Below are 65,809 nucleotides of genomic sequence, written 5' to 3'. Positions count from 1 at the left end.
TGTCTGAGCTCACAGAGCTGACAGAAGCCTTTCTCTTTTTGTTTGCTCCCTTCCAATCATCTCCACCTTTTGGGTTCAACCTCCCGTTCTGCTCCAGCAGGTCCTTGGTGTCGTATGGGAAGTCTTTGCCATCCCCATTCCCTCTTTCCGATCCAGTCTCCTGGCGGGTTTGGGCGACGCTGACAGTGGAGGAGTATAGACTCCCCATCGGGTCATTCTTCTCCAGATCCTGACCTGGACAACAGGCGCAGCGGCAAGGTGTGAGGTAGAGGTAGATGAAAACCATCACAATGCTGATGAGGCATGCAATGAGGGTGGTGTACGCCGTCTTCAGGCTCTCCAAGCCGGCGGTCGTGGTGGTGTTAAAGACGACGACGGTGACGAAGAGGGTCTCGTTTAGGGTGTCTCCGGTGGCGTAGCAAGTGTATACGCCCGAGTCGTCTTCCTTCAAAGGTCCGAGCTGAAGGCTTCCATCTGGAAGTATCACCGCACTCGTGTTTGCTGTAGAGACCAGTATGTTTCCTGGCAGGGCCCAGCTCTTCACCAAGTCTCTCTGCTTGGTGTCGCAGTCCAGCACCACAAGCTGCTCCAGATAGGCTTGTCTATCCACGATCTTGACCTCGCTGCAGTTCAAATAAGCTTTGTCCAATTCCAAGGTGACCACTTTTCGTTTGGGATGACCCGCAAGGACGCAAGTGTGCTCATCCTTGAAGTCAACGACAGAGCTGAGATCTTTTAGGTGCCACCGTGCAACCATGTCGAAAAGATCGCAGCTGCATGGGAGGGGGTTGTTGTGGAAGTAGAATCCATTTTTAATCCACGCGGGCAGAGCTCGAAGCTCATGGAATGTCAGGGTTTTGATCCGGTTGGAGGAGACATCCAGCAGTGTGAGCGTGTCAATGCGGCTTCGCTCCTTCACCAGCTCCAAGGGGAAGCGTGAGATCAGATTCTGGCTCAGGTAGAGCTTCTGCAGGCTAACCAGACCCGAGAAGGCGGCGGAGCGATCTATCTGCGAGATGCTGTTCTTATAAAGTAGCAGCACCTCCAAGTTCTCCAGGGGCTCGAACATGTACTCGTCCAGCTGGCGGAGCTCATTGGAAGACAAGTCCAGGTAACGCAGCCTTGTCACATCCGCGAACGCCTCCGAGGAGAGGAAGGAGAGCCCGTTGTGGCTGAGCAGCAGCGTGTGGAGTCGACTGAGCACGACTGACGTCCATTTAGCTCGGAGTCTGCTGATTGAGTTGAAACTGAGGTCCAGCACCGTCGTGTACTTCGGAAGAGGGATGGGGGCGTTGGTGAGATTTCCTTTGGAACAGCTGATGATGTTGCTGGCGCACACGCACGTCTGTTGGCAGTCCAGCGGGCCTCCTATGAACTTTCCACTGGCGTGCAATGACAAAAGCAGAGGCACAACCAGGAGAAAGATGCTCCTCCTCAGTGCCGACTGATGAGGTATGTACAATCTCCCCATTGTGTCAGCAGTCTTCGCAGTGCAGGTGAATCATGGAGCTGCGGAGATAAGCCGATTGATTACTTACTGACAATTGGGAGTTTTTATTTCTAATTCATGACTTGTGTCCAGGGCTCTACCTGATAACTATAATAGTGACTGAGTAACAAATTACATTTGACATTTACATAAGAGTGCATCCACCTGTGAGATTTTGTTATTTAGCGCTCATCTTTGTACGACATGCACCAAAATTCCGACCTGTACCACTCTGTACCTGCATGTACAAAAAGCTAAATATCTCTCGCCATTTTATTCTCGTCTGATCATTTTCTATAGTTATTGTCCTCGTCGGGGTCGCGGGTGAGCTGGAGCCTATCGCAGCTGACTTTGGGCGAAAGGCGGGGTACATCCTGGACCGGTCGACAGACAATCCCAGGGCACTTATAGACGAACGACCACTCGCAAAGTCTTCAATGACATGCATGTTTTTGGAATGCGGGAGGAAGCCGCAGTACCCGGAGAAACCCCGAGCAAGCTAAATTGAGACTCGGACCTTAGGACTGTGAGGCAGACGTGTTAGCCACAATTCACTGTGCTCCTCAGTCACAAAATAAGAATACTGTATAAATCAATAAATCAATAAATTACCCATTAATTGTTCTTATCTTATTTAGACTTTGCTTTTTTAACTTTTTATGAAATGCACCAAAATTCCAACCTTTCCTGCTCTACACCTGTATGTACAAATGGCAATAAATCCCATTATATTCTATTAATGAGAACTGCTGCACTGAAACCTTGATGTTATGCTTGCATAGGAGATAACGTGCACACTGGACAGTAAATTGCATTCAGGCAGGTCACATCCAAAAAGTTCTGAATACTCGGCTGAGCAATAAACATTTATATAATATTTCAAAATAAGCACATGCGTTTGTCCATTTGTTATCTTCCTCCTATCACCCCTCCTTTAATTTTTTTTTTTTTTAAATTACCATTTGTTGGTTCCTTGCAGCAAGCAGACCAAAGCAAAGTCCCGGCTCCTTCAGTCTTGGCTCCAATCTCCGGTGATCCGCTCCTGCACGGGACCGACCATTGCTTCTCGTCCTGTTGTCCCCCTCTGCAGCGAGTCCATCACTCAAGAGCGTGGAGCACATGCAAGCCTGTCCGCAGTCTTTATAGCAGAGGAGCGAAGGCAGCACGTGATGCAGTCGATGCTATGAATGTCACGTCACCTTCGCTCTCTCGCTCGCTCTATTTCTCTCTCTCTTCCACTCTCTCCCCACCGCACGTTAATTCAAGACAAAACCTTGCAGTTCAACGTGATTCTTCGGGATCTCGTCAATGCACTTCGAAGCTACATGGCCCCGTTAAACATACTGAGCGATTGTTCTGCCTGTCATTATATATAGCTGGCATAGATCAATGAACAAAGTTTGTTTTTAATTATTTGTAGCAAATAAGTGAAATTCCTCATAGGGTAATTGCTAGATTATTGATAGACTACGGCAAATTCAACCTTCTTACTAACAGATTGGGGTTACGTCACCGTAGGGACGGAAGTCCGTCATAAACCGAGGACCCCTTGTAATCTTGTTTCAGTAAACGTCAGCTCTGCAAAGGGGTGGAATTGATTCTTATTGAACTGCTTGGTGCAGTTTCTTGGAGAAAAAAACCACAACATAGGGGGTGGGTGATGTGCTCTGTAGATCATCTTGCGTTGCCTTTATGTTGCAGGCAACGATGTCAGTCTAATGATGACGACTTTCCTCCCGACCCATCTCGTTACTGTGGTGATGGACGGGCCGAGTGTGTGCGTGCGTGCTGCAGCAATCTTTGCTGGACGTGATGTGCATGCAGCCGTGTGGGACGGATCCACGTGGTCGTAGAATGGGGAATAGAAAATGTCTGTGACGTATTTGAAAGGGGGAATGTTATGGAAAATGGCAGGCAGCACCGGAGACTAGTGGTTAGCACGTCTGCCTCACAGTTAAAAGATTTGAGATTAAAATGTGTGCACCAGCCTTCCTGTGTGGACTTTGCTTGGTCTCCCTGTCCTTGCGTGGGGTTTCTCTGGCTACAATTCCTCCACACCCCCAAAAACATGCATGTTAGGTTAAATGAGGCTCAGAATTGTCATTGGCGTGTGCGTAAGTATGAATGTTTGTCTATATTTTCCCTGCGATTGATTGGCGCACCAGTCCAGGGTGTGCGCCGCCTCTCAACCCAAATCAGCCGGGATAGGCTGCGGCTCACCCGCGACCATAATTAGGACAAGCACTATAAACAAATTTATTCGATGGATGTCATAGTCCATGCGCACTGGGGCCAAGTGGGGGCAGTGAGGCATTAGATCCAGCAGACGAAAAACTGTTTGTGCATGAAAGATTATTGGCATCCTCTGTTTTGTTCGGTAATGCCAACAGTATCGTATTTACGAATTTTGTAAAGGCAGATTTCTTGGTTGGAGCATGTTTATTGGAGTTCCTTAGCTTGTGCAATTGACAAGAGTTATCGCCTCAACATCGCGCACAAACTGATGTGACATTGAAAAACTGCCCAGCTTGTTAAAATGCTGTGGTCAGTACAAAAGTTTAAATCAAAGGCAACCATCTGTGGGAGCACCAAGGAGATATTTGAGGCCGTCATCAGCGAGAACTGCAGCGGTTGTTAATGTGGCAGCGTAACCGCTTAAATGGCAGCCCATCTCTCAAGCCCTGCGGTAATTGGAATGGCGGAAAGTCTCACCATGACTGTATGGGATGGCCACACAAGACGTAGCGAAGCAAGTCTTTAATTAAAAGATCAAGATGTCAATCACACAGTCGGAGGATGGTAACATATTGAAGGAGACTTACACTATACTTCTTCATCTTAAAGCTTTCTTTGCTCAACATAGCTGCCAACTGAACACATTGCTCCATGATACATAATAATCTGTTTGCATTTGTTCACGCATAAAAGGTGTATGCCATTACCATATATACAAAACAAAACAAAATAGGGGGAAAAAAGGAAGTGACTGCACAAGTGAAACGGTACCTTTGAAAGAGTGCAACCAACCACATCGATTAGGGTACGACAAGGCACAATACGGCTGCTTATCGATTCTCTGGCTGTAGATAAGATAATGCATGTTATTTTATTTTTAATGACGTAACATGACATAGAAAACAGATGGCAGTACACAGAAGATGCTCCTCTCATAGTGAAGCTTATCAGTAAAGTTACTTTAGTCATAGCCGTCTTTTTGATAAATGTCTATCGCGTTGATTTTCTCCATGGTGGCCGACACGGGCAAAGGCGCTACAAACGGCCATATGCCGCAAATGCACAAATGAAAAACACACAAGCACAAAAACAACTGCAAAAGAAAAATGTTGCTATCATAGAAAACAACAGCAACAGAAAAATGCTACAAAACACACACACATCCCAAAACAACTGCGAGAGAGAAATGCTGCAAGTTCACGCCACCCAACGGAAGTCCGCCAGGCCACTAGGGGGCAGGAACTCCGGACAGTAGTGTTGTTTTGTTCGCGAATGTTTCGTTAAGAAGAACAAATCTTTTTAGTGAACGAACTGAACCGAATCAGTTTATGAAATGATTCGTTCTTTTATCTTGGCCGCCACCCGCCGCCCGCCGCCGTCGGGCAAGCGAGTTTATTAGTATATTTTGACATTTTTTGAGCGGTTTTATGGTGGTATTTTACAGTTTTCACACTGTCCCTAGGCACAGGGTTTGGATATATGAAGCTCTATCTTTCCATTAAAAAATGCTAAAATGGTGTAACTTTTACCATAAATTCCTTAAAATATAATAGAAATAATGATTTTTCATCATATATCTTTTATTTTTACTAAAATATGCCTGTTCCTTAAAGTTGCTGGCTTTACTGCCACATTCACCATTTTCGGATCAATAAAGTTTATTCAAAATCTGATTCTTTAATTCCCTGTCATTTTGTCTAGTCACTCAAGCACATGCAAGGGCAGAGAGAAGTCAGCCATTTTGATAACTGGTAGAGTAAGTTTTTCCCCCTCATTTGTACCCTTAAGTCACATAATATTTTCATTGCATGTCATTACCAAACGACTTGTAGTCTTAATATGTTTAAAGATTTTCCTGTAAAAAGTTGATAATCATATAAAGATATTGTACAGGACGAGCGAGCTAAAAGAAAAATGTAAGCTAACTCTACCAGCATAGCACATTTAGCTAAAAACTTTGAAATGTCATTACCATCACAAGATTAATCAATTTTTAATCAATATGCCATTGTGGCGGTAATGACATTTATCTAGGGTATCTGACGAAAAGACCAAATTAAAACAAAAAAATCTTTAATCAATATATATGGACAAGAACAGATTCTGAGTCACAGAAAGATGACAATTAAGGTAAGGTAGGTATATATAGTTTTTGTGACATTTTATTTTTGAGAAAAACGAAAATCAAAAGTACCCGAAGTCAATTAAACACCCATATATATATATATATTTATATACCTTCACTTTCTACACCGCTTATTCTCACTAGGTGCGCGGCTTGGCAGGGTACACTCTGAACTGGTTGCCAGCCAATTGTAGGGCACATACCAGTCACTCACCATGCCTCTTTCATATATATATATTTATTGCTTTGCTTTTTATCAACTGTTTCATATTGATAGCATACGCTTTGGTGTTGACAAAACTGTAACCATCATGAAAATCGGTTGAGAAATGAGCAAGTTACGACTAATTTCAGTGTCCATGCAGTTCCTTCTATTGGAATGACGACCTCTCCAACATGGCCGCCACGTAGCTCCGTTGTGGAGCGTGACGGTGCAGCATTTCTCTCGCAGTTGTTTTAGGATTTTTAAATTTTTTTTGCTGCTTTTTTCCTTTTCAGTTGTTTTCTGTGATTGCAGCAGTTTTATCTTGCAGCATTTTACTTTTGCTGTTGTTTTCAGTGATTGCAGCATTTTTAAATTGCAGTGTTTTTTTTCACATTCTTGTTCCCTCTCCATTACATCTATGTCAGGTGTCTTCAAAGTGTGTTGCTATATTTTAGATTTATTTAGTTTTGATAATGTCTGACTCCTGTGTATAATTGCATGACAGTTAGAGAATGTTAAAATGTGACTTCGAGATATAGAGTTTTTCTTTTTAAGTGTCTGCCCACGCCTCACGTGTGAAATTAAACAACCTTGGAAATCTTTTGTTACACCTATTTCTGAAAATGTGGCCGTGAGGAAGCTGTTCTGGTTACACGGATCAATGGTGGCTTCACGCAAGGGGCGTTCAATTGCAGTCTGGACGTGGAGGATTGAACATCTGCTCTTGACGTAGCCTCAGAGTCTCCACAATTCTCCAATAATACCACAAAATGTCACTAGTTTTATTGCTGTGGCTTTTAAAAATATTTTTTTAAAAAGTCGCTCGAAGGGCTGGAAAAGTCACTCATTATGGCGACAAAGTTGCTCACTTGGCAACACTGAGTTGCTGCTTATTTTGTAGCTCTGCCCCCGGTTGTCATTGTACGTCCCACCAAAACCAAGCCATTTGAACCACAGTGTCACAAGTGGATGTTAAGTGTCCTTTTATTTTGTATCTATGTGTATTTTGTCAGATTATTGAAAGGGTTTAGTACCCTCATTCAAATTATTCAGTCATCATGAAATTGTAGGCGAATAATGAAACTCTGATGTCTTCGTATGAGTGGGCAAACATTTGGACACATACTAGTACAATGTTGTCTTAAAATTTATTTCCTTCATTTTATGCAGTTTTTTTTCAGTAAACACCGTAATTTCTCATATATATATATATATATATATATAATAGGATTTTATTTATTTTTTGCTCAAAATTTCATTGAAACTTGAGGGTGCGGAAAATTACCAAAATTAGTCAGTCTTAAGATGTCAAAACTCAATGCAAGAAACTTCCCTGCTAGTATTTTAGCAGTATTACATTGTATAGGCATCGGATTTAACATCTTAGTTTACTCGACGGCAGAAATGCTCACCCGTGAATTTGTAATATACCTTTTGCACGCGTATAAATATAATTCCTAAAACTAAGTAACTGATTCCATAGACAGATGTATCACCGAGCACGGCAAGCATTTTCCGTTTTCGTTTTCCTTGGCTCATTTCTGGTTTACTTCAGAGAACTTTTACATTTCTTTGAAAAATCTAAAAACCTTCTGTAATCTATGAATGACCTGGCCTATCCGTCTCTTTTTAAAAATCCAGCGTGGCCCTTGAGCAGAAGTTTTCCTCCCATTGGTACAACGGGACCCTGTGAGGCAGATATGTTAATAACGCTGCCCCCACACACTTGTTAACATTAATTTAATCCATGCTCCATTTGATGTGCATTACTAAATCCAGAATCTTAACTGTTCTCATGCAGTAGGTGTTATGTGGACTCAAGTGTGTGAAAGGTAATGCACCACCCACCATTAACAATGGAATGTATTTAGCATCCAGGCATTGATTATTCTTCCAACGCACATGCAGAATGGTTGTCACCATACAGGAGAGAAAATATGATTCCATGCTCACATCAAAACTAATGTGACTGCTAAATCACAGTTGTTTGTTGAACTGTGACTGATGTTTACATGTGCATAGTCACCATTTCACCATGTATCTGTCTGCTGACGTTCGTGGTTCGACTTCTGCCACATGAAAGTCATACTGTCATGTGTTCTACTAGGTAGCTTGGATTGATTTAGTCAGCGGCCTTGCTGAAGGACATTACGCCATCAGATTTATGCTCCTCTCGTGAATTATAAACGAGCCGGGCCAAGCAGGTTAAAGTAATATCAAATGCGGTTGTGTCGTCAAGGCTTCTCTCTGGAAGAACCACTCACAGCTTGTAAGAACTCAAATGTTGTCCACCGTTTTTTTGCCACTCACTGGCGACTTTAAGCTCACCTATTCTATTATTCGTATTCTTTTGTTGGTAATTTATAGTGCTGTGGCTGTATATTGAATCATAATGAGAGGTGTTTGTAATATTTTTATTGCCTTAATTTAAGTACATGAGATGGAAAATATTAGAGACAGCTCTCAGTATGAGACACCACTATAAACTACAACCATATTTATCAGACAGTGTCAATCAAACCTGATCATTGTTATATGAAATTCACATGAATAATTGGACACTTAACATATTTTATCATAATACTGTAGTCTATAGATAGTATATTACATTATTGTTACAACAATATTAATGTTGTGTACACTACTTTGTGTGCAATATAGAGGATACAGCGACCCCATGTGGCATGTTTAGGAAGGCGTTTTGTTTTCTTTGTAATAGTAATAATAATAATAATAATAAAATCAAACCATTCAAAATGAGTCAGCCTTTTTTAAGGAATGTCTTTTCTGCTTATTTTCTTTGTAACACTATACTAGGAATTCATCCATCCTTTTTCTATACCGCTTGACCTTATTAGGGTCGTGGGTGAGCTGGAGGTTATCCCAGCGAACTTTGGGCAAGACACTCTGGACTGGGCGCCAGTCAGTCACAGGGCATAGAAAGTATAGAGTAGACGAGAAACCATTCATACTCATATTCACACTTACGGACAATTTAGTCTTCAATGACCCTAACATGCATCTTTTTGGAATGTGTGAGGAGGAGTACCTGGAGAAAACCCACCCAAGCTTCGGAAAACATGCAAATTCAACCAATGAGAGGAAAGGGGGCGTTCTTTGCCAAATAGGGACAAAGTGGATACAAAACTGGGTCAAACAGAAGTAGTTGTGAGAGGGGCCTTTTCTGGACACTTGTTTGACAAGACCAAGGTGTTTTAAATGAAATGGACAATTTTATTGTAAATCCATGTTAGAGAGTCCCTCTATGCAGGTCTAAATAGCCAAAATACGGGACCTTTAAGTTGTCCTTGGGTGGGAATACAAATATTAGTATGAATGGTTGCTTTTCTATATGTGCCATGCGACCTACAGGTTCAACAGCGGATGGCTTAGATATTATTTACAGGCTTAATTTATCACAAATTGTTCATTCATGTATGATGATGTTATAACATGTATGGGATTGTAAACGAGGCACCAAAGCATCACATTTATTAGTTGTGACTGTTGTTTAGTTGTTTCACTGCATTACAAACCTTCCTGCGGGTAAGTCTCCAAGGCAACATTCATTGTATTACTCTTTATCGCCAGCAACTTCACACCAACACCTTTTTAGATTTTAACAGATCTTAGCATGTGACACGCCTCCTGCTCGTGTGCACGTGTGTGTCACAGTCATCAAATCATTGATACAGAAGTCATGCCAGGTTTCATTTTTTTTGTTTTTTCAATGATGTTATCAAACAATAAGCAGGTCAATATTATCCCACTCAGGGCACCTGTACCGCATCTGGGCTGACTGTTTGTTTGTGTAGGCGTCAATAAATCTGGTTTGGTAAATGCAATGGCATGAGCAAATGTGAGTGTAGCTGATATTGGCGTTGCTACTTGTGATTGGCAGTTGCGGCACTCTGGGGTTAGCGCAGCGTCCTTTTGCTATTTCTGAGTGCGAATGTGGAGTCTATTTTCACGGTTGCCACGGAAACCATTGTATTTGTGGTGGCAATGATGGGTGCTGCCAGGCGAGCGAGGAATCTGCTATTTTTGTCATGAGTCAACAGTGCACACCTCACACTCGCTTATGTCCGGACACACAGACACACACACACTTTTCCACATTGTCTGTATCAACATGCTTAGTGAAATTACATTGTGCATGCAATTGATATTTAATTAATTGTAGTGATAATATTGGGGCAGCGGTGGCCGAGTGCAGTGATTCCCAACCATTGAGACAAATTATCCGGTTTGACTTAATTGGTCTTAAAATAATTTATTCAATAAAAATTTTTTGTCTTTGTTCATCTACTGAAAAAGTATTGGCCCCCTTCTCAAATTCTTATATTTTGAGATTGTGTCCCCCCACTTTAATGTTTAAAATCATCAAACAGATAACCTACGTAAACATAAAATGCAGTTTTTAAATGGTGATTTTATTTATTAAGGAAAACAATAATATCCAAAGCTTCCTGGCCCTGTGGAAAAAAAAGTAATGACGCATTTGTTAAATCATGAATTAACTGTAGCTAGTCAGATTTTTTTTTCATTCATTTTCGCTGACCACACCCAAGCCTGATTCCCACCGACCTGTTCAATTAAGAAATCACTTAAATAGAACTTTTTTGACAATATGAAGTGGGCCAAAAAGCTGCAACAAAATGCCACAATCCAAAGAAATGATTAATTATTAAACTATGACCCGAGGGCAAGATACAGCCCGCTCCAAGCATTATCAAGAGTTGTTTCTTTCATCAACTCAGCCATTTTCTGCAAAATTGGTTAGTCAAAATGTATTTCCTTTTTTATTCATTTATCTCATTAAATTATTGCTTAATTTTGTAAACAATAAAATACAAAATATTAATAAAATAAACAATGTTATACATACATTGAACAATTTATTTTCATTTATTAAGTTGGTTAATTGTGATCAAATTATTATAAACAAATCCAACTCCAACCAACTCCAAATGCCTGAACACAGATGAGGAAATATTTTTTTTATTTTAAGACAACAAATGGTACTGTCGGCCGTAACCACCACAAAACAACATCAAACTTGTTGTCCCCTAAACCACACTTCTACTCAGCCAAAGACTAAAGCACAGGTTTTGTTCCGTTTACACACACGCTCACTCACTCTTCTTGTTTCTCCTTGTTTCTTAATAGATTATACATGTTTCAAGATAAGATTGAAGAATTGAAAAAAGATTGAGAACTGTGTAGTACACAATTGTGGAGATGTAGATGTAGGACTCCAAAGTGTGTCATGTGGCGCACTTTGGAGTCCAGCACGAGTCTCCCCTCCCGCACAATAAAGCAACTTGAGCACCTTCATTTCCATCAGCGGTGATCCGGCACAATTACGACATGCAGTTAGCTAGCTATGCGTACACCCCGCTGCGATTGGCTGGCGACCAGTTCAGGCTGTACCCCGCCTCTCGCCCAAAGATAGCTGGGATAGGCCCCAGCACGCCGCCACCCTAGTGAGGATAAGCAGAAAAGAAGATGAATGAATGCCTACACCCCAAAAATAAATTTTCCTTTCGAATAGTCCACTGGCATGGGCGTTTTAGAGTGCCTCGTTGACGACCGTGAGTCCAAATACGGAGAGAAAGATGGAAGAGCGAGGAGTTTTTATTTATTTGATTTTATTAAGTACGATTTGACAGCCAGTGTGTGGCTTTGGGCTGGTTTGGCCACTTTAGAGCGCCTCGTTGTCGGCTGTGAGTGTGCGTACGGAAGAGCATGTGTTTTTGCAGCTCAAACATGGTTATGTATGAAGGCATAAGAAAGATGCCAGATGACGTGGCATCCATTTTTCCAGGTCGTAGTACTGGTATTTGTTTGACAGTTGAGCGTGGGGTGGTTTCAGTGCATTAATTGGACACGTCCACAGCATCGGAGAGCGGAGAGAATGGCTTGATTATTCACAAATTGAAAGGCTCATTTTATATACGTGGTAATTTTTTTCCTAATTATTCAAATTTGATGGGGTTGATAACAATGCTCTGTGGTGCGTCAAGTTTAGAAGACATTTATTTTCACTTTACAGGGAATCTAAGGGTACAGCAATGTTTGAAGATATTTGAAATTATATTAAAGTGGTTTTGAATCATAGTTTGTGCGATATTAATGGTTTCATCTACTAATATGGGCAACCAAATCACTTTTAGGAGAGCGTTCATTATTCGCGGAAGTTCGCTATTGGCGGTCAGTCTCGATCCCTACCCCCTGCAAATAGCGGGCCTCCACTTCATAAATCCATAAATTTGCCCTCATTACATAACAACTACTGCATCACTCAAAGGAGGGCTGTAAATATAATACAGTGTCATATTTGAACCAAAAGAGCAGAGTAGTCACTCTGACATTATTCGAATAAACCTATTAGTGATTGAGATTAATCACTCAGTGCATGTGAGTTGTTACATGCATGGTTCGAGAGGTGCGAGGTGTGATTATCATTAAATGCAAATGGTTGGCAACCTTACAAATGCAAATGGTGGGGGGGGGGGGGCAGCCAGTTGGTAGGAGTATAGTTGTATCCATAATCGCCCAGATTTCATTGTCCCTTTGTAGACAGAGCAATGAGATGGACTGTATATGAAAAGGATCACCGTGGCAACAGGAGCCCCACTTTAAGAAGCTAGGATGGTGGAGGCTGAAGGCTGGCCTCATCACTTCCGTCACCTTCTCAATAAATCTTATGCTGGAGGCCGTGCCGATCCATGAAGCGACCGGTCAAATACCCACTTAATGACGAGAATGAATAAAAATGCAGGATAGAGAAAAAATGAGGGATTGTAACGTGTAAATCCATATATAGGAGCAAGAATCTTAAAGCCACTGTCAGAAAATTTACCTTTTTTTAATGCTCTCTATAATATGTGAATAGGACTGGAATTTGTTCTACTGAACAAATGAATTATCTATATTTTTTTGTTTCTGGATATATAAACAAAATAATTAGTCAACATCCCAACAGTGCTATTATTATTAACTCAAAACACTGGTATCTCAAATCGTCTTTTCTCATTGAAATGAGTGGAAATGCCAGCCTTTCCAAAAAACCTAACAAAAATGTTTGTAATGTGTTTTTTTTTAATAAGGAAAAGAGCATTGGATTTCCTAAAATACATGGTAATAACATAATTAATTTGAATGAAAGAAAATTTACAGTAGGGTGGAACGGTGAATGACTGGTTGGCACATCTGCCTCACAGTTCTAGAGGACCTGGGTTCAAATCCAGCCTCACATGTGTGGAGTTTGCAAATATCCGTTGCTTTAAGGGTGATAACACCGCCACTTAGGATGCTGTTCGTTAGCCTGTCTATGGTGTTTTACATTGTGTTAAGCCAACGGAAGGCAATGTTATGTGGTTGTATTAAATACACAACGTGTAATTGTCTCTGTGTTATGTTTAGTTTGACAATAAAAGTGAACTGGGAGTGGCAATAAAGAGCTTAATGCTCCGTTTGGAAGAATTGTTCACTGTCTACCAAACTGCTGCTTGTTGTGAAGTGAGTTGAGTTCAGTGCCCGTAAAGTGCTTGTAGCTTGAATTTTGGCTCGCAGGACAAAAAAAATAAAAAAAAAATCGTCCGAATCGCTCGTATCTAAAAAAAATTCGAAGTTGGGTCACTCGTATCGCAAGGCATCACAATACTAAAATAAATGGATCATTTCTTATTTATTGGGATTTATTGAGGCACATCTGTATGTACCTGCGATTGGCGGGCGACCAGTTCAGGGTGTACCCCGCCTCCTGCCCGAAGATAGCTGGGATAGGCTCCAGCACGCCCGCGACCCTAATGAGGATAAGCGGTTAAGAAAATGGATGGATGGATCTGTATGTACTTCAATTTGGAATCGAAGTACTGTACTGTACACACAGAGTTGTGTAATACCCGTAATCTTTTCTTGACACTTCAGCATGAACCCTTTGGACACTAGGACCATGTGGAAACGCAACACTGAGGTCCTCCCTGCAACCATGGGAAGGAGGAGAGAAGGGGGAGAAAGGAGAGTGGGCTGCCTGCCTGGTGTCTTTGCTCACATTCCCATCAGCATCCTTTGGACGGAACCACGTCTGTAGTCAACCAGGATGCAGAAAGCAGAAGAAGGGACGAAGGGGGCTGCGTTCATCGCAGGTACATGACGCTACTTGAGTGGGAGATGCACCACATTGTCATCCTTCAAACCCTAAGCAGCAGTGTGAGGAAATATTCTTATTCAGGTACATCATGCTCTATGTCTTCCCCCCCCCCCCCTCCCCCCATCTATTTGCTTTTCACCCTAACATTTGTTTCCCCTCTCATATTAAAATTAGGAGAGAAAATGAATAAACTAAATGTATGATGACAGAAATAACACCTTGATTTACACAGTGGGTGTAATGTATTAATGATTAACATATAAATGAGTGGGTGGTAAGACATGACTAATAAACCTGGCAGAAGAGTACAAAACTGAATTGGGGCACCCTGTTTGATTTAGAAATGTATTGCTTACTGCAGGCAATCATTCTGGAATTCATTCTTAATTCAATTCCCAGTGTTATAATCATAAACAGGCCTGGGCTTTTCTTTTCCACACACCAGTAGATTCCTATGTACTGTATCTTTGTGCTAAGTTAGTCTGTAGACAGATGTGTATAGGCATGCAATGGAAAGTGCTTTCAATACATAGAGAACACACTCTCCAGACACTTCCTGAGGCACTATCTAATTAAAATCCAATACAGGTCATGTGTTAACGAATTCTGCCTTTACCACCATGACAATGTTCAGTAGTGTATAGACTTGATGTGTTTACATAATCAACAGGGATTATATGGAAGATGTGTGCTGAAAAAGTGTTTATCAAAAAGGCTCACCAGGGATTTAGCTGACCTTTAAAAATATATATTTTTTTATATGGACAAAGCATTTTTTGGTTTGCTCTTGCAATGATTCAACTGGGATTGTGTAATTCATACTCACCGCCTATTGCGTCGCTAAAATGAGATCTCTTGTAACAGTTAGTTCATCTGAGGATTGACTTTGGATGATCCCATAGAGATTAAACTCACAGTTCATTGTGTTCTGTTTCATCAGGGGTGCTAGTGAGCGCTGGCAGAAGTGAAGATTTTGTAAATGAAAAGGATTGTTAGAAACCATCAGACCAGCCTCACGACTGCAGGGCAGCTACCTACCTAATTCCCAAGCCTCTATCCTCTGACCGTACTTCCTGGCTGTGAAGGATGGATGATGGGCCAGTGACGGACCCTGCTTGCCCGCCTCGTCCCAACCTCCAATGGAGTCAGCGTGGAACTCCTCCCACCAGCCTCCGCAGCCCGCGTCCAACATGTCTACCTCCGCTCTGGCTGAGGGCTGGCCTCCGTCCCAGTGGCTAGCCCTGGCGGCCATGCTGCTCATGGATCTGCTCGCCGTGGTGGGCAACGTGGCCGTCATGGCGGTGATCGCCAAGGTCCCGCAGCTCCACAAGTTTGCCTTTGTCTTCCACCTGTGCTTGGTGGACCTGCTGGCGGCCTTGGTGCTGATGCCCCTCGGCATGGTCTCCAGTCGAGCCTTTTTCGGGGAGGCCCTGTGCCGGAGTTACCTCTTTCTCAGCGTGTTCCTTGTCAGCGCCGCCATCCTCTCCATCTCGGTCATCAACGTGGAGCGCTATTATTATATTATACACCCCATGCGTTACGAGGTGAAGATGACCGTCGGCCTGGTAGCTTCAGTGCTAGTGGGGATATGGGTCAAAGCCTTGGCCATGTCCGCTTTGCCGCTGCTCGCCTGGGTCCTGCAAGGCGCGAGGACTCCTCTTCTGGAGGGTAGCGAGGGAGGTGGGGGTATCCCATCTCCCCCAGCTCAGGGTCAGAGGCGCTGCTCGCTCCACTGGTCGGGGGGCGGCTCGAACCGTCTGGCGTTCATGGTCCTCTTCACGCTGCTTTACTTCCTCTGTCCGCTGCTGGTCATTTTCGTTGTGTACTGCAACATGTTCAAAGTGGCTCGGGTAGCCGCCATGCACCACGGGCCTCTACCCACTTGGACAGACACGCCCCGTCGTCAGAGATCGGAGTCGCTCAGTAGCCGGTCCACGATGGTTACCAGTTCTGGGACGGGGACTGGGACCGGAAGGGAGACCACGGCGCGGCCATTTGGAGGAGGGAAGGCGGCAGCGGTGTTGGCGGCTATAGGCGGCCAATTTCTGTGTTGCTGGTTGCCCTACTTTGCTTTCCACCTGCATTCTGCCCTGGCTGCCAGCCCTCCAGCTGCACTGGCGTCTCTGGAGGAGGCAGTCACCTGGATTGGCTACTTCTGCTTCACCTCCAACCCCTTCTTCTACGGCTGTCTCAACAGACAGATCCGGGAGGAGCTGGGCAAACATCTGCCGTGCCTGTTTCGCCGAGCGGGGCTCGAGGTGGAGGACGGGCTGCCCAGCCGCGAAGGCTCCATAGAGGAAAATTTCCTCCAGTTTCTTCAGGGCACCGGCTGCAACTTGGAACCTCAGAACGCGCACAACACCTCCAGTCCGAAGGGGGAAGCCTGCCGCCCCCTGGCTCAGTCCCAAGCATCTGAGCCAGTACATCCACTACCTGTTGATTTTCGTATACCCGGACAAATTGCAGAGGAGACCTTTGAATTTATCGAGACAGATCAGGTGAAAAACAACCACATAGAAATAGACACTTAAGTCTTTTTTAAAAAAATGATTTAAAATGAAGTGTTCAGGGGTAATTGTATTGAAGACATTATGAAAGTTGTTCGTAACATGCCATAACTTTATTGTTAAATGAGCGCAAATAGGAGACGCATATAATATTTTGCATATTCTTACAAATACGTAAACGTTCCGTTTTGATTGTCACAGACAGAGAGGTTTGCCTCGTATAGTATTTTGGTTACCTCAAAATATTAGCTGTGAGTTTAATAATAATAACGTATTTTATTGATACACTGCAGTTTTCACCACTGCAACCTACCATATTGTTAAATGAATACCTCGCTGACTGTGTCTGAGCATTATCTTTGCAACAACAGGAGTTGTGAAACAGGTCTTGACTTAGCTGTCCTTAAAGTCCCTGTAAAGTGAAACTGTCTTCTCAGTTTGACACACCACAGAGAAGACTGTTGTTAAAGACTGCAAAATTTCAATGATTAAAAAAAATCATCAAGTATATAAAATGAGGCTTCAAAATCGAGAAAAATCAAGCCATTCTCACTCCTCTGAAATGCTTTGGGCATTTACTGGTCAACTGTCAATCAAATACCACTGCTACAACCTGGAAAATTGGATGCTACATCCTCTACTATCTTTCTTATCCCCACACAAAACTACATTTTAGATGTGAAAATATATCCGCTTATAGCCTTCTGTGGCTGGAATTTATCCCCGTTTTCCATACCACGATAACGAAGCACTCCGAAGCGGACACTCTAGCATCAAGCCCTGTCTCCATGCTGGCTGTCACGTCGGATTTATTTTTTTCTTTTGCCTCACTCTTCCGCCTTCTCTCCATGACGTGCGTGCACTCATGGCCGACAACAAGGCGCTCTAAAGCGGCCACGCCAACAGACTATCTGAAGGGAAGCTGCATTTTCCGGGTGTAGGCGTAACCAACTTGCTAACTGCACATCACAATTGTGCCGGAAAACCGCTGATGCGAATGTTTCGCATCAGTTCTTATATAGTGGGTGAGGGAAGACTCACACTGGACTCTAAAGTGGGTCACGTGCTGCTGTTTTAGCCATGCCCAAAAAAATCAGGAGAACTGAAATGGTGAAAACCAGTTTATAGCTGTAGCTCCACAGCTTTGTATGCCATAGTTTTCAGCAATTATCTTCAAACATGTATTACTGTATGTATTTAGAAACTCTGATTCACTTTACAGGGTCTTTAAAATGTGCAGGTGAACCTAGTGTCGTGGCCAGTCGACATAATTCTCTATATTGCACTTTGCCTTATTAGTTTTCCTCAATTTTTTTGAAAATGTGTGAAAATTAGGACATATATTCAAACAAGGGAGTTAGACAAGAATTTAACCTTTTTAAAAGTTTAAGCATAGGGAAATTAATTTAAATAGTTGCAAAGAAAGGCTGCATTTCTGCTGAACTTTCAGTTCTGTACAGTGAATGACAACAATCTTTGAAAATCATTTTTACCTTATGCTGGTATCAAACCAGATATCAAGCGGAGATGTTTGCCTGTAATCACTGGCTTTGTCTCAATGGATTACTCAGTTATTGTGCCGTGATCTTCTGCCTTTCACAAATGAAATCACAAATGAAGACTACACGCTTTGGTTCAAATGTAGTATTTTTTTTTTTCTCCCACTGATGAGTCTGACAATTGGGATTACATCAATAATAAAGCCTCTCTAAATTTCTTCTAATCAGCCTGGCACATATTGTGCAACCCACTTCTCATGGAAATGCTACAGTTTACTGTTTTGTTGTTTATTTGATTTAATTGAGTGAGCCAGACTTGTTCTGACTTGAAGCTGACGCGAGAACATATATTGCTTGAGGACATATTAGAAATCTATACTATCTTGATGCACAGCATTTGATCAGTTTGTTGCTTTATTTTCAAATGTTTCACCTGCTAATTTATGTTTGGTAGACTTGTGAGTGTGGTTTGTGTGTGTACTGTACCGCTTTACACAACCTCTTATTTTTTATTTGTGAGTGTTAAGTACATGTTTTGAATTTGATTGCAAGGAGCCTGGAATGTTTTGACCAGCTGCTGCCTTCTTTGTGAGTTGTGGAGATTGTCATCATGGAGGAGAAACGTAGTTAGTTTCTTTCTTTTGCCTCGTCAGGTTTTCTGTACATGATAAACCTTGAATTATGATAACTACATGAAGAAATGATTGAAATAGCAGTTGCTTTACTAACATGGATACAGGGTTACTAAAATATTCTGTTGTTTTGGAATGAGAGAGCTAAAATTGGAAATGATGTTCATCATGTATAAATATCCCAAATTGTGAATGATGTGGAACGTTTTCAATAGGGGGTTAATTTATTTCTTTTTTTTATTATTGTCTTTAAAATGAAAGAGTAGCTTGCATGTGTGTAGAACATACACAGCTAAAAGTTCAGTGAGAGCTAGGGTTGTAATAAAGAGTTTCTATGTTTTTAAAAGAACGCTGATGTATTCTCATGATTGCATGTCAGGGGCCTCATTCTCAAACAGCATGCTAAATATTCATCCAGTCACTTTCCTGTACTTATCGGGCAGAGCGGGGAAATCTAGACCGTCCCGTCTCTGACCACCACCGCCACTTCCCCCGGGAGCACACTGAGGTATTCCCAGGCCGGCTGGGAGATATAAACCGTCTAGCGTGACCAAGGTCTACCCCCAATGTCTCCATCTGAATGGAATTGCTGAGACAAAATAACCAGTGAGGCCATCTGGGGAAACACAGTAAATGACCGCGCAGTCGCAACAGGTTAATTTCTATTGCATTCTTGTGCTTTTGATCACGATCCAAAGCGTGTGGCACCAGTTGGGGATATGAACCAAGATGAACCGATAGACTTTCTGACTCAACTCTCTTCGCCGCGACCTAAGGACTGCTTGCGCTGTACCAATCTGATAAAGCTGCCCTGCAGTCGTGATGCTGGTCTGATGGTTTCTAACAATCCTTTTCATTTACAAATAAATCCTGCCAGGTCAAAATGTCTTGTTTTATTGGCAGATACAGTAATATTGCTTAAATGGGTGATTGACCCTTATTTCATTACTTATTGTTTGTTTTCTTGTTTCTTGAAGTCCAGTTTTTACAGTGTGTGAACTGGCTGGGCAAACTCCCATGGACCCTTATGTTCCATTGTCAGGGTATATAGCTGATCAGACTTTTGGGGCCTGGTCAAGACTTTTGGGGGCCCTAAGCAGAATTTGATTGGGGGCCCTCCTTCCACCATGTTTATATATTGGCCCCAAGTGACATCTTAATTCGCTTATGCATCTAGGCCGGCTCTGGGGCTGGCCCAGTATTCCACAACCAGGATGAAAACCACCATATTGATTTGGGGTTCAACTTTTCTCTCGAGTATTCTTCATTGGGCTTTTTCAGTCAAGCAGAAGAGTTGGACACACCCTTAGAATGGGGGCCACTAGCCCTGTCTGTCAATTCCGGGATACTGGATACTGGATTCCGGGATACTGGATACTTCGACAAATCTTTGGGTCATTAGCTATCATCAGTGCATTTGTATGATGTGTTTCATTGTGTGAAACGCTATTTGGGAGGAGGCCGTATATTGGCCAGTTTTACAGTACATTAGAGTTGCATGACTCCCACATGTAGAGCACACAGAGAGCAAATTTTTTTTTGAAAGAAATTTCACAGGATGGATGACAAAGCTTCTGTGTTCCAATATGGAGGATGGTGGAGCGTGGCAATCCTCACACCCCAACGAATCCAACGATGGACCTCAGTCAACTCGCCCCCAGATCCGCCAGGCTCCGCCATCTCCATGGCAATTATTACCTCGTGACATTTCTCTGTGCTCCTGTGGGTGGTGGGAGGAGCCTGGTCTGTTGGGAGTCCTTATCTGTGTGTCTTCTCCAAATATATTACAAGCTAAACCCGACACCTGACATTTGTCGTGTTATTTTAGCGTGATCTGGGACTACTTGCGTGAGTATGCATTCAGTAAGCTGCCTTTGATTGCCTCCTCCTACCTCATGTAATTAAAGAAAACAAAATATTGAATCGACTCTAACATAAAATATAATGCAGACTGTGTAAACACCTCATTTTTAATTTACAATGTAAAAAGGTTTAACTGTACTAAAGTTCTTGAAAATGTGCCATAGCATTTGACAACAAAATAAGAACACAGTTGTAGAGAAATACATGTAAACAATTTGGCATAGCTTGTATCTGAAGCAAATATTAAGGGAACCTGCTACAGAGGAGAACGGGTATAAACGCATATTACAGTAGTTGTAAAAGACAAAAGAGTCAAGTTTTCAAGTTAGTGGTTTGTACTGACTGCTTGTCAGAGGGCAAAGGCCACTGAAGCTGAAGTGCTATTATGCAAGAAGGCCCTGGAGAGTGAGACGGTGCATGAAAAGTGGGAAAAAGCAAGAAAAAAAAGATTAAATTCTTAAAATATACTGCAGGAAAGACACTTTATTTTGCCATATACAAGCTAATTTAAGAACATAGTAAAGGGAATGACCAAGGACATATTTTTCGAAAAAAATTCAGGCCTATGAAAGAGGGCTGTAAAAGTGTACAGTTTTGTAGCTGACCCAAATTAGTATTGTTAGGCTTTGGTGGAGGTGTGCATTCTACTGAGTCATTTTAATTTGGAGTCTTAGTCCAACAGATTACAGAGGCTTCTTGGAACTGTCGAAGCGGATGTGCTAATTATTATTTCAACATTCCGCAAGAAGTAAACTACAATAATAAAGTTAAAATTAATTTTAAAAAAAAAAGTTGTAACGAATAACTTATTTTGGGTAGTTTTATTTATAATATTAAAGTGCATTTAACATCACAAAATTGCTTGACACTTAACTGTAAGTAAAGCAAAGACTGACGTAATATTGGACAAGGTGAGTTTTATGTCTACCAGTTATTTCCTGTTTAGATACTTGTACTTTTACTCAAGTTCTATATGCAAGACTGCAAGTTATACCTCTAATGCAAGGGTCAGCAACCCTTTTGAACCTGAACCCATTATTGCCTCTTTATTACCTCACCAACATATTTTGTAGTTTATATCACTGGGCATTTTTTTAAATTAATTTTTTTACTATGACGACTGATAAGTTGCTTTCAACATTGTGCTTTATAAAACTAAACATTCATCACTTCATTTCTTAAAAGTTTACACTGCTTTTATATGTATTTACTTGTGCACTTCAGAGACACGTTTAGTTGTGGGTATTAAAAAACAAAACTAAATACGTGAGTTTTGTTGAAGCACAGCAGGAAACACTCGAACAGTCAACACACACGAACGACTGGAGAGCTCCCGTTAAAGTTTAACTACGCGAATGCTGACGATATAAAGCTAAGGTAAAAAAAAATAATTAAAAAAAAAAAAAAACAGACAAGTATCTGTCAAATAATTGATTAGGGTGTTATAGTGTTAAATAATGTATTAGGGTGTTATTGTAACAATTGATACGACGGTGCTGTTAGTCACTTGCTAACGTTAGCCGAGGGAAACACTTAAAAACAAACAAAGCTAAACTATAGCGGCTAGTTAGCTTAGCCTTCGAAGTTTAAGGGGTTTGATTCACTTATACGCCAGCTAAGGTTATGTTTCAGTGGTATAAACAAATACATCAACTATTATTTCGTCGTGTTTTGACAGGCAACTTCCTGTTTTAACAGCAGCTTCCCGAATTCCGATTCGCCCGCAACCATGTCAGGGGGTGGTAAGTCACCAATTTCTCATATTCACCAAGTTAGCAATAACCTGGCAATATTTTCATTTGTATTTTAAATTCGGCGTCAAAATTATCTTAGTCCATCTTTTGTCCATGTTTGCTTCTGCCTGAATCGTCATGATGTCACATAACTCCCATACACAATCATCCATTCATCCATCTATTTTCTATACTCCATCCATCTATGAGTTTTTAAATAAAACCTATCCTAGTTAGGGTCGTGGGTGAGTTGGAGCCTATCCCAGCTGATTTCGGGCAAGAAGCGGGGTCTACCCTGGAATGGTCGCCAGCCCATCACAGGGCACACATACAGACAAACTACCATTCACATGATCATTTTATCCTAAATGAACCTATAGTGGATGTTTTCGGAATGTGAGAGGAAGCTGAAGTGCCAGCAGAAAACCCACATAAACCAAGGAAGAACATGCCAACTCCACAAAGGAAAGCCAGAGCCTGTATTCAAATCCCTATCCTCAGAACTGTGAGGCGGATGTGCTAACTACTACTAAAATTATGATTGTTTCATATTCAGTTCACACAAGATGAAGTGTACAAGCAAGGTGATCAATGAATTGACTTTACAGAATAAAACAATGCGCAGTTTGTCATTGTTATAGAGGTGTATTAATTTTACAATATATTTATTACTGTACTGTGTGTCAAATGTCACTGCATGTAGTTTATTATTAGGGGAAAAAAACGATCCACATGATATTCTAGGGCTATATCTTGTTTTGGATCTCATTATATCTGTTATCTGCTAGTGTACCTACTGTATCATGTGTTGGCCAGGGAGTGTCCACTGGGAGAGAAATAACAGAGTTTTTTTCTTCTGGTTGGGGGTGACTGGCTTCTGGAAACATATTTTATTTTAAATCCCATGAGCTTTGCTCTCAAGGAGTGATATGCAGTAGTGATACGCTATGCCAATCGTAAGCTTCTGTCTCCAAACCGCAGAGTAACACAAGCAAAGAGGAAATAACTAATCATTACAGAACACCCAGGGCAACGTGAAAGACGTTTGTTACCAGGTAAGGTAACCTTGATTAGTTTGGTGGTGTCACTGGTGTGGTTTAACAGAGTGCAGCTGCATTTTAGATGTTGGTTCTGGAGGGTCAGCTCTCTTAAAAAGTGGGCCATCTTTTTGAAAAGGCTGGAGACTACCAAGCATGTTTTTGCATCTCAGTATCCATCCATTTTCTGTACCGCTTGTTGTTATCTGGGTCACGGGGGAGCTGGAGCGTATCCCAGCTGACTTTGGGCAAAAGGCATTACACCATGGACTGGTCGCCATTCGATCACAAGGCACATCTTGAGACAGACGACCATTCACACTCACATTCACATCTACGCTATCACTGAGTGGGAACTGGAATTGGTCCCACGCTGTGTTACAAAATACCTTAACTGTGAGGCATATGTGCTAATCACTTAGTACACCATGCTGCCCATATTTAAAACTAGTTTAATTTGAATTTGCATCCACCTAAACAAATATTTGTAGACTAGCAGGGAGAAAACTGTTAATTTATCATACAAGAGTTTCACTTCTAGCTGCATAAATCAGTTCTCATCACTAGGTGGTGATGTTGCCTGTTGTTCATGCTTCTTTCTGAGACTACAAAAGAGGACGCTCTAAAATACTGTAAACAGTTTTCATATTTTATAAATCGTTTTCATTTGCATGATTATGTATGGTTTATCATAATTTATGTCTAGTCTGGTACAAAAAATACATGCATTAAAGAGATTCATAAGATGCATTTTGTCATGCAGCAGACAGGTTTTGTTACTCTGGATCTGAGTATGGTAACCTACCTGAGCCCTTTCTGAATCAAAAATAATTAAAATCTCATCAAGGAAGGGCGTGATACACAGTATGTGAAGCAAGCCAAGACATTTGTTTAAAATAAATGCCAAGTTTAACCATTTTTTTAAAATGACACAAGCTATTTCACAGGCATTTACTTCTGTAAGGGCAGATTATTATTTTGAAAAGACAAAAGAATTGGCATTAACATTCGTGCTGCTTAATATGTGTAGCTGTTTGTCTGATTCTTGCTATATAATAATAAACAATGTAACAAAACAATAATGAGAGCAACCAATGATGTGCACATATTTGCCACGTTGAATTATTGACCTTGCTCAACATTGCTTGTCACTGTTAATAATAGTTGACAGCAGGCGGTCTGAGTAGAGTGTTTAGGGTACAGTATGTGTCTTCTTTCTGAACTTTCCAGAAGATGGTTTGGGAGCATTTGAGTACCTTCACTCACTATTTGATTTTTTTTGGTCTGCCTTTTTGCAGTCTGGCTGTGTATCTGTGCTATTTTTAGACCAGTGGGAAAAAAACTTTTGTCCTTCGCTCACTTTCCTGCTCAGCCCATTTTGTGATGTGCTGCTGTAATGCTCGCATCCATAGTGTCTTCTTGCATCTGGATCCCCTTACATTTGCTGTTTGAAGTTTATTCTCTGGTTGCGAGGGCAACCAAGGAGCATGGCCCTCAGCAATAGCTGGGTAGTCCTTGCTTTTAGCTCACCACTGTGCAGCGTCGCTCTTGACCTGTGGCTGGTTGGGAGGAGGAGAATCCAACTGCGCAGAGGAGTTTGTCACAACCTTGCGTGGGTCCTGCTTCCTCGCTGCCCCAATGTGAAACAGAGCTCAAGCGTCGGTGCCGCGCCTCCTCTCTCCCTCTTCTGGCCACTGCGCAGCCCTAACTGGCTTCGCTCCACTACCCGCATGAGCGCAGGAAGCAAGATGTCAGCATCCTCCTCCACCAGCGACAGCTCAGGGAAGCCCAAATACCCGCTCCCCAAGCGGGGGAGCCTGCAGAGCATCACCAGCCCTGGTGAGTGACGGTGAGATGGGGATCCTTTAGAAACAGTGAGAAAAGCTAAATGATTGACACAACTGTTTAGAGAGGTAGGAGACTGTCAGTGTGAATAGCCATGGACTTCACCTTTTAAAAAGTTTTGTATAAGCTGCCAGATTGTACCAATGAGTGAACATTAATTTATTTGTTAAATGAGTTGTGCAAAATGTTTTACTCATGTTGAAGATTGGAAATTTGACAGACATTTATGACAGTCGATATTCTGATCTGCTTGCTCTGCTGTTGTAGTTTATCATTTGGGCAGGGCGAAGCTACATCATTATCTCTGTTTGCACTTGTCAGTTTATCTGCCATTTCGTCACCGTGACGGCCTTCTTTGTGTGCGATACTTTGGCAATATAACAGGTATGATAGGTAATGTTAAATAATAATCATCACATTTCATTATTCCATTTCCAGTTTCTTGCCTAAAATACTAATATAACCTTTATTTCTAGATGAATAGTACTTTATATCACAGTGACCTAGTGGTTAGCATGTCTGCTTCACAGTTTAGAGGTTTGAGGTTCAAATCACGGCTCCAGCCTTCCTGTGTGGACTTCGTGTGTTCTCCCTGTCCTTGCATTGGTTTTGGCCGAGCACTCCAATAAACGCATCGGTCTATCTGTAATATGTGCGCTGGGATGGACTGGTGATCAGTCCCAGGTGTACCCTGCCTCTCACCTAAAGTTACTGGACTTAGGCTCCAGGACTTTTATAGTGTTACCTCCAAATGCAAAAATCCCAGACATTATACAATTTGAAAAGTGACCAAAAGCGCAAACACCAAGAAAATAAAAAATAAAATGGGCCTCAAAATTCACAAAAAAAACTTGTAGTCAGACACCTGACCATACCTTATGAGAGCTCAGTTCAACAAGCTTCATAGCATTAACTTTACTTTGTGTGTATTTTACTTTTTCTTTGGATTTTTAAGACCCTTAGAGTAAAAGGACCAGCTTCCGCAAAGGCAAACTGCTGTACATCTTGATTTGTTATGGTAGAGTTAAAGTTGTTTTTTTCTATTGTTGTTACAATACATTAGTAGTTAGCTTTTTTACTCTTGTGTAACAGTTAGTTAAAAGTTGAGATGGTTTTGTGGTTAAATTAATTTTGCATTGGAATGTAATTTAAGATATTGCCTGAACAGTTAATAAAGGTTTTAGAGTAGTTTGATTACATTTCCTTTATTTCTTGCAGGATTTTTCTTTCTACCTTTTAGGTTCTTTGGTTTGGTTTTTCAATGCATCCATGGCAACAATACAATATTTTGACTGCATGTCTTAGGTGTCAAATACAAGGTACTGCACATGCTTAGATTATTAGTTAGTGTGATGTAATCATTATAGATCAAACGGGGGCTTGACTGCCTGCTGGAACTACAACAGCAATTCATCTTTGAAGCAATTACACGTTATTATTGATTTAATTATGCAACCACGGTACAACACTAGTGTGTTTTGGCCAAGTGTAAATGTTGTGTGGGGTGCTGCAGTAGATACTAAACCATATTTGCTGAGGAAGCCCATCTTTGCTGCAGTAATAAATAACTTAGAGGTCTCGCCAGCCATTTTCATGCTCTCAATTAGTCGCCCGGCTGAACCGTCTGAATGCCTGGTCCGTTATAAGAGCCACATGTGGACCCCAAAAAAGGTCCTTGTAAGTCTTAGTGTACTTTTGATGTCAAATTGTCGACCATAGATACATCTGCTGCATTGTCTCTTCAGCAGCTCGTGTTTGAGCTGTTACCAGTATAAAAATAAACTAAACTCTACAGCATTGATCCTTGGAGCAATCTCAATAGGCTTAGGCAATGAATTCCTATCTCGGATGCCGCACTGCTTTTGAAATGGTTCTCTCATGCAAGTGATGATGGAAATGTGGATGTCAGTTTCTACATCTGCAGGAGGCTCCCTCCGACCGGACCTCCTCGGCATCACATGAAGCAGAATATGTAATGTTGCACTGTAGCTTTGCAGCCTGGGTTACATGTCGTGATATATAGATGCTATTAAAGCATTTGACAGAGAGGTGGAGTGAATTTCAATCTTCTACTTGAATTACTGCTTTGCATGCCATTGTGATCTTAAGAGGTCCCTCCCTTGTTCCACACAAACCCTTTTACACTGACTGGCTGCAATATTAGGTACACCTGGCCAGTGTAGTGACAACCCAAACAAGAGCCGTATCAAAAACGTAGCGTTTTGCTAACATAAATACAATAGCACACTGTCCTTGTTTGACTGAAATCCTGTGGGTGGCGACAATGTGCTTCAAAGTGGGTGTCCACTGCCTCGTACAGCCACAGCAGCTCCATCTATTGGATATGGTGGGATCACTGCAACACTTGACTCCTGCAGCCTGAAATCAAGAAAATAACTCCGGTGTCAATATCCACATTAAAATGGGTTCTTCTTGGACCTTTACAAAGTTCTGTGGAAATCATGATGTCGTTTTTGCATAGTCCTACTACCTAACTTAACAGGCTTAACTTAAATAAAATACCCTCTTTGTGAAGTAAAAATATTTGGTACAGCTTTTAATCACTTTAAGCAGTTTTGAGCTGCTAAAGCAGTTTTATTGTGGCCGTAGGTGACATATTTGCTTTAAGCTTTGCCATGTTACCTCTGATGACTTCTTTACAACCAATGTGAGTCACGTGCTGTCACTCTACAGACCTGCACTGGTTTTCGTAACGCAATAACGAAGAGAACCTCTCTGACAAGACAATATGACTTCCTTTGGAATATTGAGTTCTGAAATTTAAATGTTAACGCTGGGTTAGTTCAATAGGCTGTAGTTCTAGTGGACTCACATGTTATTATTTTTTAATCACAAAGCATAATACTTACCGTTTCAGTGTAATTTCATAGATATGGTGAAACCTTTAGACTTGTCTGTTTTTGGGAAAAAAAAATATTTTGTGTTGTGTGGTTTTGCGATGCAATGACATCAAAGACCTCTTTGAAAGACGTTTCCAGTAAAAGGTATTTTTATTTTGTTATTTTTGTCCCCATATTAGTATCTCCAGGCAATGTTGTGAGTAAAAGTGATGATAAGGTAGATGTTAGAATACTCTCTCTATGCACATATTGTGAAAGCGGCACTGACAAGAAGCATGAGATGTTTGAAATTGTTTCCTTGGTAATATGTGAACCTCAAGGCTCTATTTTCGAGACGAGCACAAGTCCAGCGTTGTGCTTGGCGTAACTGTGCGAAATGCGGGTTAGACTGGGTGTTTGCAATTCTGTAGACGAGAGCAGCCGGTGTATTTAAAAAAGGGTCTGTTTGCTCCTCGTGGGCGTGAACACGCCCAACTTTATTCACCGCCAGTCAAAGCGACTTCTTTTATTCATTCTCTTTAAGTGAGGCGCAATGACGGTCTCGCATGAGCGATCCGTGCGGTGACTGGAGCACTGTCACTTGGCAGGTGTGACAAAAGACAACGTGATTAAGCGGGTGACAACATCTAAATATGTCAGTGGAGCTGACTTCAATCCTGTCCAATAGAAACAGGTTCTTTCATTTCCTTTAAAAGTGGTGCAAATAGTCTTGCATGGTGACCTCTCTATATGTGGAAGAGGACTCAGCGAACCGTGCGTGTTAAATACTGAATGAGCTGGTGAAAAACCACTGGCGACTTAAATGAGTTTGGGGACCTCATTGATCTATATCCCCTCCGGCAGTCGTTTGTTTCACACACGTCCGAGGAACTCGCGTGACTGTCTGCCTGCATGTACACTAATCAAATACACCAAAATCACGTTAGATCCCCTGCACCAAAACGTAGATGTGGAATGGGAAGGCGTTAGTTTAGACGGCTTTCTGACACCAAAATCTCACTCTGCCAAGCGCATCTCCAAGGGCACACCCTCACTGCGCCGACACCGCCCAGCTTAGTTCAGACGGCTCTGCCAAAATCAAGATGTGCCACTTTTTCCTGATGAAGCGCATCTGTGCCCTCAGTCACCAAATTGTCACATGCGCCAGGCGGATGTCAAGGGACTCACCCTCGTAGCATCAGTAGGCCCAGCTTGGCGCAGACCGGTCGGACACATTGGCAAACATTCCAGCGAGCCTTGAGTTTACACGAAAATCAAGATGCGCCAGCATTTTCGCTCTAGCACACGTTGCGTAGTCTACAAAAACAGTCTTCAAAAACAGAGCCTTGCGTGTGCAGCTATGCTGCCGGTGTCAATTTGTGTGTGTAATATAGTTTGTATTTGTGTTTCACATGCTGTGGAGAAAATAAAGTGTCTAGGGAATCCATCTGTTTGGATCCAAAGAGTTGGATACAAATTGCACAGATATGAGGAGTCACAGTGTGTTATTTTGCTGTGAATTCACGTGGGAATTTTTGTGCAGTGTTCCAGATTAGCTCCCTGCTGCAATGCTTGTTTTTGCTCCTTGTTCTGGGAGACAACGGTGCTCAGCTATTCCCATATGCCACTGATTAGCTCTCTGGGAAAACAAAGTCTTGATCTGTGTTTCTCAATCTTTATTGAGCCAATGCACACATTTTAGAAAATCTCATAGCACACCACTACATAAAAATGTCACAACAAAAGTACACAAAAGCACACGAGGCTAGTCAAATATTTGCAGTGCTCCACCTGTCTACTATTGACTGTACGCTATTTTCCATGTCTTTTAAACCCTCATATCACTATTTGAATTTTGTTTTTGCATACAGAGACTTCATTTTGACGCACAGAGACTTCATTTGCAACATTTGTGCTCTCATCTTATTAAAAGACATGCTTTGTTGTGTTGAAAATAATTGAAATCATCATGACAAATCAGTTGAATGATTTGTGTGTGTACATCTGAGTCAACACTGTGTTGGTACTAATTATGGTTGGGACTGTTTATTTTAGTTAATATTGTGCAAACCTCTGATGGTATCCTGACCCCACATATTGAAAAAGGAGCTTGTGTATAGATGTAGTAGAGCACTGGGTAGTAATGCTGCGCTTAGGCCTTGCTTGTGCTAGTCAGGTAACTCCCCCAACACCATACCGTATCACCATAACACCATATCACAGTAAGGGAAAATTAACATGCAGAATAGAGAAGGAGGGGGAGCACACATGACCACTCATCTATTAATCTTCTATCACCGCTTATCCTCACAAGGGTTGTGGGTGTGCTGGAGCCTATCCCACCTTACATAAAAATGTCACAAAAAAGTATATATACTGATATAATAAATATCTCATCTCGATTTACCCACAAATGTACTTACTCAGTGTGAAATCTAGGTCTATTTAGTTGAACACAAACTAAGCTGATATACTCCCGGGAAGCCATGACTTATTCTGTTGTATGCATGGCAACAGGCGGATATACAGGTTAATTCTGACTTCGGGCAAGAGGCCGGATACACCGTGGACTGGTTGCCAGCCATTCACAGGGCACATTTGACAAACAACCATTCACGCTCACCTTCACATCTAAGGACAATTTAGAGTCTTAAATTAAGATAACATGCATATTTTTGGAATGTGGAAGGAAAGCGTAGTACCCGGAAAGGAACCCACGCAAGCACACTGGAAGGCCGGACCCTACATTTAAACCCCCGACATTTGCATGTACCCATAATCTTGTAACCATGCAACTGTATGTGCTCACCCACACTAATAGTAATGTCTGATGACATTACAGATTAACAACAACATTTCAAAGGAACAGTTAATAATTAATAACTGTAAATACAGTATTTCAGGTAAGTGACAAATTAAATCAAATATGAGGAAAATCAAGAATATAACAGAAGATAAACTAAATAAAATAATAATTTTGTAGTAATTTTTCTCAAAAAATAGCATAGCATACTTAATAAATTTACCTCAATGTTAGAAATCAAATATGAGCTATGCAATCATGAGGCGGCTGTTAACACGAGGAGAAAGGAGGCAGGGGAGGAGAGTGGGAGTGGCCACAGGGCGAAGGCCTGCTCCATTTTAAAGCACAATGGCGCCTGAGGTGGTTCGTCCTAGTCCCTCCCCCCACCTTTTTTTGCCACGTGGTATGTTCCAGCCCAGTATTTAAATCCGGTCGCTTCAAGACTGTGCTGTTTATGCGCTGCAAACCGGTGAAATCGAGGAAGCAGCTGAAAGGCACACGGAGAGGAAGCGAGAGAGTGAGAGAGGCTCAGGGAGGAAAGAGGGGGGAACCAGATCAACACCACACTGACAGCACAACAGCAGAAGCCAAAAGGAAAAAGAGGGGACATTGTGCAATCCTGGTGCTAGAGCAGTTTACGTTCTAGGAAGGAGAATATCCTGTCGCTCCTCTCCTTTTTTCTCGCTCTCTTATCTATTTGCTGTCATTCTCTCTTTTGCACCGGGCCAGCGGGGGAGGGTACATCGACTGTCCCAGGCCTCGTTAAATGTCCCACCATCCCGCAGGAGCTCAGACCAGGCCACTACGACAGTAACTGTGAGAGCAGAACAAGACAGGACAGAGGAGGTACAGTAACTTGCACTCATTCATGATGACTGTTGTGTTGACATGAATACTGTTCTACAAGTTTCAGCTCCTTCTTTATGGTAGACACCGAAGGTTCTTATCACTCATGGAATGTTACACAAGCCCCCGATGAGGTGTTGGGAAACTCTTGCTTGTGTGTAATCTGCTGACAGCCTCTTTTCCTTATGGGGAAGGACATATGGAAGAGGTGGCTGCGTCATGCATTTGCTAGGCTGCTCCGTTGCTATGATGCTGATCTTAGCAAAGCTTGATGGGCTCAAGTTTATTGCAGTGGGTAGACATTCAGGGCATCTGCTATGGTGCTGTAGTTTCTCCCCAGTGGTTTAATCACTGCAGAGCATAATGAGCACACATGGTGCAAGTGTGTGCAGTCAGCCAGTTCCCTACTATCCCAATGTTGACATCACTGTCATTAGAGAGAAGACAACACATTAGTGTTTTGATGGGCAGTGCTTTTTATGTGAGCAGCTAGTCATATGATTTTGTGTTGGTATTCTGTGAAGGCATATGACAGACCGTGATATGTGGTCTACTGTTTCCTTGTAGAGGCTGTCACGTTAGCTGTGACTATGCTTCCTGCCAAACCCCTCTGATAGTGAACAGAATGATGTCCTCACTACTAGCAAATCCAGTTTGTAAACAAGAGTTTCAGCAGGCAAACATCATCCATTTGTTCGCATGCAAAATAATGTTTGAGACAAGGACCCAAAGTGGAGGTTTATTCTCGTCTTTGGTTGCTAAGGAGCGTCTGTGTCTTTCCTTGGCCTCTAAGGGGAAGAAAGTAAAATCTCTAAAGGGAACAAATAGAATCATAGAATATACTTTAAACTGAAACTAAATTAAACTGTGCATACGCATACTCAACAATGCAGAGTCAACTGTTTCTTTCGTTCTAAGACTTTTCTTCTTCAGGGGCACAACAGTACCAGCTCGAAGTCTGTTGCAGTGCAGTTCTGCTACCATAATAATAAACAAATTGTTAAAGGAAAAATGATCTGACATTGTCACTTAGCATTAAACCTCTATTTTGGCATATACATGTTTTTCAGAACAATATGTCAGCTGTGACCTTTGCTTAAGGGTCAGCGTTATGTATGTACTGAGTAATAAACAAGTATGGAAAATTTCAGAAAATCCTTTCTCTTGCTTATTTCTTAAAGAAAAAAAATTAATGGACTCACACATTTCCCCCTGAATCTTCACCAAAATGTAACTTTAAATTCTGGAGTTAGGTTCTTCCCTGGCCCATGCCCCATCCCACCACATGGCCATGAAAAGTCATCAAGGTACTTTACATAATAATTGTTGGCATCGATCATTATGATGTGTTACTGTACATATTTTAAATGAAATAGAACAGGCCAAGTGACAGCGCAAGGGTGTGTCCGTAATTACATGGTTTTCACCTAAGATGTGTGACAATGCATGTGCGAAAGGAACATAGGGTTTAGGGTTAGGTTAGGGTTAGTCACACACACTTGTTCTTGTCTTTGTCTTGGTCTAAGTGGTTGCATGGATCATAAAATGCTGCAAGGCTCGTGTTTCCTAGCCTGACTCCGTCTGCCTCTGTGTACTCTCGGGTAAAAGGCTGTAGGCGACACATGGATGAGATCCACGCTGACGCGACACTGCGAGTGAGGCCTGACGGTCTGCACAGTGACACTTACCTCGGTTGTTCTTCTTGACATGGGCATTGAGTAAAATGTCACACCTTTGATAAGCGTTGATTGAATCAGTAGCCATAAGCCAATCACAACTTGAGTGGAAAAAATTAGATAAGACTTTTCCCCTATGCAGTGGCATCTAAATTGTTTTAATTCTGTGTATATAATTTACTTTTTCATCGTAATAAGTGGCCTAAACCGTATGTATGATGGCATATTTTGGCTTAACAATGTGTGACTAATGGGATTTGTCTGTTTGCTTTTCTGTTCCCCAAATACGGCAATTTGGGATATGCTGAGGTCAGACACCAGTCAAGTTTTGGACACCCTTTCTCATACTAGTGAATGACAAACTGTAGTGTAAGCTAATGTTAAGAGTTAAACCAGTTTATACCACAAAAAACTTTGTGTTTGACTATAAAATGTGGGTTTCCAACATTTATGTGATCGTTGCCTAAGTAAACAAAACGCCGCTGCTAAAACTGGTTGACAGCTTGAGCGTTACAAGGGTTATATTGGGACAGAGCAGCTCCCCAACCCACGTTAGGGTGGAGGAGCTGGAGCATTTTTTCAAAAATACACCCTAACAAACAAACAACAAAATTTTTGAGGTGAGGAGCTTCCTCAACTCCTAGCAACACATTTACACAAAGACCAAAGAAATGTCTGTCAGAACTTCGCCATGGTTGTAGCAAGAGGAGGGAATGAAAACAAGTCATTCGGACTACTCTGTTGAGTTGCACAAACTGAACAGTGCCAAGGACATCCCACATTGTTTTGTTTACAGACCAGGCAATGTCTTTGTCAATACAGAACATCAAGCATTGAAAAACATCCATCTCTAGGTTTAGATTTGAAAACCAGTCATCCATGACTACAAAAACAAGTTTTCTTGTTTGGAGGGCGCCTGTTGCTGGGATGGACGTGTCCCCCCTGGTACAGTCACATGACGGAGAGAAATAGTGTCAGGGTTGCTGGATCAAGAGTCATCTGTGGGATTACTGGATGCTAAACTGAGGAGGACTCTGTGTGTGATGACATGTTTTACGGTGTCACTGTCCTCGACTCATCACTTCAGTCACCGGTTATAGTGAGTGAACGCATCACTTTCATAGGCTCCATAACAATTTCATATCTGAAGACAGAGTTCATATCTGGGGACAAACCTTCATGGAAACTTTGAACCAAGAAGACAAATTGTATGGCCTTCACTAGTTTTCTTCCATTGTGTTTGCATTTGTCTGGAGTGGACTGCCATCTGTTTGCAGCAGCTCTAGATAACGGAAAACCCCTCTGTGTCAACCTCAGGTGCATGTACACCCCAATGCTTGTGAGTTGGGTACATTCTTTTTTAAGTGTGTACCTACTCATGAATGAGTGACATTTAGGACACTTCATATGGATTTCCATGCTTTATTTCAGTGGTTCTTAACCCCTTTAAAGGCCTTGTGCTCTTTATTAATTTGTTCAAAGCTTCATTATGCTCTCCTCCAGGTAATTGCACACTTGACCATAAACAACATTCATACATTGATTGGTGCTTACTTTGTACAGTCAAATTTAAATGGACAATTTTTGGTTATGAAACTGTCACACAAGTAAAATAAAAATGTGTTTATGTTGGTGCTTACTTTGTACAGTCAAATTTAAATGGACAATTTTTGGTTATGAAACTGTCACACAAGTAAAATAAAAATGTGTTTATGTCGTTTTTGGGAAGGACACAAATGATTGTTGCTGCTCGTGTTCTTCAGTTTTGGCCTAACAATGTGTTATGTGCTAGATGGCTGTTGTCCTCATGTAGAGTTCTGTATTTTTTTTGTACTAAATACTACCAATATTCCCAAGTCCAGTATTTTGCACAGTGGCTCAAAATGAGGCTACAATTTTTGCTTGGTAAAAGAACAGTTTACCATCACACACGCTAGAATCTTGGGTCAACCGCAAGTATATTCTTTTCTATTTGCGTCATCTTTTTCTGCTGTGGAGTTTATTGCCCATTGTCTCTGTTTCAGCTGTTTCAACTACAGACTGACATGATTAAAGTGACTAATGTCATTGTTTGTGATTTAGCCATGGTCTGGAACGCCCCCCCCATATGGCCCATGTATATCTACACCCCATTAGCCCTTGCAGTTTTATTCACATTCACTGACCAAAACATTGGATGTGCAACGTGCACATTCTCACATGATCCAACACAAGAGCGCCATCAAAATTCCTGTCTTTACAAAGACGATCATCCTCAATTTTCTGTATAATGACCATAGTTTAACAATCACAAACAGTGTCTTGCACAGGCCTTTGAAAAACACTCCACCCTACCACCTCTACTTTAATCTCATCAGTGACTCGTGTACCTGGTCTGCCGACAGATCTGTGTGGTGTATCTGGGCCCAAACCCCTCAAGTCTCAGCGTTCCCTCCCAGGAACCCCTGTCTCTCTAAAACACTTCCCTGTTGACCTACGAACCTCCATGGAAGAGAAGTACAAAGAGATTGCAGAGGTGAGAATGAACTTCCACTAAGTGTTCATTGACATGGCTTTGTTTGTGCTTAATTTTTTGCGGAAACAATCTTATATTTATCACCTGTTTTTAATGATGCAAATAAAGTCATAGAATTACTAAAGTTGTAATTACGAGAGGACATCACATTGACATGAGAATGACGCTTCATTATCTGAGGATAGTGTCATATTTTTGTGGAAAAGTAACCATTTTACAAAAATAATGAACAAAGTACAAATATTATGAGAATAAAATCACAGCCCCAAGGACGCTGGACAACAATTACAAATGCACAATTTTGAAATAATTAAGTCCGTATGTTTGGATTTTGTTTTTAATTTCTTTAATATTACAACAATTAAGTCAGAGTAATATGAGACCATTCCTCATTTACAAGAAGAAAGTTTTTTATTTGCAAAAATACATTTTTACCTTTTTAAAACATGTTTTACAATATTACTGATTAATATTGTATATGGCAGATATATATATATATCACCAGAGAGAGAGTGGAAACTGATCTTAAACTGTTACATTTTTGAGTGGAAATTTTGAAATCACGTCATGCTCGTAATGTTGTCAATTTCTGCATCAAGATGACACTTGAACTCCTTTGAGCTATACAGATTGTAGACTCTCTGCAACATTGACTTTGCCAATGATAAATTATTTAGCCTTGGCAGAGGTCTTCGTTCTTGTTTGTTTTTGCTCCTGAAATATAACTACCGAGGTTCCCCACTTTTGATGACTGTTTTTGATGCCGACGTCAGGAGCTGTTCACACGCAGCATGGCAGAAAGTGAGATGCGCAGCGCCCCCTATGAGTTCCCGGAGGACAGCCCCATCGAGCAGCTGGAAGAGCGTCGGCACCGTCTCGAGAGGCAGATTAGTCAGGACATTAAGTGAGGAACTTCAAGCATGCGTACAAAAGCAGTATATTGCATTCTCCAATATGGCAGACCAAGTGTTGGCTTTCACTCGTGCTTACTTGCTTGGACACGCGCACACACACACACACACACACACACACAACGAGATAGGCTGGCGCTATCTGCATCTGCAGCACTAATCTGATGATTTCAGTGATCATGTCTCTGAAAATCACCGATGTTAATTAAATGCTAAAATGCTTTAGGAAGTCTGTGTGTGTGTGTGTGTGTGTGTGTGTTCATATATGTGGGTGTGGGCGTAGTGCATATACCATAGTTGACTGTGTGTCGATGTGCTTAACCTCTAATCTGCCCTTGTGCCTCGCCGCTCTCCGCTCCACGCTTCCCTGCACCGCTGCCTTTCACACCAAGGCTTGAGCCCGAGATCTTGCTCCGCGCCAAACAGGACTTCATGAAAATCGACAGTGCCACAGACCTCGAGTGAGTGTGCTCTGCTTCTCTTTGTGATTTGCTCTTCTATTGCAACACATCAGTGATTCCCGACCATGGTGGTTCGGCATATTAGGGTCATGAGAGATGATCAGATGTGTCGCAGGAAATCATCCAATTTAACTTAATTGGTGCAAAAGTTATTATTTATTTACTACAAATAATATAGCTACATCTTAGTTCATCTATGCCAGTAACGTATAGTGACAGGCTGAACGATCGTGTTCTCCCACTAAATAGCAGAAAGTACACTTAATCTGTGTATCCACCAGTTGCCATTCATAAAACAGACGAACATTTGTGAGTAAATACACATCATCATTGCTTCAGAACACAGTGGTGCCTTGAGATGCAAGTTTTAATTCACTGAGTGACCACACTCATATCTCAAATCAGCTTTCCCCATTGAAATGAATGGAAATGCAATTAACCCAGCCTCCCTCCTAAAAAAACATTCATTTTTAACGTTTTTTCGTAAGAAAAATAGCTCTCAACAGTATTGTACTGTATAAAAACACAGTAATAACATTTGCTCTCCACTCAGAAAATGTGAACACAAACCAATTATACCTAACGTATTGTCCGTCCGTTCTTGTTCTTTGTGGGGTGTGTTGGCGGTGACAAAATGTGCCGTGAGCGCTCTTCAGGTGTGCAGTGGGAAATTATCAAATTTTATGTAATTGTTCAAAAAATGTATTTATTTACAAGAAATAATGTGTCTTTATTCATATACTTGTACCAGTGAGGCATAGTGACAGACAGAACAAATAAGTGCTCTTCTATTAGATGGCAGGGAGTACATAAAGTAATTTATGTATCCACGTTTTGTGGCATTTTTGTTTGTTGGTGTGCCGTGAGATTTTTCAATTGTAAAATATGTGCCTTGGCTCCATAAAGGTTGGAAATCACTGGCTTAGTGGCACATTACTGCTACCAACTGATAGTGCCCTTCCACTGCAAGGAAACCAATGTGAATTGATGGTTGCTGGATGTTGTGAAGTGTTCTACCTTCATCTGGCGGTGGGGACGTGAAGTGCACTCATATCTCAAATTTTATTTGTATCTCAAGACATAAAAAATGGTCAAGTGACGGCTCATATCTCGAAAAACTCATAATTCAAGGCACTTGATCTCAAGGCACCACTGTATATACAGTATTTGTGTGGTGGTGTGGCACTAGATTTTTCTAATGCAAAATATGTGCCTTAGCTCAATAAAGGACGGGAGCATTACAATATATAACCTCTCTGATACTTACTATATGAGATATAATATACTGTACTTCTCCTCAGTGTTTTGTTTGGGGTTTCCTCTAGAGCCCTTGGGAGACATGATCAATGTAATGCCATTGACCTCATCTTCCCTCTGCTGTGGACTTGATAGAATGCTCAGTGCTTTGACTGAATGGGTACCCATGTTTATGTGCTTCTAAATAAGAGAACTGAACAATTGAAATTGTCAGACATTTATTGAGCAATGTTCTTATTTTAATGCAGTGGTATAAAACTCCACCGACCTCTGTTAATCCATTTTAAACTGCTCTATGCCTCAATCAAGGTTAATGAAGGAGAAGAGTGTTGATGCTGTTGATAATGGCTTTAAAGAGCGGGAAATGCCAATGGAGAGAGAGTATCAGCGGGTCTCAATATCTGGAGAAGAGAAATGTGGGGTGAGGATGTCTTTGTGGTGATTAAAAAAAAAAATTAAAAAAACAACCAGTAATGCAGTTTGAAGCTTTTTCCAACTACTCCTACTCCTAAATGTTTTTTTTAAATATCAGTATATCTCTTCAGGTGCCATTCACTGACCTGGTCGATGCTGCCAAGTGTGTGGTGAAGGCTTTGTTCATTCGGGAGAGGTACATCAACAGATCCTTGCAGTCCTTTTGCCAGACCACAGCTCACGCCTTGCAGGACCTCGGCTTGAAGCCGCTGGACATGGAGATCTATGACAAATTCCCCGAGACCCCCGTCGATGCTGGTATCACATGTAGGCAAAAACTGTTACTGGGAGGAAATAGTGTTTGGAACGTGATTGTGTTACATGCTGTAGTATTTTGTTGCGCTGCCACATTGTTTTGATATGCTTATGAGATGTCACAGAGTAATTTCTGGCCAAGATTTTGTGCTAGTAAATGGCTAGGCAAACTGCTACTGAATTAGTATTAGACTCCCATGGATCTTGGCATTTCATCCTATGCTGGCAATGTGTGTGCCAGCATGGGAAAGAAAATCTGATAATTCAGAATATAGTCATCTGTAGTCATCATTTGGACTCGTCAGACCACACGAGCCCTTTCCTTTTGTTCCAGAGCCCAGTCTGCTCCTTAGCAAATTTTTCCCATTAGCATCACCAATGTTTTGTCTTTAGGCTACGTCACAGTTTAGTGCTGATTTCAGGTTTAGGCGAGCCCCCATTCTGGTCATTTAAGATTTCTTTTTCAGCAACTCTTAAAGGTAGTCATTGTTCTTTTATGGATCATGTTAAGGGGTTGCTTCAAATGTAACAGTATCCTGTAGGGCAAAAGGAAAATTATCCTGAAATAAACCATATTGTTTTTGCATGATTAGATCATTTAAAGACTCAATAAAGGCATGTTCATGTTTTTTTCCCCCCTAAAGACATTAAATATGTTTGAAGGTAAGTGCTGAAAACGTGTGAAGACTGAGAACAATTTAGTGTCCAACTGAGAAGGTGAAAAATAATTTCTCTTTTTCAGCATCGCAGTTGTCCGGATTTTTGTGCGGGGCTAAAATGGGTGTGCGCTGACATAACCAGGAAACAGCAGGAGTCCCCTCTACCCCACTATATAATGACCAAGCGCCCTTATTCCATGCAGTGGCCATTCGGCGTAATTGCTTGTTCATGATAACTTGGCCCAGTTCTGCCACTAGAGCGTGCAGTTAGCCGTCAAACTATGCCTACAACTCGAAAAAATACATCTTCCATGAAGTGTAATGTGTTTTCCGTTATTTGGGCTACAGTGTCTTGGTGTGCCCCCACGGGCGGCGTATAGTGAGGCAGCGGTGAACCGGATGGCTCCACCAGAAAAGGTGCTAAGAGCCGTACGCCTCACAGTTGCCGTCTGCGACATTGCGCGGTGAAGAAGAGGAGAAAAAAATAATAATCCAGGGGGACTGTGGGGCATCGCACTGCTGTGGCCGCATATGGTGTACCATTCGGCGGCCACAGCAACATGATGCACAGAATGAATTTCATTCTAGGCAAAGGAGGGGAAATTGTCCCGGCACGGCTGCCTGTCATTATGCCGGGCTTCAGAAGCTGCCTCGTCGCCACAGAGCGCCTCTCTGCGACCCGTGAGAGTGTGTGCAATGTTGTACAATGTCGCTGGGATTTCTCCTCTTCTGGCTTAGAAGCTGCGAGAGAAGGCACATATTTGATTGACAGCTGAAAGTTCCAAGGGGACGGGTTTTCAAAACAGTCAGCGTCACCCACTGTTTCTGGAAGCTGAAAGATTGTCTCAATTCTTGACCATTTTCAGGCCTTATCTCGCATACTTTGCGATTTTATTTGTTCAAATTTGGCAGGCTTGTTAGCAAATACTGTGGAGTGTAAAATTTTATTATTATTTTATTATTTTCCTCTCAGTTTACTGGGCATTTAAATTAGATGCTTTGACTTTCCTCTCTGAGCAGGTTCTGTGTTGCTGTATTTAGTGTGACACTATGCATCTTAGATGGTGAAATGTATCTTTTGTTTGTTCGTTTTTTGTTACAGATGCCCCCGTTCCACCCACCCGTTTCTGAGACACACCCTTATGACAATCTGGACCCTAAAAATCTGCCCTCAGATACAGGATATGGTTGCAAGATGATAGATGGAGTAATGCATGTTTACACCAAGAAAAACACCATGGAGAAGTACATCTTGTATATGGGGAAAAGTGTTTCAGTAATGTTTGTGTAATCTTACTTTGACCATCATATCGTTATTTGCAGAAGTACACTATTAGACCTGCCGTATCCTGACCTGAAAGAATATATCGCAGACATGAATGTAATGATGGCCCTCATCATTAACGGCCCCGTGTAAGTATTTATTTATTTTTCAGTTGAGTTTTCAGCTTTAGTTTTTATCCGTGCCTTTTTACCTCTGTCATTGGAATGGATTTATTTGTTTGTACTGTATGTAACTTCTTTCTGTCAAGGGTGTTCCATACTCTGGGCGACAGTCCACATGTTGGTGACTTAATATACATTATATACAAAAAAAATACATTATATCATTAGTGTAATACATAGAACGTTAATATTTACAGTTTAGTTTTATTGCAATAGTTGTCATTTAAACACACATACTCATTAACACACACACACACGAACACACACACACAGGCTGCACTTTTGGAAACCACAAAGAAAATCTCCTTTAACATTTAAATAGTTTTTCTATTTTAGTGACTTTTTCAAAATGTGTAATCATTATGAGTCTTATTTTGTAATGATATATCAGTATAATAAGCAATATTAAATAAAATGTAGATTATAGATTGGAACCTCGCATATTTGCGGTTCGGCACCCACAGATTCACCTATTTGCGGATTTTTTTTCAAATATTTCTTCAGTTTTGGGGGCGGGGGGCAATCCCCATTTTTCATAGAAAACGCTTATTGCCGGTATATTCCCCCTTATTCAAGATTTTTGGAGGTTAAAAAATATTTTTTTCAATGCAATTATAATGGACATCTATTATTTGTGGATTTCCGCTATTCGGGGTTGGGCCCGGTCCCGATTCTCCACGTATAGCAAGGGTCCACTGTATAATATATTAAATAATTTATTTTATGTAATGTAGATATAATAAGTATCGTATAATAAACTTTTGGGAAATAAAATATACATACAAGTTTGTAATTGTATTTGATTTTATTTTCAAACTATTTAATATTTCTATTATATTTACATCAAGAAAAAAACTCCCTTATTATGAAGCATGTGCCAAATATGGTTCCTCGCCCATGTTCCAATGCGTGTTGTCTTTTGTCATCAATTTCAACTATTTTTCTTTCCCTGTGTATTCTAACAGGAAGTCTTTCTGCTACCGTCGCCTACAGTACCTAAGCTCCAAATATCAAATGCACATCCTCCTAAATGAGATGAAGGAGCTGGCAGCCCAGAAGAAAGTTCCTCACAGAGACTTTTACAACATACGCAAAGTAAGATCCACCAAACAGTCCTGGCTCATCTACAATAACCAAATTTGAACCAAATTACTTAAGTTCTGCCAAAATCTAGAAATTGTCATTTAGATATTGAACTCATTACATGTGAATGTGACTCTAGGTAGACACGCACATACACGCATCCTCCTGCATGAACCAGAAGCACCTGCTGCGCTTCATCAAGAGGGCCATGAAGAAATACCCTGAGGAGATTGTTCACATTGAGCGCGGTCGGGGTCAAACCCTCAAGGAGGTGTTCGAGACTATGAATCTGACGGCCTTCGACCTGAGCGTGGACACGCTAGACATGCATGCGGTGAGAAATAGGAGCAAGGAGGACCAAATATTCAAACTGTGAGAGGAAGTACTGTGCTGTGTTGATTAGTTCACTTATTTTTATTTATTATTTTTTTTATTTTTTTTCAAGGACCGCAACACGTTCCATCGCTTTGACAAGTTCAATGCCAAATACAACCCCATTGGAGAATCCATCCTCAGAGAGATATTCATCAAGACTGACAACCACGTTGAGGGGAAATACTTTGCACACATAGTCAAGGTTTGGAAGAGGACTCATAGGGCCTGATTTACTTGAGGTTTGCGCGTTTGATTGCACACACAAACAGATGTGGAAGTTGATCTACAAACAGGGCGTACCCAGGATTGTGTCTGCCAAACACGCTAAATTACTACATAGTGCATTTTACATGTTGTGGGATTCCCGTTTATGCAAATGGATACATTTAGGAGACGCAAAGTGATTTATCAAACCTGAGACAAATTACGATGGGGAAGGTGCAAACCGGCACACACAGTGGTGCCAGCATAGTACAAGCAAAATGAGAGGCGACAGGGAGAATTTTTTTGGAAACACTTTTTGAAATGCCAGAAAACAGAAATTATCCTAACAAATCCTCTATTCAGCAATGTAATTTTGAGAGATTCTGAATGATCTAAGGGCTGGCCGGCTTGGAGCGAGTCACAAGAAGGAGTCATGCCACACCGCCTATAAAAAACTCCTTTCAACTCTGCATTTTGTTGTGTCTGGGTCATTTCAGCGCAGGGTGACAATTGGTGTTGGCCTCTCCTAAATCAGTTTTTCAGGTGTGTTGTCTGAAGTTTTAAATGCAGCATTACAGAGGATGGTCAAATACCTAATTCACACGCACTCGGCGTGATTCAGATTCAGGCAACTTTATTGATCCTGGTGCAGGCAATTCGTTTACAGCTTCCTGGTCCAAGTGCACATTCAGCCTCAACAGACAAACAGAATAAACGTTGTACAGGAGTTACAGTACAGTTGCGAGAAGTGCATGAATAAGAACAAAGAAATTAGAACAATACAACACAATAAAAAGCCACATCATGTAAAAGATTACAAGAAAAGTGATTCATTTAAAAAGAGGGGTTCTAGTGTTGAGCAGCCTAATGGCAGAAGGAAGGAAGGACTTTTAATATCTGTTTGTCCTCATTAGGGTCACAGTGACGTTGGCTAGAGGGCATCAGGACAAATTCTGTGGAAACAAAGTTCTTTTACTGCTCATTTTTATGGCAAGTGAGTTAACAAAAACATGGGTTTTTTTTTTTTGCTGTTGCCGGTTTCCCCAAAATTATTGGAGTGATAGATTTATTTTCTGTAACTCTGTAATATGTTTCGACTCTTCCATTAACGCTTCCAGTTTCTCACTTCAAACTACATTTTGCGTATGCAGTGCTCTTCCAAATGTTCCATGGCGAAAGCTGTCAGAGCTACTGTACTGTACCTAAAGCACAAAACCCTCTTTGAAATGTAAGTACTGTGGTTTCCACGACTTTTACACCTGATGCCAACAGCACGCGCAATCTGTTAGTGTGAATATTACATTTAGCGTCCGGTATTTGGGATCCTAGTAAATTAGGCCCATAGACTTTTAAGACTTTAAATTTGGACACTATCATCAAACAGTTACAAAAATAATTTATTTTTGTTCTTGCAGGAGGTTATGGCCGACCTTGAGGAGAGCAAGTACCAAAACTCCGAGCTGCGACTATCCATCTACGGTCGCTCCAGAGATGAATGGGACAAGCTGGCCCAGTGGGCTGTCAAACACCGGGTGTATTCAGATAACGTGCGCTGGCTTATCCAGGTGCCCCGCCTATTGTAAGTAACACTTTAATCACAGAAAAACCCATTCCAGTTGGTTTGGATCTAGATCAAGGTGTCGTTTATCTATCTACTGTAGGAAAATGACAGATTTGGTGCTGATCCCCTTTAGAGTTGGCGGAGGTCTATGCTCTAGTAAATGCCATTTTAATTTTAGTTGTGGATATGCTCATCCATCCATCCATCCATCCATTTTCTGTACCGCTTATCCTCACTAGGGTCAAGGGCTTGCTGGAGTCCTATCCCATCTATCTTCAGGCGAGAGGCAGGCTCCACTCTGAACTGGTTGCCAGCCAATCACAGGGCACATAGAAACAAACAACCATTCACACTCACATTCACACCTACGGGCAATTTAGAGTCTTCAATTAACCTATCACGCATGTTTTGGGGAAGGGGGAGGAAACCGGACTACGCAGCGAAAACCCACGCAGGGACGGGGAGAACATGCAAACCCCACACAGGCGATTTGTACCCCGGTCCTCAGAACTGTGAGGCAGATGTCCTAACCAGTCGTCCACCATGCCATCTGGATATGCTCAGTCTAGTTTAACAAAGTTGAGTCTACATACACATTCAAACTTTTTGAAATTATTAGGAATTATTTTTTTATGCCACAGCCAAACCCAGCTGAATTTTACTGAGAAATAAGGTCAATTCAAGTGTCGAATTTGTATTTGTTTCAGATATTACTAGCTGTGATTCACGAATATTTTTTTTTCCTAAATGAATTTTTTAAAGCTTCATGATAACTTCTTGCCCTGAAAATGACTGGCGACCAGTGCAGGGTGTTGTCCGTCTTTCGCCCGAAGTCAGCTGGGATAGGCTCCAGCGCCCCGCAACCCTAACCAGGATAAGCGGTATTGAGGATGGATGGATGATAACTTCTTAAATTCTTTAATGGAAATCACAATAAAAATTGATCACCCATGTCAAAGTGAGTTAGGACACATTTCACTTGCGACTGTTATTGTTACTTTTATGTCGTGTATAATAATGACTTGAGTATAAATTCATAATGCAGCATAGTGGCCTAATTGTAAGCATGTCTGCCTTACAGTCTTGATGTTCTGGGTTCAAATTTTGTGTCGACCCTCCTATGTGGAGTATTCCTGTTTTACACATCCCTGTGTGAATATTCTCTGGGTACTCTTGCTTCCTCCCACATGCCAAAAACATGCATCTTAGGTCCATGGCAGACTCTAAATTGTAAAAGTGTGAATGCGAGTGTGAATGGTTATTTGTCTCCATTTGCCCTGCGATTGACTGGCGACCAATTCAGGCGGCTCTCGACCAGTTAGCTGGGACTGGCTCCAGCTCACCAACAAATGCTATAGAAAAGGATGGCTGGATAAACACGTGATGAAGAAATAAATCTCCATGAAACAATTATAAAACAGGTCTTCCGTTCTTCTCACAATTATTTTATTTCCACAGTGATGTGTATCACACAAAGAAGCAGCTGGCTAATTTCCAGGAGATGCTGGAGAATATCTTCCTGCCACTGTTTGAAGTCACCATCAACCCTCAGAGTCATCCTGATCTCCATCTCTTCCTGGAGCACGTGAGCATCCATTCCGAATTTCTTGCCATGACTCGCACCTGGCCAGATTAAAAGTCGTGGGACATTTGTTGTCGTACAGGTGGTGGGCTTCGACAGCGTGGATGATGAGTCCAAACCTGAGCACCACATTTTCAATCTGGACAGTCCTCTGCCAGCCAACTGGAGAGAGGAGGACAACCCGCCCTACTCTTACTACCTCTATTACACTTATGCTAATATCACAGTGCTCAACCACCTACGAAGGTCACATGCTTCCATGCTGCAGTTAATCCACAGACAACGTAACCATAAGAAACAATGTAGTAACAATATATTTTTAAAAATCTGTCTAAAACAGGAGGCGAGGCTTTCATACATTTGTGCTGCGACCTCACTGTGGGGAAGCTGGGCCAATCCACCACCTGGTGTCAGGGTTCATGTTGTCAGAGAACATCTCCCATGGTCTGCTGCTCAGAAAGGTCAGCACACCACTTATCTTATGTTGTACTATCCATCCACTGGTATCAATTATCAATGCTGTCACTGTTCCATGAAAAAAAAGCTAAATTTTCTGTTTTGTTGAAGCTCTATAGAATGTACTCATCCATTTTCTGTCATCACTGTGTATATTCCAGTGATACATACTTTCACTCAATTGGTCCAAAAATTATTTACCAAGTAAGACTAAGGAATCTTTGTTCATCTGTCTATGCTCGCTACGTATAGTAATAGGCTTCCTTCTACGTGATGGTAGAAGTTACAATTAACCAAGTTATGGTTAATAACGCCGATGTATATCAATCAGTTGCTATTCATACTACAGAATAAGAGCCTTGTGTTCAACGAAACAGGCCCAAATTTTACACGGAGCAAGTGAATTTGTGAGTACAGTGAGACAAGATTATCACCATTATTTCATTACTTTTTTTGTATGCAATGAGATTTTTCCTAACGTGAAATATGTGTATAAATACTGTATATATGAAAACAAAATTCTGCCTAGAAAAAGGACAAAATGAAAAAGGACAATATGAGTATGCTTCAGGTATGTTCACATACTTTTAATACAATACGGCTCACGAGCAGGCAATAAAATGTTATGTAGCCTAGCAAGCGACCAGTAGCACGAACGGTTGGACGTAAACATGCCGCCGTTCTGTCGAATCATGCTCTAAAGTTTCGGTGTGGGTGAAGTAATTTAATTAAAAACAAAGTCATTTAATTACAGCAAGTTAGCGCTCATTATTTCTGTCATGTAATGTTGGTTTGACCTGACTTATTAAAATACACGATCTGACTAGAGCAGTGATTTCCAACCTTTATGGAGCCAAGGAACATATTTTACAATTGAAAAATCTCACGGCACACCAACAAACAAAAATGTCACAAAAATTGGATCCATTAATTACTGTATGTACTTCCTGCCATCTAATAGAAGACCATTCATTTGTTCTGTCTGTCACTATGCCTCACTGGCATAAATAGAGGAACAATGATACATTATTTGTTGTAAATAAAATGTTTTGAGCAATTAATGTGCACAAGTATATACAGTAAATGAACAGATTATTTAAATAGACACATTCCTCCATCTTGTGATTGGATCGGTGATCAGTTATCGTTTTTTTTTAAACTCGCTGATCGGCCCCAAAAATCCTGATCGTGTAAAGCCTACTTATTACAGGTGGGTGTGGAACTCACCCTCTGCGATAAACAGGAGATAAAGCAAATGCTCACTCTCACTTCTATTAGCAAATGTCTTTGGCATTTTCCCCTCAGGCCCCTGTGCTGCAGTATTTGTACTACCTGGCCCAGATCGGCATCGCCATGTCCCCACTAAGCAACAACAGCCTGTTCCTGAGCTACCACCGCAATCCGCTGCCAGAGTACCTGTCAAGAGGCCTCATGGTCTCCCTGTCCACTGACGACCCCCTCCAATTCCACTTCACCAAGGTCAGCGCAAGGACGCTTCATCTGTCGAATGAGTACCGTTTGCATAACACAGTAAATGGTCACAAGTAGTGAGCAGTGTGTGTGTATGTGTGTGTGTGTGTGTGTGTGTGTCCAGGAGCCTCTCATGGAGGAGTACAGCATTGCTACTCAAGTGTGGAAGCTGAGTTCCTGTGACATGTGCGAGCTGGCAAGAAACAGTGTTCTCATGAGTGGCTTTTCTCACAAGGTAAACTGCTTTCTTGATTTGAAGCAAGTGATGAGTTTGTTTTTTACTCGTCTTTAATCGTGCAAAGTTAGGGATGTATCAGTGGCGATACACAACGGCTGTACAGTACCCTGTACTTTTAAAAATGCTCTGAATAATACACACAATACTAGAAGAGCAGCCTAACATATACTTCCTGGATAGGAGCATGACAGCCGTGTGGAGAGCAATACTTAAAGGACATGGTTAACAACACTTTTAGGTGATTGCAAATTATGTTCCGCAAAATGGATGCTACATTGCGACACTGCACTTTGAGCAAAGAGAAGTAAGCGATAATGTGATCAATTATCACAAAAGCTGTCCTGTCAATTTTGTTGAGAACGTGTGTTTTTTTTAAGAAGCAGTCTTGTATTTCTTTTTACTTAAATTATTTTGTTGTTAACAGACAGTGATAACATGGCATCCTATGTGTATATCTCTACTGTATTTCATTGCATAATTTTCCTTTGTGTTCAAACTGCGACACCAGTCTCAGATGCTGATGGTGTAACCGTGAGCAAAAATATTGCAGTATCACAGTATTGCAATTACAGTTCTAAAATGTATTATTTTGAAATGTTTGTTAAACAAACACTAATGGGCAAAGTACTGGAAAACAGTCAAATGTTTGCATGTAATTCATAGCTTTATTGTTTCAAGCCTCAAGGGACCAAAAAATAAGTTATTTGATTCATTATATATATTTTTTAATTAATATGCAGATTAATTGGTTTATTCTGCCAAATATCAGCATCGGCGTAAAGAAATACATATTGGTCGGGTCTTAATTGGTACATGCCTAGTCTGAATAGAACAGTGGTATGAATTGCACCAACATGCACTCATACTCCATTAGGTACACCTGCGCAATTTAATATAATCCAACACAAGAACTGTATCAAACAATTTTGTCTTTAAATGTAAATAATAATGCTTGTTACAACAGAGTACATCACTGTAAAAATCCATCATTCTTCGACCGCTTCAAGACATAACAAGCACACAATTGAAGCTCAAATCAAATTGTCTATGACTGACAAGTGATAGCATCCCCCATGTTGTCTCCCCAGGCCAAAAGCTACTGGTTGGGCCCAACCTATTACAAAGAGGGCCCGGAGAGCAACGACATCCGCCGCACCAACCTCCCCGACATCCGGGTGGCGTACCGCAGCGAGACGCTCTCCGAGGAGCTGCATCTCATCACCCACGCCGTGCGCACCGAGGAGCTGGAGACCATCAGCGAGGAGGACTCCCTGTGCATGGGTCCTCTGCCCAGGTGCTGCTGAACCCCCAAGTCAAAAAAACGCACACGATCATCATCCGTCATGTCGCGTGGCACCAGAGGTTGTCGTAAGGAGCTAGTCCTGCCTGCGCACTTCAAACCCTCACGCACACGGCGTCATGAAGGTCGGCTAGGGTACTGACATCCATCCACTTATCCATCCACCCATCCATCCATCCACGTGTACACATTGTGACGCATCTTTAAGCGGAGTTCATTGATGAATGTTGGATCGACTGCAAAAGCAAATGTTTGCGGCACAAAGCACAGCGACAAGCGCGATTCCGATTATTCCTTCGTGCTTCTGGCAGAATTCTGCAAACATTCCACGAGGAGCGAGTAAGAGAATGATGACGTTCTTGTGGAGTCCCATAAATCTGACGTGCATTCAAGTAGCAGCAGGAGAGCTTCTTTGCCTCGTTGTGGCCTTGAAGAACGCTCCCTCCACACTCATTCCTTATTGGCCGCACAGACCTGAAGGTTTAAAAAAAATATATTACTATTATTATTATTATCGTTGTTGTTCCTTTGCATGCATCGCACTGTACATAAGCACCAAGAGTTCACAGTGCCTTGTTCATTCTTCTTTATGCAGCACTAGCTGCATCTAGAATCGATTGTTATAACAAGAGTGTAACTGAAGGGGATTTGTTTTATTTTTATTTGCATGCCTGCATGTTGATTAAATGAGTTATATAAAGCAAGCTGTAATGTAAGGCAAGGTGCCCACCAACCAGCCAGAGAGTTTGCATATATATATATATATATACTACGATTCAAAAGTTTGAGCTCACTTATAAATTTTATTTTTGAAAAAGAAAAGCATAGTTTTTTTTTCAATCAAAATAACAATCAGAAATACAGACATTGTTCAATCTAGACATTGTTAATGTGGGGGAAAAAACGGTTTTCTTTTTAAAATATCTTTCTACGTTTCACCACACTTTTAAATGGTATGTCTTGTTTTTTTTTATCTGCTCATTGACCATGTATGAGCACACCATGCCGGGTCATGGTTCGGACTGTTGCTTGCTTCTTGTAGCGATTCAAACTTGACATCCCACACCTCAACAGGTTTCACCTGTTGAGCGCCGTCTAACCTCACATCCCATCATGTCCACAATCTCATTCAGGCCACCTAACATCTATGTGAAGGATTTAAAAGCATGTACAGTGTTGCCTTGAGATACGAGTGATCTGATTTAAGATTTTTTTTTTTAGATATGAGCTGTCGTAGCCTTTTTTTTTTTGTATATGCTTTGACTTGGGAGCAAAATGTAATGTATGGGGACAGTGAACTCAGCAGATAGCGAACAATTCTTCAAAAAGAGGCTTCAAGCTGTTTAATGCCACTACCAGTATTAGTTCACTGTCAAGCCCAACATAAAGCAAAGACAATTATTGTATATTTAAACAACCACATAGCTTTGCCTTAAGTCCATTATTTTAATGCTAAGAAACAATGCAAAACGCCACAGACAGGCTAACGGATAGCGTCTATTTGGCGGTGTTATAATGCTTTACGGGTATTTGAATACAGTGCATCAACACAGTCAGACAATATAACAATACTCACATGTTACTGTACCCAGTGGCCAAGTCATGCACACCAGAAGGAGCCGCAAAGAATTGATCATGATCCACACATTTTTGTATTCTTTATATTCCGTTTAGTTATGTAATTACTGGATGGTTTTATAAAGTACAATAGTAAAGAATTCTATTTTCCTTATTAAAAACACATTACAACATTTTGGGTTGGATTTTGGATCAGATTAATGGCATTTTCATTTGTTTCTATGAAGAAAGATGATTTAAGATACCAGAGTGAGTTACAAACCTGGTCACAGAACAAAATAAACTTGTATCTCAAGGCAAGTGTGTACAGCATTGCCACTCTATTCGCGGGACTGAGACCCACCATGCGAGTAACCCAAACCTAATATCGTTACTTGATTAATTATTTCTGTGTGGGGAAAAAAAACATAAGAAAAGAATCCAAAATTATAAAAATGTCCATTTCTCTAAATAAAGTTCCTTTAATAAACGCGTAACACCCATGGCCAGGGTAGGAGGGAATACACATTCATCAGCCACTTCATTAGGTACACATTTCCTATAAACGTTCTGTTAATTCAATACCCCTCCGACAGTGTTAATAAAAAACGATCATTATTCGCAGAGGAAAAACTCGTAATGTAGCTCTTGCATTAGATCTTATTAGATTGCGCAAGTGTGCCTAACGATGTGACCAGTGAGTAATTTTTGCCTGCCTTCGTCTCGTCATTTCTCCTCATTTTGTCATTTAGCTGATATGCTAAGCTAAAGGGATGCACTTATGTGCTGTGATGACACTGCTACGTACGTTATATCCAAAAAGTATTTTTGAAAGGGTAGTGATTTTTGTATTCATATTACTCTGATTATGTGACTGTTTAACGTTGTGTTGCTGCTTGGTCATTGTGGACTTGTGTTGACCTTTGTAATTGCTGAAGAAATTTTTGTGTCGCTTGTTTTATGACCCAGCAGATACGTTCTCTTACAGTGGCGCAAACGGCCAACAGGGGCTGCGTTTTCCTTCCCCCTCCCGCATGTTTTCTTAGCTCCGTCAAGAGTTCGTCTGCGCCTCTCTTGTTTAAGGTTTACTTCATTACACCAGTACTTTCAGACATTTTTGGAGTCAAAGCACATATTTTACATTTGAAAAATTGTCACCGTACACCACCAAGCAAAAATGTCACAAAAAGTGTATACACAGGTTAATGATGTATCTTCTGCCATCTAGTGGAAGATCATTCAATTGTTCTGCCTGTCACTATAAGTTGCTGACTTAGATAGTTGAACAAAGATACATTATTTGTAGTGTAGAAATAATTTTCAGACCACTTGAGTCAATTGGATAATTTTTGACGGCACACCTGATAATCTCTCATGGCACACTGGTTGGGAATCACAGCAGTACACCAATAAAGATAAATACAAAAAATAGAAAAATAATGGAACATGTTTTTAAACAATATTTTTGGCTGCCTATGAATGTCTTATTTTAATAAGTCCAGTTTTGCTTCGTCAGTTAACTTAAAATAGCTTAATAGTCAGTCTACCAGTAGGTGGCGCCATAGATGCATGGTCCACTTCTTTTACACAATCTATTACTAATCAAATTCGCACTTTCTTTTTACTTCCTGTCTAGTAATTGTTACATTTGCATTTAAAGGCAACATTTAGTCACGTTAATCACACACTGTGGCATACATGCTAATGTATCGACTCTTGAGTATAAACTAGTTGAGGCTAATGCAGATTCCACCAGTGTTGGACATCAAAGGGAGGAAAACATTTTTCTATGTCTGAAAAATATCCATCCATCCAGTTTTCATTTTAAGGCAATTTGTGATCTATTCCATCCAGTGTTCACGATATGAAGAATTTGTGAGCTAATCAGCTGTTTTGTTTCTTGCACAAAAAGGCTACATTCATCTTCACACAGAGTCTGCAGTTTAAAAAATAAGTCGTGAACTTTTTTTAAACGATTGATGGGCAAAATCTAAGTAAATAAACAGTATGACAATAAATTAATATACAAGGGGGTGCAGTTGTAAGAGTCACACCAAGTTCTTTTTTATTGTTTTAATATTTCTTACGGTCAATTGAATGGCCCAACTTAATCACCAGGATTCCCCCAAATGGATGTCTTCTTTTGGGGTGTTGTCAAACAAAGTATGTTTCAGAAAATAACCACACACTGTTGTTGGATGATGTTGATAAATTCACGAGAAGCACGACAAGGAATTGCCAACAATAAAGACCTCAGTGCAGGATTGACTATATGCTATAAGCTATTCTTTTTATTATAAAAACTATTCCTACGTTTGCACCCCTTGGTATAGATATATTTTGTCATCAGCCACTCCACTTTTAATGTAATGCTTTTTAATATGCACAAGTCCTCCTATAGTTGCATTCATTTCTCTCGTCACATTACATAGATGACAGTACAAGAAATATTCATGTTGAATATAAAACAGTTATTTCTACGCTTTTTGTTAATCAAGTATTCCAATGCCTTTGTTATTTCTGCATACTGTATGAGCTTGTAGCTAGATCAGCTCACAACAGATTCACAAGTCTTTGATGAGAGTTAACATGTTATGCCTGAGCAGTTACAATAAAGCACGTTTATTCATGATGTATTAGTGTGACTGGTATCGTTTTTATTTCTGGGATACGTCACATAGCATTTTATACTTTCCTCTCAAGCATTTTCCTTGTGACTGAAACTTGGTTTTCATCCACCAGATGTTTCTAAAGTTTACCTTTTTGTTGTTAAAAGCTATACTGCACAGTATTCGAAATCGGCTTTTTGTGTGCTGCTTGTATCTAATTTTCTGCACAAATAACTTGGCATTTTGTTTTACGATTTTAAAAGTGCTCGTTTTCATTTCCAACCCAACCCAAGCCAAGACTGAACTGCGAACACAGTCCGTTCTGGTCAATATAGTTCCACTTATGTATTAAATAGACACTGACAAAACCGATCGAGAATACGACGGCTAACCCAACTTAATCTACCTCTTAATACTGCCTCTATCACGTCCATCAATATTCTACAAAATCGCAATACAATAGCAAGCAAATATGCCACTTGCGTCCTCTGGACCAGTTCAGAGTCAATATTTATCTTATAACATGACAATAACCTCAAAGAAATAAAATAAACCATACTCACCAGAGATGCTGATTATTAAATGAATTAATGTCTGCATATTGCAACAGGCGTGTTTTGCTGCTCGAATTTGGCTGTAACAGTTTTTCTCTGACCAACCAATAATAATTGGATGGAAAAATGCTGACAGAATTGTGAGGCAAAGTTGAACTCTTATTGGTAGAAAAACACTCCCATTGCTAATATAGTTTTAAATTACGTGAGCCAGAACTTATTCGGAAGGCCCTGGTCAGACTGGATTGACATAGCAACACATAGAGGCTGAAATCTAATTGCACCAAAAAAAAAAAAAAGCCCCGAAATTAAGAGAATAGACAGGTGGGAATAAATTATATCATTGAATGAAATTTAGATTGTAAAGTGAACCAGCAGAATATAAACATATACTGTACATTATGAGGAAAATGGTAGCATGGTGGCCAATGCAGCATGTCTGTGTCACATCGCCACGGTTTTTGTTGTTCAAATCTCAGCTCCGGCCTTCCTGGATTTCTCTGGGTACCCAGGAATTGAATTGACTCGTCCATGGGTGTGAATGTGAGAGTTGTTGCTGTTGTTAAATTGATGTTTTTGTGAGTGTGCCAATCAAAAGCTAGCATTACTATCTTTGTAAATGCTGAATTTTGAAGCTCAGTGAGTGTATAATAACGTAAAAATGCCAGTGATTTGTTACATATGCATAAATATGTGTCATAGCTAATGCGAAAAGTGCCAATGTAAAAATGACAGCAGTTTGTCTGTCGTGAGCTTAAGCCTCTGGGGATGTTCTCTCCATGACCGCTCTCCGCCTCAGTTTGCAGCCTATGGTTGCGAGGGAAACAGAAGTAACATCGTAAACGCCACACGTAGTATTTGTCTGTAGGTGGTCTCCATGGAAACAGATGGAACAATTGTCACTCACAGCGAGGGCTGCGGAGCGGACAGCTTGTAATTGGAAGAAGACCCTCCCGCCTTCTTCTGGACACACCGTCTTCAGTTCCTCTCGGGTCATGCTCAGGAGCATGGAGCCGCTCAGCACGCCCAGACAGCGCACCGTGCTGCGAGAACAGAAAAAGAACAACGAGACCAAAGTGTGAGCACCACAGTCGGGCTAAAGTCAACAAAGACCTGTAGAATTCACAAGAACAATGTCGCATAAAAGGGGAGTTTTAAATATAAAAAAAAAAAGAAGAAAAAAAATCACTTTTTGTCATTTTTGTTCAAACTGTCATAATGATCTGACATTAGTAAATGATAAATACGCGCAGAGAGAGAAAAATCAGCTGTCTCTGATCTTGTCCCATCTTGTGCATATAATTGAATTTGAGAAACCACCACGCCCAAGGAAAAACTTTCGCGGTGTCAATCATTTGTCGTGGTTTCTATTATTTACATTTTCTCGCATCTGCTGACAAATTATGACTGCCGTTTTTTTACAGTTTGCTGCCCCGTTCTCGTCAGAGTGCACGAATCGGACACGTGCTAGGGTCTCATTCGATTGTGCAGGTGTACCTATTATTGTTCTGTGTGTAGTGCTGTACTTACATCTTTGTGAAGCCCATGTGTTCAAGCCAGGCTTTCACCTCTGCTGGTTTGGACTTCTTGCTTAAGACAGGAGAGCCTCCAGTGGGCTGAGGAAGGAAAGAGAGGATCTAAAGATCTTCATCAAAACAATGACGATTATCAGGAGCAATTATGAAATATAATGACACGGGTTTCCACACAGAACATTTTAGATAAGGGGCAATAATTTTAACTGCCCCCGCGCCCGCGCTCTAGCCACACGCCCAGTCCGTAAAAGCAAACACAATGCAGCTCAGCCTCTGGCAGCTTTCAGCCTTTCACAAGCTCTTCAGATAAACAAAAAAAAAAGCAATAACAAACACTATTCGTGGTTTTATAGTATAAAAATGTACTGGTTGAACTGTTACGTAATGAAACATTGCACGCCTGCAGCGTTCCTTTCCTAAGAAGAAGACAAACTATTGATTTGCTTTCCTAAAAAGAAAAGATTTAAGCTGTTGACGTTTCATTTGATACAGAGTTTCGGGTGATTCGTTCCCTAGACATTTGCTTTAACATATAAGACGACAGACAATTGTTCCTTATGTCAGAAAGAGTTATAATACAGTAAGTACAAATGCAATGTAATAAGTTGTAAGGTGGCGTAGCAGTCACCGCGTCATCAGCTTCTTCTTCATCTTCAACAGTGAGGACATTGTTGGGGACGAAACCTTCTTCCCCTCTGCTGTTCCTCACTTTCCACCACTCCTTGGTCACGTCCAGCAGCTACAGGATGCATAGCTCTTACATTATCTTTATTGTTATTTGAATTTTGTCTTTGAAACGGATTGGACGACGTGTCACCTCCACGACTTCGCCTTTCCTGATACTCAGCTCTCTGTCGTTCCTCGAGATGAAGTCGTGCGTGACGCGCATGCGACGCAGCTTCCTCTCCTGCGGCCTGGAAAAAAGGGACCAAAATGTGAATTAAAGCTGCAATGAACGGCAGGCCATTGCTCTTCCCTCAAATACAGAGATCTTCAAAACAACAAAGATGTCAGACTCCCTTGACATGGATAACCTCTTACTTTGTTTATTAGCAAAACCCTTCAATTCTCCTTAAACAAACGTCAGTGATTTCCATGTCATGATACCAATAGCAAACCATTTCACATCGCCAGCATTTTTTTAAATGATGCCCTGTGGGTCCACACATGTTGCACATGCCAGAAAGCGCCACTACCCACATCCCTATTGGGGGCCTGTGAAAGAATCCTATATAAACATTTACTGTAATTATGACTGGCATTATTGCAGTTGTAGTATAGGTTCTGATCTGACTCACGCACAAATTTGATTCAATATTCATATTCGCATAAGGGAGGGCGTGTGTGAAAAAAGGCGTTCCCCGTAAATATAAAATCTCCTATATTAATCGTTTAAACCATAAATATACCACGAGCTATAATCCCCAAACAGTTTATTTTAAAGCATTCCCCTTAAAAACAAATGGCTTTCAGATTATTTGCTACAGAAAAGAAGACTCTCCGTAACAACCCAGGCTAAAATTAAACTTAAACATTCAAAGCTCGTCCCTCAGTCAAGATGTATCACTTTTGACATACGTTCTTGGACCAATTGTACTACTGTCCTATTTATACAAGGCTTTGTCACCATCTTGTGGCATCTTCGGGCATTTCAGAACGAGCGCAAATAATGTGGGTGAGTTTCTCAGCGAATAATGAAGAATAGACGATAAAAAAACACAAATAGGCGATTTTGCAAATTGTACTGTATATATTTGTAAGCTTGCACCTTGACATTGCAGGTATCCTTGCAGGTTGTGTTACTGGAGCACGAGGTGCCGGCGTGGTCTTGGTTGTGGTCTACACAAAGAAAGAAAATGTCCTCTTGCTGTTTTCTTCGATTTGTTTTTTTTTCTAGTCCACTAAGAGAGGACGTATGAGGACTCACCTTGCTGGGCGGGGGCTGTCGAACCTCTAGCGCCCTCACCGGGGTCTCCGCGGCGGCTGCGGGGGCCTCCCTCAGCTCAGGAGGCTGCCAGCCGTCAAAGAACTCCAGAGTGTATGTTGGGATGTCCTCGTCATCCTCGGGCCATTTGGTGCTGCGCAAAGGCAAGAAGCACTTTGAGGTGCCCCTATAATGACTGGCCATTATATTAGGTACACTTGCACAATCGAATGGGATCCCGTACAAGAGAAGAGATGTAATTGTAACAAAGCTCTTGTTAGTTATTTTCAAAACTGACATCTTGTCAGTTTTGTTGCTATCTAGCTTGATTTATGAACACAATTAGACACTTTTTTTTTTTTTTTTACCTTAAAATTACCCCACAAAATGCAATTCTGACATTTTTGATTTTACAATTGTAGAAAGGAGTATTTTAAAAATGCAAGAATTCAATCATGATGTTTTTATAAAAAACAAATGTGAAAAAAACTAATTCTCGATAAAAATGAATTGTAAACTTGTGATCCTAAAGTTAAAAAAATAAAATAAATACGTGAATGAAGTTGAATATTGCAAAAAAGATTGCAATATTACAACCAGAATAAAGTCACAATTTTATGAAAATTAAGTTGTAAGACCAGGGAGGGGGGGGGGGGGGAAACATAATTGTATGATATTAAAGTTGCAACATAACAACAAATAAATTGTAATTTTGCAAGAGTAAGTTGTGACATATGAATAAAATGAATTAGACATTAGAAAAGTGCATTTAAAAAACAAACATTTTTAACATTATCGAAAGTATTCCCAAAAATGATACTACAACAATGAAGTCATATTATTCTAGGAAAAAAGTTCTACTGTTACAAAAAAGTGATATTTCCCCCCACCCGCCCAGGAAAACAAGTCATAATCTTATGACACTAATGTCATATTTGTTTTTGAAAAAGTCATAAACGTAAGTGAATAAAGTCAGAATATTGCAAGAAAAGTTTACAATATTTACGACCAGAATAAAGTTGTAATATGAGGAGGAAACACTCATTGTATGATAAAAATAAAAATGGGTAAAGTTATAATATTATGATTATAAATGTATAAACTGTGTTAAGATAAGGACAGGTATGGGTGTTGTCAAGACTGAAGCATAGGTGACACAAACAATTAAGTCATTGGCACGTCATTTGAAATGTTTTTTTCCTTTCCACTGCTGTCAAGGCTAATCAAAAAAGGGTCAAAAGTCAAGATGCTGCAAACCGCATTGAAGAATATTTTGAAAGTACCGATAATATACCATTGGTTTAATATGTCTCCTCCTACCTGGGGATATTCCAGGCGTCTCCCAAAGACTGCCACAGCTGGTCCTCCTCTGCGGACACCTCCTCGCTCATGAGACAGATGCACTGAGGAGTCAGCAGGGGCGCCACGATGCTCGGGGGCACGTCTTCAGAGCAATGAGATACCACCTGGTGAGCGGAGGTGACCGGTCACAGCATTAGGTACACCTCAGTGACGTGCGGTCAGGGTAGGCAAGTGGGGCAGAGCCTCACTGCCACCTGGTGGCCTTTCCTTTCCACCGCATGTGAATAGTAAAAAAAAACCTTATGATTACATTGAATTGTTTTATTTATTTATTTGAGTTTCTATGGTCCGTCCGTGCTTTACCTTGATTTTATTTTTCAATCCAATAGTTTCAATGATTTCATCTTTAAAATAACAGAATTTTCATATTTCCCCTTCAAATGCATAGGAAGCGCAGCTACGAGTCACGTCGAGTCATCCCTCCCATGATCGCTTCAAGAGACCACGCACACGTCCATTCAGGCAGGCTGTGATTGGTGCGTGGCTTCACACAAGAGACATTGGCGTTTCCTCACTACATCGCCAATAATATACGTTCTATCACATGTACTGCACTTACTGACGTTTAACAGACTGTCTAATATATTTAATGAAAGTGTGTGACATTTAGTCTTTCTTATCGACCAGAAAAGCCACTAAAAGTTCACAGTGGAGTCTGGTATGTACGGTGTGGCAGTGTTGAGTTGAGCTTCATCGAGCTCCAGACAGTCGCGTAACGTAGTCAGTGTCTCACCAATCATGAACCTAACCGCACGTCACTGGTACACACCCGTCCGTGCTCTCCGAGGAGATTTGCAGAGACGATTAGAAATGGTTATTTTTGTACAAATGGATGAAATGGCGTTGAAGTGAAATGCTGTCGAATGAATTAGAAATGTAGAAAATGTAGAACGTGAGAGCCACAATTACGAGCGTTTGAAATGTTGAACATTTGGATGTCAGGATGATTTAAATATGTTGGGAAATGTTGAATTTGAGGTGAATTTTGTTCCATCTATTAATTTGAATGGTTTTGTCTCTAGTACAAATGTGGAATTCCCAGGATGTCCTCAATGAAAGGAATATTTTGACGTTGGAATGGTCTTTGGCAGGCGCGTTTGCGAGGTTTGAGGAAAAACACTACAGAAAAGAAATGGACTGATGATTTCAATATTTTCGTGTGATGTTTTTGGTTGTGAAACTTACAAATCCTAACGCAGAGAACAAGGAGTGCACAAATTCGGACACACCCGGGTTATCGATCTCTCCCCTCAGCGGCACCTGTAGACACGAAAACTTGTTTTAAATGCATTTAATAAAGAAAAACAAAAGGTTTTTTTGTGTGTGTGTGTGTGTGTGTGTGTGTGAGGAAAGTCAAAATAAGTAAGAGAATAGTGTTAACACACACCAGAAGGTTGAAACCGTATTTGATCTTTTGAAGACACTCCGCAAACTCCAGCGTTGGCGGCATCCCGGCCATGACTGACAACCAACCAAGATGGAGTTGAGGTATATTTGAACATGCAATTAAGTTGTACTCTGCAATTGAAGCTGAGCTACTTTTGGATAAGTTTCAATGTCTGCATTCACATGCCTTTTCCTTTTTTCTTTTTCTTCTTTTTCTTGGCACTTCTCGCCACTGCAGCGGCCAGCTTTCCCATGAAGATCTCAATGTCACCGACGATGTGATTTAAGATGTCCTGCAGAGGGAGAATGGAAAGATGATCAACAATGACCAAAGTAATTAAAAGCACCAATTTTTAGGATTTATGAACGACTCCGCTCGATACGGACTCGGTATTCAGGAGATTTGATTTAGACTTGAACTGCTACTTGACAAGTCTTGCCTGTTTACATTTCGTATTGTTTACATTTCAATGAAGTCTCACTTCACTAATCAGTTCAGACTGACAGCTTGAACAAATATGGAATATTTTTTGCTCAAATTACACCCTCCTTGACTTACTTATATGTGACTTACTATACTACCTGCAGTTCACACTGTAATGTTTATCGAATCCATTTTTTTACACACCACGTTCCTGTCCAGCTCTGTGTAAGGTCCCGGAGGATGGAACGGTTCTTCTTTGTTGGGGGCTTTCGCCTCCTCCTCCTCGTCATCGTCATCGTCATCCACATCCTTCAGAGCTACAACCAGGTCAGTGTCCTCTACGTGGGCAACCAAAACCAGGCTTAAACAAACACCCTGTTATTATTGTCGATGCAGCGTCTTAATAGGCTCACCGTTGTAATCGGGAGGGGCCCACTCGGGGGGTTTCTCTTCAGGTTCAACTTGACTTGGGGTCGTCGCTTTTTCATGTGCTGCACTGCAACGTCAAACGTGTCAAAGTTCATTTAAATTCTCAGCGGGTTGATGCTCGTCGTTGTTGTTCCTACCTTAAACATGCTTGTGAGAGACCCCGTTGGACGTAATCAGCCTGAAAGCAAGACATGAGATTTCATTTCCGGGCTCACTTCACGGTGTGTAAAGCAGTTGTTCGGAAACTTTATAAAACAAGTAGCACCTCAACAATATACGTAGCTCTCCAGGTACCACCTTCGTGACCAACATTAAAAAAAACTGTAGCCTTCTAAGTAAGAGCTGATCAAAAATGAGGCAGAGGTTTTCTTTTTAAAATGTAATTTGTATTTAATATTATGGTCATTGAAATATTATGCAGTTTGGACTGTAACACTGTGCCTAAAAATGTGAAAATAAAACATCCATCCATCCATCCATCCATTTTCAACACCGCTTATCCTGGTTAGGGTCGCGGGACGCTGGAGCCTATCCCAGCTGACTTCGGGCGAAAGGCGGACTACAGCCTGAACTGGTCGCCAGTCAGTCACAGGGCACATATAGACACGGACGACCATTCGCACTCTCATTTACACCGTCACTGAGTGGGAACTGAACCCACGCTGCCTGCACCAAAGTCAGGCGAGTGCACCACTACACCATCAGTGACTGAAAAGAAAACAACTTTTCCAAAATAAAGATTTAATTAAAATGAATTGCACATAATGCAAATTGTACTTACATTTTTAAATACAAACAGGTATTCAAGATTAAATGCGATGAATTTTACTCCAAAGTTAAATACAACTGAACTGTACTTGAAAGTAAGAAACGTACTCTACATAAAAAGTAAAACAATGAAATAAAATGTCCTGTATGGGCAGCTACAAGCGTCATCCTAAAATGTCTGACTGTATTTCATGCTTTAAATGTTGCACATTTTATTTGTAATTAATTCAGTGATTCTTTTGCGTACCACCAGAGAGAGCCCTCGTACCGCATATTGCAAATCGGCGTCATAAAGGGCTTTTCTCACCCTGACGTCCTCGCAGTGGAACAGGAAGATGCTCGTGGTGTGTTTCCTGCTGGGTTTGACTGTCACTGTCAGGAGCGAGTTGGACGCCGAAGTGTCCAATGCCGCCTTCAGCTCCAGAATGTCACACAGATGAATGGACTCCAGAACCTCCTGAGAGGAAGTCCAACGTTATTTAATGAGAATAAGAAGATTATTCTCATGGATGTCACTGACCTTATTATTATCATCCATACTGCACATCCATTTTCATTCAAGCTTGACCTCACTAGGGTGGACAAATATTTGTTCTTGTGGGCCTTATTTTATATTATTTATGTATTAATTATTATTATTATTGTTATTTATTAAATATGTATTGATTTACTTATTTTGTACGTGTATGAGTTTTCAAAAAGAAAAGTAAAAATGAGCTTGGAAAATATGTAAAATAGTTAATTTCAACAATCAACTCGTAATAATTTGAACCTTTACACTCTGTTTTACTAAAAAAAAGGTCCGTATTTTAATATTTCTAATGAACGTAATTGTAATCATACAAATATTGGTAAATGTATATGTAAAACACATTTTTTTTACAATGAATACATTAACCCCATGTTTCTCAAAGTGTGGTACGAGTACCGCCAGTTCCTTCCAGCGTTACGCGAACGAATCACCAAATCAAGTCTTCAAGCTGTGAATAGTGTTACAGTAGTTTCCATTTATTTGAATCCCGTATAGTTTGGTTGTATTTAACTTTTAAGCACAATACATTCTCATTTAATGTTTGACAAGTTTTATTTTGCAAACATTAAGATACAACTTTTATTCACAATACATTTCAATTGAATCATTATTTAATTAGTCGTTGTTTTACTGTATTTTCCTAAATTTAAGTGCAGTTTTAATGTTCACAAAGTGCATCATGTTACAGAGGCTGACAATACCTTTTTTTTCTACCTTTTAGGAATATTAATAGGTTCATTTTTGATGACTATTTTAATATTGTCATCATGGTACAGGTGGTACTTGATGTAAAACGTTTGAGAACCAGTGAATTAACCGATAATTTAATGAGATAAACATGAAAATAAATGCATTTTAGGTGTTAAAAACAACAATTATTCCGATGAGGTCCTTTCAGAAGAATAATTCTTACATGACTAAGGTTTCAGGATAGCATATGAATATGTATGAAGTGATGGGAAAAAAAAAGGTGTCACAAACGAAATGGAATGATCATTGCACATTGTTATCAGTGCGCATGGTCTGAGCTGATTCTTGGTCACCGCCCCTCACGTGTTGCCCTGCCCCCACGGCCTTCCCCATCCGCTCCCCCGTGGCAGAATTCTCCAGCTGCTAGTGACCCTAATGAAGACAAGCCCTCATGAAAATGAACGGCTTCCGCCAGAACGGGTGTGACTGACCTTGGTCTCCATGTCCGTGAGCAGCAGGTCGGGCCCGTTGACCTCCAGCAGCATGTTCTGGCCCCACACTCGGCCCATCTTGTCCAGTAGATTGAGCCTCTCCACACAGTCGGTGAGGCCTCGCAGCTCCTTGCCATCCAGGTCGCATGTGAGGAGATGCTGACACGGAACAAAAACAAAAGCAAGAACACAGTGTTAACCCCTTCGAGGCCTTGTTCGATTTGACGACACTTTCAGCTTGTTCGAGTCAGTTTTTGGCCATGTACAGACATGGTTTGTAATTTTAAAGATTGTATTATTTGTTTCGCTTCTTTTACTGCAGCAGTTTTTAACTAACATCATGGGTTTCGATTGGCCCAAAGTGGTCACGGTAGAGCCAAAAGGTACAATTTGACGTAAGCGGTGTATTATTGATGTATTTACAGAGCTGAAGTTGGAAATATCAAAATCAGACAAAAATCATCAACCTTGGAAAAGGTTCATTACTTTTGCATTAGTTCACCCCCCCCCAAAAAAAAAAGGAGCGAGGTGGACACAAATGTGCAGCACAGAGTCCGAAGGGTTTTAATTAAACATGACTCAGCACAAATGACGAATCATAGGACCTTACCTCCACTCTGTAATGGAAATACTTGATGGTCTTGTTCATGGAGGTGGCGTACTCCTTCCTTCGCACTGTTGAAACACGACGCGACGGCGCTGCGCTTCATCAAGCCGATCTGACGTCAGCTCAAATTGGACGGTGCGTTTACTTACGGTATATTGACTTTGCGTTGGGCCGCGACATACATGACACCTGTGACGACACCTCATCTGTGACCGAGTAGCCACTGTCACAACAAATGCAGCAAATGAGTTGAGGCCGGAGCTGGCTAAAGTATTCACACTCTGTGCTTAAGTGTACCGAACAAAAATATCAACATTTATTTTTGCTCCTGTTTTTCAAAAGCTGAACTTACAATATATTGTTCCCAAATCTGTCTAAATCTGTTTTTGAGCACTTCTCTCCTTTGCCAAAGTAATCCATCAACCTCACAGGTTTGACATATTAAGATGCTGATGAGACAGCGTGATTCCTGCACAGGTGTGCCTTAGGCTGCCCTCAACAACAGGCCACTCGACAACGTGTAGTTTACTGTGTGACACGTCGTAAAAGCCCCTTTACAGCTGCCATGTCTGCTTGGTCACACCAGATACTGGCTGGTTTTGTGTTGGTTGTTCTTCCTTCGGCATGCTGGTTTCTTACAAATGTGTACAGATCCTTTCACGAGTTTGTAGACAGTTGTAACAAAAGTTTAATTTATTATTATTATTATTATTTTTAAACTGCAAACGTCCCCGTTCATGTACTTAAGCACAAAAGTAAAAATGAATATTTACTGTCAACACTGCACCGGATCGCAAACTGACCGACAAAAAATGTGTTAAATTATCAAGTAAAGAACAGATACCTGGAAAATATATGAAGTACAACAAATGGTTAGTAAAATGACGCCATACTTGGACTGGATGGATCCTGCAAAACTCCCCAGTGGACTGTCACTCCTGTACATCCTCACACACACCCGCTGTGTCACATGAATTATGCCATAAAAAGAAAAGAAAAAGACTGCGGTTACTTTGCTTATCCCTGGAGGGAGCTTTACAACATTGCGCATGACATTTAGTTTTTCCCACCTTACTCTAAAACAGCCTTAACATAACAGATTAAAAATCCAAGGTTAATTTGTCAACCGACAAACTTAATTCGAATGGCCTTAAGAATAACGTTGAGTTATTTGCAACAGATCCAAAAGAAGAGAGAATGT

At 41.0% G+C, this 65,809-nt stretch overlaps 4 protein-coding genes across 5 annotated transcripts in view; 2 read left to right on the top strand and 2 right to left on the bottom strand.

The window, feature by feature from the left end:
• LOC133409306 (amphoterin-induced protein 1-like) overlaps positions 1-2,600 on the bottom strand; it is a 5,251-nt gene extending 2,651 nt beyond the window's left edge. Inside the window, exons 1-2 of the mRNA XM_061689132.1 lie at positions 2,449-2,600; positions 1-1,509 (exon numbers count right to left, since the gene is read on the bottom strand). The exon at positions 1-1,509 is cut by the window's left edge and continues 2,651 nt beyond it. Of these exons, the coding sequence (XP_061545116.1) occupies positions 1-1,471 (1,471 nt within the window). The 5' untranslated portion in view covers positions 1,472-1,509; positions 2,449-2,600. The remainder of the gene's footprint in view (positions 1,510-2,448) is intronic.
• An 11,474-nt stretch (positions 2,601-14,074) lies between these two features.
• LOC133408901 (G-protein coupled receptor 61-like) lies at positions 14,075-16,871 on the top strand. 2 transcript variants are annotated; one of them, XM_061688262.1, is made up of 2 exons: positions 14,075-14,207; positions 15,153-16,871. In XM_061688262.1, exon 2 carries the CDS (start codon positions 15,352-15,354, stop codon positions 16,741-16,743), a length of 1,392 nt encoding a protein of 463 aa, XP_061544246.1. In that variant the 5' UTR covers positions 14,075-14,207; positions 15,153-15,351; the 3' UTR covers positions 16,744-16,871. The 2 variants fall into 2 exon arrangements, with proteins under 2 accessions (XP_061544246.1, XP_061544245.1); XM_061688261.1 differs by having other exon boundaries at positions 14,075-14,293.
• Positions 16,872-21,999: 5,128 nt separating this feature from the next.
• Positions 22,000-53,929, top strand: LOC133408346 (AMP deaminase 2-like). Its single transcript, XM_061687128.1, is given in 21 exon segments — positions 22,000-22,090; positions 22,392-22,455; positions 31,701-31,817; positions 35,878-36,008; positions 36,782-36,912; positions 37,312-37,380; positions 38,947-39,058; positions 39,183-39,369; positions 41,128-41,138; positions 41,140-41,270; positions 41,349-41,438; positions 42,437-42,566; positions 42,694-42,888; positions 43,000-43,131; positions 44,549-44,712; positions 46,153-46,279; positions 46,359-46,522; positions 46,617-46,737; positions 48,038-48,211; positions 48,327-48,437; positions 49,529-53,929. Coding segments are annotated over 20 exon segments (2,526 nt in total). The 5' UTR covers positions 22,000-22,090; positions 22,392-22,442; the 3' UTR covers positions 49,745-53,929.
• A 1,285-nt stretch (positions 53,930-55,214) lies between these two features.
• On the bottom strand, positions 55,215-65,554 carry eps8l3a (EPS8 signaling adaptor L3a). Its single transcript, XM_061687480.1, has 19 exons — positions 65,502-65,554; positions 64,758-64,831; positions 64,612-64,676; positions 64,002-64,160; positions 62,596-62,745; positions 61,658-61,698; positions 61,505-61,587; positions 61,296-61,429; positions 60,855-60,960; positions 60,669-60,742; positions 60,467-60,541; positions 59,240-59,385; positions 57,923-58,073; positions 57,764-57,834; positions 56,813-56,909; positions 56,624-56,734; positions 55,991-56,097; positions 55,364-55,503; positions 55,215-55,267 (listed from the first exon to the last, which is right to left on the bottom strand). The coding sequence occupies exons 1-19, from the start codon at positions 65,552-65,554 to the stop codon at positions 55,215-55,217; spliced, it is 1,890 nt and encodes a 629-aa protein (XP_061543464.1).
• Positions 65,555-65,809: the final 255 nt, after the last annotated feature.

The sequence above is a fragment of the Phycodurus eques genome, chromosome 10 (genome assembly GCF_024500275.1).
Source record: "Phycodurus eques isolate BA_2022a chromosome 10, UOR_Pequ_1.1, whole genome shotgun sequence".
Taxonomy (NCBI): domain Eukaryota; kingdom Metazoa; phylum Chordata; class Actinopteri; order Syngnathiformes; family Syngnathidae; genus Phycodurus; species Phycodurus eques.
This window is presented reverse-complemented; position numbering and strand designations above follow the sequence as displayed.

What these genes read in the sequence shown, in the direction of transcription:
- LOC133408901 (XM_061688262.1), top strand. Translation starts at nt 15,352, where the DNA reads ATGGAGTCAGCGTGGAACTCCTCCCACCAGCCTCCGCAGCCCGCGTCC.
- eps8l3a (XM_061687480.1), bottom strand. Translation starts at nt 65,554, where the DNA reads ATGTACAGGAGTGACAGTCCACTGGGGAGTTTTGCAGGATCCATCCAG. An exon ending in CTCTCACAAGCATGTTTAAG is followed by an intron (nt 61,588 to 61,657) that starts GTAGGAACAACA and finishes TTGACGTTGCAG; the next exon opens with TGCAGCACATGAAAAAGCGA. An exon ending in AATACGGTTTCAACCTTCTG is followed by an intron (nt 60,542 to 60,668) that starts GTGTGTGTTAAC and finishes TCGTGTCTACAG; the next exon opens with GTGCCGCTGAGGGGAGAGAT.